Source organism: Indicator indicator, chromosome 2, assembly GCF_027791375.1.
Source record: "Indicator indicator isolate 239-I01 chromosome 2, UM_Iind_1.1, whole genome shotgun sequence".
In the NCBI taxonomy this organism is placed as follows: domain Eukaryota; kingdom Metazoa; phylum Chordata; class Aves; order Piciformes; family Indicatoridae; genus Indicator; species Indicator indicator.
In genome coordinates this window covers 3,043,841-3,115,929 of record NC_072011.1, presented here as the reverse complement: position 1 = coordinate 3,115,929, position 72,089 = coordinate 3,043,841, and positions in this window count along the sequence as shown.

Sequence of the window (72,089 nt, the reverse complement as noted above, 5' to 3'; positions counted from 1 at the left end):
TGTGCCCTGTGCTGGATTCTATGGTCCTGCTCTGGTGGGGGGGTTGGACTCGGTGATCTATTTGGGTCCCTTTCAACCCCTGACATCCTGTGAGCCTGTGAGTCCAGTGCTGGAGCCACTACTCCTCACTCAAGCTAACATTTCTGAAGGCAGGCAGCTAACATTTTAAGATCTCAACTTATTTTTTTTTTTTTTTGAAGACAGCTCTAAGTTTAATTACCAGTGGTGCTCATCCAATCCTGCCCTGAGTGGGATGAAGAGCAGAAGCTTCTCCATTAGTGCACCACAGAAACACTTCCCAAATTTTCAGTTTGTTAAAGATGCTGTGAGCTGGGGGGGGGGGGGGGGGGGGGGAAGAAAGCAATCTGTGAGCTAACATACAGAAGAGCACATCAAGCTATTTGTTTGTTTATTTATTTGTTTCACAGTCTCACAGTATATCAGAGGTTGGAAGGGACCTCCAGAGATCATCAGGTCCAACTCCCCTGCTAGAGCAGCATCACTTAGGGTAGTCTGCACAGGAATGAATCCAGGTGGGGTTGGAAAGTCTCCAGAGAAGGAGACTCCACAACCCTCCTGGGCAGCCTGTTCCAGGGCTCTGTTACCCTCACTGGAAAGAAGTTTCTCCTCATGTTGAGCTGAAATCTTCCCTGTTCAAGTTTGAACCCATTGTTCCTTGTCTTATCACTGTGTACCACCCAAAAGAGTCTGGGCTCCTCCACTTGACACCCACCCCTCAGATATTTCTTGACATCAGATCCCCTCTCAGTTTTCTCTTCTCCACACTAAACAGCCCCAGGGCTCTCAGGCTCTCTTCCCAGGGGCGATGCTCAAGTCCCCTAAGCATCCTCATGGCTCTCCATTGGATTCTCTCTCATTAATTTTCCTGTAGTGCTTTTGTAATAAGAGACAGAGGATTTGGAGGAATAAAATAGTTTTTCAGGTGAAGAAGAGATTAAACAGACCAAGCAGATGATCATTCACCAGGGGCTGCTTGGGTGATGGAAATAAGTAACCTACAGCTGACCTAGCCATAGCATTCAAACCACACAGAATCACAGAATCACAGAATCAACAAGGCTGGAAGAGACCTCAAGGATCATCGAGTCCAACCTGTCACCCTAAACCTCATGACTATCTAAACCATGGCACCAAGTGCCACATCCAATCTCCTCTTGAACACCTCCAGGGATGGTGACTCCACCACCTCCCTGGGCAGCACATTCCAATGTCTAACAACTCTCTCCATGAAGAACTTTCTCCTCACCTCCAGCCTAAACTTCCCCTGGTGCAGCCTGAGACTGTGTCCTCTTGTTCTGTTGCTGCTTGCCTGGGAGAAGAGACCAACCCCCACCTGGCTGCAACCTCCCTTCAGGTAGTTGTAGAGAGCAATGAGGTCTGCCCTGAGCCTCCTCTTCTCCAGGCTAAACACCCCCAGCTCCCTCAGCCTCTCCTCACAGGGCTGTGCTCCAGACCTCTCCCCAAGTTTTTGCCCTTCTCTGGACACATTCAAGCAACTCAACATCTTTCTTAAATTGAGGGGCCCAGAACTGGACACAGTTCACTACCTAAGGTCTAAATGTTTGGTTTTTTTTTTTTTTTTTTTTTAGCCTGCAACCATCACATTCAGGTCTTTCTAGATAAAAGCAAGGATCAACACACCTTTGCCTTTCAGCTCTTCACTTGGAGAAATTGCTCTCTTTTTTGTCACGTGACAATGGCAGCCTAAGAAACTGCTATTGGAAAATGACTTAATGGTGGAAGACAACACAGAACAACCCACAAGGTCTGCCTGATTTCAGCAGCTGAGAGTATTGATTCCTGTTCACTCTCTGAACTTGCTGCAGTATGAATGGTAATGGGAGAAGAGAGAGAAACTGTCTCATCTCCTCTAAGGAGTTCCAAAGTTCCAGCTACTCAACTCCTCTGGGCAGCTGGCATGACTAACCTGGGAAAGGCAAGGCAGGAGGTGGAGAGAGAGGTTGTTCAGAGGCATCAGTCACACAGATGAGACTGTAACCCAAGCTGGGGAGATAAATGAAGGAGGATGAATGATAAATGCCTCATTTTTAGGATTCTCTTAGAGATTCATTTCTTTGCGAGTGATTCATTGTTTTGTTCCTTGTTTCTCAGGTTATCTTCCTAAGCATTTGAAAAACTTTTATTCAGTAATAAAAGGAAATAAGGTTTGAAGTCTCATTTCATAAATCACACCTGATATTCAAAATCTGCTGAAGTATCAGGCTTGTTTTGCAGCAGCTCTTGGAAGTGCCCCCTGTGGATCATGCAAACTCTTGCTTGCATGCTCATGGAGTTCATCTCAACAACAATTCTGAGACAATTCAGTCAGGCTGGAGAGTTGGGCAGGGAACAATTTACAGAATCACAGAATCAAGCAGGTTGGAAGAGACCTCCAAGATCATCAAGTTCAACCAATCACCCAACCCTGACTAATCAACCAGACCATGGCACTGAGTGCCTCAGCCAGGCTTTTCTCAGACACCTCCAGGGACGCTGACCCCACCACCTCCCTGGGCAGCACATTCCCATGGCCAATCTCTCTTTCTGGGAAGAACTTCTTTCTAAGATCAAGCCTAAACTGCCCCCTGCACAGCTTGAGAAGTGATTGTGTGATTCTGTGAAATAAAATGACAGTTAAAAAAAAAAAGCAGTTAGTTTCTTCACATCAATGAAGCTGCCTCATCTACTCAACCAGCACCACCATGTACATTTGTGACTGGCCATTGGAATGGGCAGCCCAGGGAAGTGGTGGAGTCACTGTCCCTGGACTTGTTTAAAATAGGACTGGATGAGGCACTTAGTGCCATGGGTTAGTTGATTAGATGGTGTTGGGTGTTAGGTTGGACTTGAAGATCTCTGAGGTCTTTTCCAAACTGCTTAATTCTGTGATTCTGCTTCTGTGTGCATTTATGTGACTTTTTACTGGGAAGAATCTCTCAGAAGGTGTAGTCATCAGGTCAAGGGAGGTGATTCTCCCCCTCTGCTCCACTCTGGTGAGACCACACCTGGAGTACTGCATCCAGTTCTGGAGCCCCTAGTACAAGAAGAATCTGGAGGTGCTGGAAGGTGTCCAGAGAAGGGCCACCAGGATGATCAGAGGGCTGGAGCTGCTCTGCTGTGAGGACAGACTGAGAGAGTTGGGGCTGTTCTGTCTGGAGAAGAGAAGGCTTCGAGGAGACCTTCTTGTGGCCTTCCAGTATCTGAAGGGGGCTACAAGAAAGTTGGGGAGGGACTTTTGAGGGTGTCAGGGAGTGATAGGACTGGGGGGAATGGAGTAAAACTAGAAATGGGGAGATTCAGATTGGATGCTAAGAAAAAATTCTTCCCTAGGAGGGTGGTGAGACACTGGCAGAGGTTGCCCAGGGAGGTGGTGGAAGCCTCATCCCTGGAGGTTTTTGCAGCCAGGCTGGATGTGGCTGTGAGCAACCTGCTGTAGTGTGAGGTGTCCCTGCCCATGGCAGGGGGGTTGGAGCTGGATGATCCTTGAGGTCCCTTTCAACCCTGAGAATTCTATGATTCTATGAACACCTGCAGAAGCAGAGGAGAGAAGCTTTAGGGAAGTGAAATCACAGCAAACATTCCAGTTATCCCATGAAGACACTAGATGTGACCTTTACATGGAAGAATGATAATGTAGGAGGCTGACATTTGATTTCCCAGCACGTTGTAATTTGCCACAAAACAACGAGAGGCATTCATCTGATGCTCAGAGTTTCTGTTGGAGGTGCACAATATGCTGTGCAAACAGCAATTGCAGTTTATGGCTTGCCAGGCAGCTTTTCAATGTGCTGGTGGAACGATCAGAAAAGGACTGGGAATGGCTTCATAAATATTGCATGAGAGGAGCAGCATCAAACAAACAAACAAAGAAATCTGTGGTTACAGAAACTGCTCCTACTAATAAAGCAGCATTTATTCATACCATGGGATGGTTTAGGGGCTAGGTGCCTTTAAGAAGCGTGAAGTTACAGACCTCCAGGAGGTCCAAAGTATGCAGGAGCTGGACCAGAAAAGTGTATTTCATTCCCATAAGTCCTGCATCCCTACAAAACCGGCTGAGGAGTTATTTTGCTTCCCTCTTTCCCTCCCTCTCTCCTCCCAGGAGGAGGTACAGTCTCTTACCTCTTATGGGGGAGGCTTGGGTTGGTCTTGGCAATGATGCCAATTAGGCCTGGAGCTGCCTAATTGGGGCTTGGAACTGTCTAATTGGAGCCTGGAGCTGCCAAGATGAAGGTTTGCTGCTTCACATTGGTTTGGTACGGGGGATAGAGAAGCACAGTGGTGGGGGGCATGAAGGCCTGGGTTTATTGGCCTGGTTTAAAGGGAGGTTTGTGTGAAGCTTTGTCTTAATGAGCTTGTGTTAAGCCCAGACTATGGATTTTGGTGTGTTTTATATGCTTTGTGCTGCTTCATGTAGTTATGAGTAGCATTTCCATGTAAACTTTGTAATTCTATCCAACCCTAGGTGTGAGTGGTTTTCTTTTACCCCTTTTGGAAGGGGTAGCTCTAGCTCTAAACTAAGACATACATTAAAAATCACACTGCAAAATATGAAAGAATTTGGTCTCAGGTGGGAAAACCTGAAACCACAGCTGCTTCAGTCTCTAGTCTCAATGTCCTTTCCCACTGTACAGTTCATACACTGCTGTGGGGATACTTCTCCCTCTGGATGTGGCTCTTCGTGCCGTAGGAAATCTTTATAAGCACTGTACCTGTCCTTAGCCCAGGAAAGGAGATGTTACTTGCAGGGCACACTGTTTCCTACAAATGATGGATGCTCAGAAGAAAGGTGGAAAAGCCCCAGACACCTGAGTTTGGTTGGTCTTGGAGGTGAGCAGAGTTAAGAATTTTTTGCCCTGCACAGATGTTACTGACTCAGAAGGCTCTGGTCTTGCACTTGCAGTGCCTTTTAGAATCATAGAATGGTCCAGGATGGAAGGGACCTCCAGAGGTCATGCAGTCCAATCTCCCTGCAATCAGCAGGGACATCCCCAACTAGATCAGGTTGCCCAGGGCCTTGTTGAGCCTCACCTTGAATATCTCCAGGGAGGTGACATCAACCACCTCCCTGGGCAACCTGTTCCAGTGTTCCACCACAGTAAAGAACTTATTCCTAACATCCAATCTAAATCTGCTCTGCTCTAGTTTGAAGCCATTGTCCCTCATCCTGTCCCTGCAGGCCTTTGCAAACAGTCTCTCTGCATCCTTCCTGTAGCTCCCTTCAGGTCCTGGCAGGCTGCTATTAGGTCTCCCCAGAGCCTCCTCTCCTCCAGGCTGAACACCCCCAGCTCCCTCAGCCTGTCCTCATAGCAGAGCTTCTCCAACCCCCTGGTTGTTTTCCTTACCCTCCTCTGGACCCTCTCCATCAGCTCCATGTCCTTCCTGTATTTTCTGTTGCACTTTCTGTGCAGTGCAGGGATGCGGCTGGGGCTGCTGGGGCTGTGCATCACCAAAGTGTCTCAGGTTTTTTTTTTCCCACCTGATTTCTGTGAGGCTCTGTTGGCAGATGACTGCTGTGTTTTACTGGTGCTTCACTAGGGAGTAGCCCGGTCCCAGCAAGTCCCACTGTGGCCACAAGGGCACATTGCTGTCCCATGCAGAACTTGTTGTACACCAGGACTCGTGGTGGAAGCCACATCCCTGGAGGTTTTTAAGGACAGGCTGGATGTGGCTCTGAGCAACCTGATCTAGTGTGAGGTGCAGGGGGGTTGGAACTGGATGATCCTTAAGGTCCCTTCCAACCGTGACAATTCTGTGATTCTCCAGGGGGCTGCTCTCCCTGCTGCTGAAGTGTTCTTCAGTAGTACTTGTTATCTTTGTCTTGCAGGGTGCTGAAGAGGTGGTGAAACTGTCAGCTTCAGCAAGGTGGGGTTGTGGTTTGCAGGTCCTGCCTTGGATGGCTTTTTGCATCTTCCTGCAGAGAGACCTCAAGACCTTGCAAATGCAGCAGTGAGTGAAGGAGCACGTCCCACTTCAGGCCATTAGTGCCTCAGGGCTTTTGACAGCCAGGATTGTTCTGCAATTATTTTCCAGCCCTACATGGTAGTTAAATGCTGTTATTCAATACAAAATGCTTCTCACAATGTTCCTGGTCTGTTTTCATTAGTGACAATAGATTATTTTCCCAAACAAGCAAAGCAGAAGTGAGTTCCAACATCTCTGAAATTATTACAAAGGTAATTATATTAGTTTCACTCATGACAAATAGCATTTATAGGTTTGTTTTGTGTGTGTGTGTGTGTTCAATCCAGTTATTCATTTTCTTTAATAATTTACAATCTGACTGTCTCCATGGCACCACTTTGCTTTGTACCTAGCAATAATGGCACTGCAGACAGGAAGCCAGCCAGGGAATGAACAATAACACCTAAAATCTGAAGAGGATTTGGAATGAAACAAACCAAAAAAAGCTCTGCCAGGCCAGGCTGCCAGGGGGGTGAGACTAAATGCTGGAGGCAGGGCTTCCCTTCCTTCAGTGTACCCTTTTGCTGCTTCCACACCCATTGTATTTAGAGGGTACAAAAAGGAGTAGATCATTTAGCATCTACTTGCTAAAGAGAAAAAAAAAGTACATGTTGTCCTTTGGAATATTGCTTAGTCTTTTACAAGACATTTTAGACAGAAGATCAACACCTCATGGCTCATCTCTTCTGTTTCTGTTTCTACTTCTTTACTCTGCTCTGCTCAGACCACAGCTGCAATCCTGTGTCCAGTTTGGGGCTCCTCAGTTCAAGAGAGACAGAGATGTGCTGGAGAGAATCCAAGGGAGAGCCATGAGGATGGGGACTTGAGCATCTCCCCTGTGAAGAGAGCCTGAGAGCCCTGGGGCTGTTTAGTGTGGAGAAGAGAAGGCTGAGAGGGGATCTGATCAATGTCTATAAATATCTGAGGGGTGGGTGTCAAGTGGAGGGCCAGGCTCTGCTGGGTGGTGCACAGTGATAAGACAAGGAACAATGGAGACAAACTTGAACAGAGAAGGTTTCAGCTCAACATGTCACCTTCTTTGGAGTGAGGGTGACAGAGCACTGGAACAGTCTCCCCAGGGAGGTTGTGGAGTCTCCTTCTCTGCAGACTCTCCAGCCCCACCTGGATGCATTCCTGTGCAGACTACCCTAAGTGATGCTGCTCTGGCAGGGGGGTTGGACCTGATGATCTCCTGAGGTCCCTTCCAACCTCTGATATACTGTGAGACTGTGAGACTGTGATACATTGAGTCAAGGGAAGAAGCTGAAATTGCCTTCAAACCCAACCCTCCCATATTTTATTTTTTTTTCACACTGAAAAGCAAATTGCTCAATTATCTTCTGAGGAGAGAGTGTTTAATGATCTGTTATTAACTACTTGCCCTTATCATCATCATTATTATTATCTTGTTGGCACCAATATTTGGCACCTTTGGTTTCAATAATTGAAAGACTGATTACAAAATCAATCTGTTAAAAGTGCCTTCTCCTCAGAAGTGAAGCACTGTGCACTATTTGTACTAAAAAAGAAAAAGGAAAAGGAGAAGGAGAAGGAAAAGGAGAACAGGCAAAGAGAGCAGGAGAAAAGGTAGGGGGAAAAGAAGAGAAAAAGGGAAAGGGAAAGAACAAAAGGAAAAGGAGAAAGGTGAGGCTCAACAGGGCTCTGGGCAGCCTGATCTAGGCAAGGATGTCCCTGTTGGCTGCAGAGGAGGTTGGACTGGATGACCTTTGCAGGTGTCTTCCATCCCAGACCATTCTGTGATATGGTGAGAAAAGGAGAAAAAGAAAAAAGAAAGATAGGAAAGGGGAAAAAAATACAAAGAAAAAAACAAAGAAAGAGGGGGAAAAAAGTTGAGTTTCCAATCTAGAATATTCTAGAATGTCCTAGAATATTTTAGAACACTTTCAGTTGGAAATGACCTTTTTTGACCATTGAGTCCAGCCATTAGGCAACTCTGCCAAACCTGGTGCTTAACAATTTCTCTCACTATCATGTCTAGAGAAACTTACATAATGCCAAGGCCTTTTCTTGATTGTGATTATTTTTACTCATGGCAAAGCAAGCCTCTAACTTTCTATCACCACTGTTACCTTAGAATCATAAAATTGTCAGGGTTGGAAGGGACCTCAAGGATCATCCAGTTCCAACCCCCCTGCCATGGGCAGGGACACCTCACACTACAGCAGGTTGCTCAAAGCCACATCCAGCCTTAAAAACCTTCAGGGATGAGGCTTGCACCACCTCCCTGGGCAACCTGTGCCAGTGTCTCACCACCCTCATACTTGTCACTCCTTTTAAGAACTGAAGATTGATTTGGTTAAACAGAGCAAGTCCCTCTTGCTCAGCTATCAGAGATGGTTTTCTTTCAAGGTAAACACAACTTCTCCTCTATCCACCTCCTTTTGGAGGGGACAGGCAAGAAGTGCAATTAATGAGGCATTTCTTTCCTTGCTTTGCAAAAGCAGCCATGGCTGTGAGCATGAACAAACATGAGCTCTTTGGAAAGAGCTTGCTACTCTGAAACAGAGTGAAGGCTATCACCAGCAATGTGGCTTATTTTTAATTGAGACCACTGTTTACATTTTACTGTTTAAGTTGTAATTTAATCACGGAGAGGTTTCGGTTCCAAATAAAAATTGGTGCAAGGGAATGTGGAGTAATGCACAGGAATCACAGAAACATTCAGGTTGGAAAAGAGCCTCAGGAGCACCAAGTCCAACCCACAACCCTACTCTACAAGGGTCACCCCTAAACCAGAGCCCCAAGCACCACAGCCAAACCACCTGGAAACACATCCAGGGTCAGTGACTCCACCACCTCCCTGGGCAGCACATTCCAATCCCTGACCACTCTTGACATCAAAAAATGTTGCCTAATGTCCAGTCTAAACCTACCCAGTGGCAGCCTGAGGCCATTCCCTCTTGTTCTATCACTAATTCCCTGGGAGAAGAGACCAGCATCAACCTCTCCACAACCTCCTTGCAGGGAGTTGCAGACAGCAAGGAGGTCTCCCCTCAGCCTCCTCTTTTCCAAACTAACCATCCCCAGCTCCTTCAGTCTCTCTTCATCAGATTTCTTCTCCAGGCCCTTCCCAGCTTCCTTGCCCTCCTCTGCCCTGGCTCCAGCACCTCCACTTCTCTCTTGGATTGAGGTGCCCCAAACTGGACACAGTCCTCAAGTTGTGGCCTCCCCAGAGCTGAGTCCCAGGGGACAATCCCCTCCCTGCTCCTGCTGGACACAGCATTGCTGATCCCAGCCAGGATGCCTTTGGCTTTCTTGGCCACCTGGGCACACTGCTGCCTCCTCTTCAGCTGCTTGTCCATCAGCACCCCCAGCTCCCTTTCTGCCAGCAGCTTTCCAGCTGTTCCAAGCCTGTAGCATTGCTTGGGGTTGTTGTGCCCCAAGGTCAGGACCTGGCACTTGGCCTTCTTGTAGCTCATCCCACCTTCTTAATACCCTCCCTCTGCCTGTGGAAATGCCCTCAGTTCCCTATGTTGCCCTTCAGTGTTTTTCTGCCTCTGTACTTCTTGTACCTTCCATGTTCCCTTGCCACCACTGCTCTACTTTGCACACTCCCATGTCCAAAGAAGCCCTCACCATCACACCTCTAGATCAGTCAATGAAAGTGCTCCTCACACTTGATCCAATCCCTTTTTTTTAATACATCATAGTAACATTGCTGTAGTTTCCCCTGTCATGTCTCATTCACCCTGCAATACCCCAGCCTGCACTCTGGTCCTCTTCATTCCCCACCTCCAGCTCCTGGCTCTTTGTTGTTCTCTCTATGGTGTGGCAAATGTCCTTGTTCCTCATTGGCCACTGTTGGCTGCTGGTGGAGAAGCCATCACAGTTGGTAATTAGTGGCTCTTCAGAGAACATGCATATGTTCTTGGACCTGTCAGCCAGCTGGCAGTCAGTGCAGAAGCAATACACATTTTTATCAGCCTGCTGGCCAGGAGGCCCTGTGTGTTCTAGCTGGGAATTACTGGTGCTCTGCCTGACACCTTCTGGTAAAGCAGACAGCATTGCGGATGGAAGCTTTCCCTCTCCCCAGCAGCAATAAGGGACAAATTCAGGTTGGGGCTGTTTAGCCTGGAGAAGAGAAGACTGAGAGGGGATCTGATCAATGTCTTTCAATATCTGAGGGGTGGGTGTCAAGTGGAGGGGGCCAGGCTCTTTTGGGTGGTGCACAGTAATGAGACAAGGAACAATGGAGACAAACTTGAACACAGAAGGTTTCAGCTCAACATGAGGAGAAACTTTAGAGTGAGGGTGACAGAACCCTGGAACAGGCTGCCCAGAGAGGTTGTGGAATCTCCTTCTCTGGAGACTTTCCAACCCCACCTGGATGCATTCTTATGCATACTCCCCTGGGTGATGTTGCTCTGGCAGGGGGGTTGGACCTGATGATCTCTGGAGGTCCCTTCCAGCCTCTAATGTACTGTGATACTGTGAAAGGTTTCACTACAAGGATACAGTCTCAGTGCTCACCAAAAGTGTGGAAAGAATCCACCAATGGTGTAAGCTGGTGAGGAATGAACTCATTGTATTCCCTTGCAAATGCAAGCCAGGTACCTTTGTAACAAACCTTTTTATTATTGGGTGAAAAACTCCAATGTGATTGACAGATCAACAGGTGGACAGCCAGTACTACAGTGTTATCCTAAGAACCAGAGGATCACTGAATAATTGTTTTCCTTAGAAAAGACCTCTAAGATCACTGACTCCAACCACTGACCTCATACCACCATAGCCATGGCTCAAAATGCCACTGCTGCATGCCAGTCAAGCCAGCTGGTGGTCTTCCCCCACCTGCACTAAGCTTTAGTCAAAGCCTTTGAGGTGGTCTTCCTCCATCTGTATTAAGCTTTAGTCACAGCCTATGAGGTGGTCTTCCCTCACCTACACTAAGCTTTAGTCACAGCCTGTGAGGTTGTCTTCCCCCATCTGCACTAAGCTTTAGTCACAGCCTCTGTGATGGTCTTTCCCCTTCTGCACTAAGCTTTAGTCAAAGCCTTTGAGGTGGTCTTCCTCCATCTGTATTAAGCTTTAGTCACAGCCTATGAGGTGGTCTTCCCTCACCTACACTAAGCTTTAGTCACAGCCTGTGAGGTGGTCTTCCTCCATCTGCACTAAGCTTTAGTCACTGCCTGTGACTTTAAGTCTTGCTGTGTAGGAAGACTTCATTTCAGGTGAGCTCATATGGTGGTGCTCCTGGTTGCTGCTCCTCTTCCTGCAGTCTTCTGATCTCTGAGCTTTTCTGCCTGCCTCTCTCCCCTAGCTGCTCCCAGCAGCCATGTTCATACCACTCCATTCTCTGCTCTTCCTGATAGTCTCTCTCATAGCTTTGATATCTATCCTTTACATCCTGTGCAAGAAACAGAGCAAATGTTAGAATCACAGAATTGTCAGGGTTGGAAGGGACCTCAAGGATCATCCAGTTCCAACCCCCCTGCCATGGGCAGGGACACCTCACACTAGAACAGGTTGCCAACATTCTGCTGTTTCTCAGGTTGTGACCTATGTGTCTCAGTTTGGGAAGCTACAGCTTTAGAGGAGCAGGGCTAAAAAATGAAGGTTGTTCAGACGCCATTACCAGGCCTAGGGGGGTCACCACATTATTGTACCTGATGCTTGCTCCACTTCACAACGTGACTGTCTTCCAGGTGGAAAACCAGCTCTTCAAGAAAAGAGTGAAGGGGAGAAAAAGAGAGATGTGCCTGGTGTGAGTTCACTAGGCTGGTACTAGAGTCTGCAAAGTAGAGTAGGATGTGGAAGACAGCTTATTTAGGACTGAAACCTGCTCTCCCAGTGGCTTCCAGTGGTGGTGAATGGTGCCACATCCAGCTGGCAGCCTGTCACTAGTGGTGTCCCCCAGGGATCAGTGCTGGGCCCCATCCTGTTCAATATCTTTATTGATGATCTGGATGAGGGGATTGAGTCCATCATCAGTAAATTTGCAGATGACACCAAGCTGGGAGCAGGTGTTGATCTGTTAGAAGGTAGAAGGGCTCTGCAGAGGGACCTTGACAGGCTGGACAGATGGGCAGAGTCCAACAGGATGGCATTCAACAAGTCCAAGTGCCTGGTGCTGCACTTTGGCCACAACAACCCCATGCAGAGCTACAGGCTGGGGTCAGAGTGGCTGGAGAGCAGCCAGGCAGAAAGGGACCTGGGGGTGCTGGGTGACAGTAGCTGAACAGGAGCCAGCAGTGTGCCCAGGTGGCCAAGAAGGCCAATGGCATCCTGGCCTGCATCAGGCATAGTGTGGCCAGCAGGAGCAGGGAGGTCATTGTACCCCTGTACACAGCACTGGTTAGGCCACACCTTGAGTACTGTGTCCAGTTCTGGGCCCCTCAGTTTAGGAAAGATGTTGAATTGCTGGAGCATGTCCAGAGAAGGGCAACGAGGCTGGGGAGAGGCCTTGAGCACAAGCCCTGTGAGGAGAGGCTGAGGGAGCTGGGACTGTTTAGCCTGGAGAAGAGGAGGCTCAGGGGAGACCTCATTGCTGTCTACAACCACCTGAAGGGAGGTTGTAGCCAGGAGGGGTTTGGTCTCTTCTCCCAGGCAACCAGCACCAGAACAAGAGGACACAGTCTCAAGCTGCAGCCAGGGGAGGTTTAGGCTGGAGGTGAGGAGAAAGTTCTTCACAGAGAGAGTGGTTGGCCATTGGAATGTGCTGCCCAGGGAGGTGGTGGAGTCACCATCCCTGGAGGTGTTCAAGAGGGGATTGGACGTGGCACTTGGTGCCATGGTTTAGATAGGCATGAGGTGTAGGGTGACAGGTTGGACTCGATGATCCTTGAGGTCTCTTCCAACCTTCTTGATTCTTGATTCTTGATTCTTGATTCTTCTGGGAAGGGAGCTAGGACAGCTGGATATTTTTGGCAGTTGAGAGCCAATAAGGTGATCTTATCCTTGGTCCAGTTTTCCTATGGGATCTATCTTTGCATCAGGTTAGCACTCTCTGGCTGGTGTTCACTTATGACCTTATTGTTGCACATCTGCATTAACGCCCTGAGCAGCCTGATCTAGTTGGGGATGTGGCTGCTGATTGCAAGAGATATTGGCCCAGACCATGCCACGATTCTATGACTCTATGACTCTATGATTCTGTGATTCTGACTCTGATTCTGACTCTCTGATTCTCTCTCTGACTCTCTGACTCTCTGACTCTCTGACTCTATGATTCTATGATTCTATGACTCTATGACTCTATGATTCTATGACTCTATGACTCTATGATTCGATGACTCTATGACTTTATGATTCCATGATTCTATGACTCTACGATTCTATGATTCTATGAATCTATGATTCTATGATTCTATGACTCTATGACTCTATGATTCTATGACTCTATGATTCTATGATTCTATGATTCTATGACTCCATGATTCTATGATTCTATGACTCTATGATTCTATGATTCTATGATTCCATGATTCTATGACTCCATGATTCTATGACTCTATTATTCTATGATTCTATGACTCTCTGATTCTATGATTCTATGACTCTATGATTCTGTGACTCCATGATTCTATGATTCTATGACTCTATGAGTCTATGACTCTAACATTCTATGATTCTATGACTCTATGACTCTATGATTCTATGATTCTATGACTCTATGATTCTATGATTCTATGAATCTATAATTCTATGATTCCATGACTCTATGATTCTATGATTCCATGATTCTATGACTCTATGACTCTATGATTCTATGACTCTATGACTCTATGATTCTGTGATTCTATGACTCTATGATTCTATGATTATATTACTCTATGACTCTATGATTCTATCATTCTATGATTCTATGACTCTATGACTCTATGATTCTATGACTCTGTGATTCTATAAAGCAAGCCCCAAAGCGTAAGAAAATCATCCCTAAAAATGCTGTAAGGAGGAAACAGGCCCCTTTTATATTTTCTTCCCCTTCTGTTATTTTGAGTCTGTACTGTCACAGGAAAAAAAGAATCTTGTTTAAGCTGAGACACAGCTGAGCTTGCACAAGGGCCAGCATTTTGAATTAACTCTGTTGAGCAGCCTCATTCCAGCAAAATACCAACCTGCCTTATTGTTCTCCTCTCCCCAGTCCTAAAAACCTCTCCTTGGCATTTAAAGCACAGCTCAATCACTCCAGCTCCAGGCTAAGAAATCCTTCCTGCAATATTACAGGGCAGGTTGGTGTTGGGCTCCACATTCCTTTCAGCACCATGACTGCAACTTGCAACGAGGTATTTAATCTTGTCTTATGAAACTGCAAGAGGCTGTTGTGCTGTGGAGGTAGACATGCTACAGATTTGCACTTTGGCATCCAACACCTGAATTCCTAAGCAGTGCAGCACTTCATTGACATGCAAACCCACTCTGGTGAAACGTGATTCATTTCATAACTGGAACAGAATGGCTTATCTGCAAAAAAATAACACAGGCAACATATGCCCTCCCTTTATTTTCATGGAATATAGTCCTGACTAGATCCTAATTTCTTTGTCTTCATTTGTGATTCCAAACAGTTCAATCACAGATTTACTTCTGAGTCCTGGTGGACAACAAGATCTGAATGGGACAGCAATGTGCCCAGGAGGCCAAGAAGGTCAATGGGATCCTGGGGTGCATTAAGAGCAGTGTGTCCAGCAGATCCAGGGAGGTTCTCCTCCCCCTCTACTCTGCCCTGGTGAGACCTCACCTGGAATACTGCATCCAGTTTTGGGCTCCCCAGTTCAAGAGGGACAGGGATCTACAGGAGAGAGTCCAGTGGAGGGCTACAAGGGTGATTGAGGGACTGGAGCACTGCCCTGTGAAGAGAGGCTGAGAGCCATGGGGCTGTTTAGTCTGGAGAGGAGAAGACTGAGAGGGGATTTAATCAATGTCTATCAATATCTGAGGGCTGGGAGTAAGGCTCTGCTCACTTGCACTCTGTGATAGGACAAGAGGTAATGGATAGAAACTACAGCACAGGAGGTTCCACTTCAACATGAGGAGGAATTTCTTTATTGTGAGGGTCACAGAGCACTGGAACAGGCTCCCCAAGGGGGTTGTGGAGTCTCCTTCTCTGTAGACTTTCAAGCCCCATCTGGATGTGTTCCTGTGTGACCTGTGCTGGATTCTCTGGTCCTGCTCTGTCAGGGGGGTTGGACTCAATGATCTCCAGAAGTCCCTTCTAACCCCTAACACCCTGGGATGCTGTGCTTGAGATCTATGACTATATCTGAGGGGGGCTTAGGAACAATGCTGGTGCTATGATAATGACTTATGACTGACTGGTCAGTGGTCTGAATGGAGGTTTCTCTGCCTCTGATAAGATTCATACAAGCACTTCCAGCAGGGGAACTCACAGCTGTCACTCTATAGCCTTGTTTGTTTGACTGGTTGTGAAATATATTACTGTGGATTGCACTGCTGAGCACCTTTGTTCTGTTCTGCTGGGACTCACTGTGACTCCTGCAGGTAAGCAGAGCCTAGGGCTTGTGGGCAGATTCCCCTGGCAGGAGAAAAGTCTTTGCCATCTTTCTTGAGAAAGAGTATTGACAAAGTCTCACCTCAACAGGGAAGAAACAAAAGGGAAACGATTTATTTGTTCCCCTTTTCAAGCTTCCTTAGAAGCAACACTGTATCAAAATGCTTTTGTTTTGGGGCACGTTTCCTTTTCTTCTTGCTTGGGTGGCTTTGCTGAAAGCTTTTCTGTGTCTGTTTCTGTTTGCAGATGTACATCTCTCTCTCCAACATGCAACTCAATTTCTGAGCAGCTGTGTATGAGCTTGTTTCTGTAGTTGCTATCTCCTGTTTCAGGCAAAACCACAGCTCTTACCTAATCCTGCATGAAGGGGAGGTGCCCAGTGCTTCTCCCTGACTCCCAGAAGGAAATGAAGGGAATGGTATGGACAAATTAAAAGAAAATAGTACAGACCATGACCAGAAAAATAAAAATAAAATAAATAAATAAAATAAAAAATAAAATACAAATTAAAATAAAATAAAAAATAATATAAAATAAATTAAATTAATTAAATAATAAAATAAAGGAAATAAAATAAATAAAAGAAAATAATAAAATAAAATAAATAAAATAAAATCAATGAAAAATAAATAAAATAAAAAATGAAACAAAGCCCCAAATAAATTAAAAATAAATAAAATTTAATAAAAATAAAATTAAATAAAAATAAAACAAAAATAAAAATAAAAAATAAAATAAAAAATAAAAATAAAATAAATAAAAAGTAAATAAAATATAATAAATAATATAATAAATAATACATAATAAAATATAATAAATAAAGTAAAAATAAAACAAATAAAAATAAAACAAAATAAAATAGCATGAACAAAAAATTTAAATACATCCAAGCTTTGCCACCTAATTCATCCAACATTTGAATGGTGCTGCTATAAGGGAAGATAAAGTGTAATTTTTGCAGTGCTGAATAAAAGAATAAAAATGAAAACCCAAAAAAATGGAAAGCAAACACTCAGAAAACATAAAGCATGTTCATCTGTTTATGAACTCTATCATCCAGCCCAATCCAATGCAATCCAGATTATTCCCATAAGTGAGGCTATGCCCTGCAGAAGGTAGTTCTGCACTCCCTGTAGTCCAATGTTTCCACCTTGAGTAAAGGCAATAGGAGAATCATAGAATGGTCTGGGCTGGAAGGGACCTCCAAAGGTCATCTAAGTCCAACCCCCTCTGCAGTCAGCAGGGGCATCCCCAACTAGATCAGGTTGCCCAGAGCCTCATTGAGCCTTACCTTGAATATCTCCAGTGAAGGGGCCCCAAGCACCCCCCTGGGCAACCTGTTCCAGTGTTCCATCACCCTCATAGTAAAGACCTTGCTCCTAATGCTTAGGAAACTGAGAAAGGTTCACTTAGAGCATTTTGTCATAACATGTCCAATTTAGGAGAAAATTTGGTAATTATAAAGGAGGGAATTGAAAATACAATTGCAAAAAAAAAAAAAAAAAAAAAAAAAGAAATAAAAAAGAAAAGGCCAGGAGTCAAGTTAAATTGATTGTTTTTCTTCTGCTTTCATAAGTCAGCTCCTGTAGGATTGAAAAGAGACATGCAATATTAAATGGAACACTTCAGTGGGTTTGCTAGGGGAATGGAGCAAAACTGGAAATGGGGAGATTCAGAATGTTGGAGGTAGGAAGGGACCTCCAGAGATCCAACCCCCCTGCCAAAGCAGCATCACCACCTAGGACAGACCACACAAGAATGCATCCAGGTGGGTTTGGAAAGTCTCTAGAGGAGGAGACTCCACAACCTCTCTGGGCAGCCTGCTCCAGAGCTCAGTCACTCACACTGGTAAATCTCTACAAGGGTCACCCCTAAACCAGAGCCTCAAGCACCACAGCCAAACCATCTGGAAACTCATCCAGCCTTGGGGACTCAACCACCTCCCTGGGCAGCACATTCCAATCCCTGACCACTCTTGCCAGCAAAAAATATTTCCTAATGTCCAGTCTAAATCTACCCAGTGTCAGCTTGAGGCCATTCCCTCTTGTTCTGTCACTAATTGCCTGTGAGAAGAGACCAGCACCAACCTCTCCACAACCTCCTTTCAGGTAGTTGTAGACAGCAATGAGGTCTGCCCTCAGCCTCCTCTTTTCCAAACTAACCATTCCCAGCTCCTTCAGTCTCTCTCCATCAGATTTCTTCTCCAGGCCCTTCCCAGCTTCCTTGCCCTCCTCTGCCCTGGCTCCAGCACCTCCACATCTCTCTTGGGTTGAGGTGCCCAAAACTGGACACAATATTCAAGGTCAGACTTTATCTTTTTAAACCAGGTTGCTTGTAGCTGATATGAGTCTAACTACAGGGTGTTGAAAGGAATCCACACAAATCTCTAGGAGTAACCTCAAGTAGTTCTTCTATATCTAATTTTTTTTTTCAGTTTTGAGCCTGGTAAAAGATTTAAAATCTAATGAAGATTTAAAATCCAACAAAGATTTAAAACCCAACATAGATATGAAATCCAACAAAGATATAAAATCCAACAAAGATATAAAATCCATCAAAGATTTAAAACCCAACAAAAATTTAAAATCCATCAAAGATTTAAAACCCAACAAAGATATAGAACCCAACAAATATATAAAATCCAACAAAGATTTGAAATCCAACAAAGATTTAAAATCCAACAAAGAATTAAAACCCAACAAGTATTTAAAATCCAACACAGATATAAAATCCAACAAAGATTTAAAATCCAACATTCCCTTCAAGAAATAAGATTTCTGCTCTTGGGATCAGCCTGAATGAGAAGTAAAGAAAGTCTGAAGCTTTCCTGATGTTATGGAAATTTACAACCAGCCTGAAGGACATGGATCAGGGCTATCAGGAGGTGAAGCATTTAGGTGATAATATTGGTTATTACAAGGTCCTGCAGCTCGGTCTGGCAGGGATGGAAAGCTATCAGCAGATGTCTCTGGAAAGGCCAATGTGTGTCTTGCCCTTTTTTTTTTCTCCAGGCTTCACTAAAAAGGGCAGCTGAGATCAGGCAGCTGGAATAATGATCTCTAGAAGCATAGGGCAAAGATTCAGGTGAGGAAAAGTCAGGAAGTGTGTGGGTAAATGGGAAGTTTGCTGTTCAGCTGGGTCAGATGATCTGATGTAGCCTCCTGAGGCTGGATGAGATGCAGCCAACCAACCCCAGACACCACTTACAATCCAACTGATGTGGCTTATGCCCCAACGTGCATGCAGCCTTCTGCATGTGTGTGTTTGGGGCCCATGAAGGACCAGAATGAGAATGCAGATGAAGGAAAAGTGCTGAACAGCAGGAAAGGGTGAGAGATTCAAGAAGGGGGGTGGGGTGATGAGGGCAGTTAAACCAAATAGGAAGAATACATATCATAGAATCATAGAATGGGCTGGAAGGGACCTCCAAAGCTCATCCAGTCCAACCACCCCACAGTCAGCAGGGACATCCTCAACTAGATCAGGTTGTCCAGGGCCTCATCGAGCCTCACCTTGAATATCTCCAGGGAAGGAGTCTCAACCACCTCCCTGGGCAACCTCTTCCAGTCTTCCACCACCTTCATAGTGAAGAACTTCTTCCTGATATCCAATCTAAATCTGCTCTTCTCTAGTTTGAAGCCATTGCCACTCACCCTATCACTCCAGGTCTTTGCAAACTGACTTTCTCCATCCTTCCTGTAGCTCCCTTCAGGTTCTGGCAGGCTGCTATTAGGTCTCCCTGGAGCCTCCTCCTCTCCAGGCTGAACACCCCCAGCTCCCTCAGCCTGTCCTCAGAGCAGAGCTGCTCCAACCCCCTGAGCATTTTCATGGCCCTCCTCTGGACCCTCTCCATCAGCTCCATGTCCTTCCTGTGTTGAGGGCTCCAGGCCTGCACACAGTGCTCCAGGTGAGGTCTCAGCAGAGCAGAGCAAAGTGTCAGAATCACCTCTCTGGCTCTGCTGGCCACACATCTTTTATGCAACCCAGGCTGTGATTTGCATTCTTCTTCATTATGGGTATTTGACATCAAAACATCCAATATTGATATTGGCTTGATTGTTCTTATAAATAGCTCCTTTGTGGTGATTTTGTTTTTGACTGCTATTTCTGTATCCTGAGTGCAGCAATTTTGTGCTCATACCTTTATCAAAGGGTCACTAGACAAAGGCCACAAAAGAAAGCACTTCTGTAAACTAATGAGATAATTAAAATCATAGAATTTTTAGGGTTGAAAGGGACCTGAGGGATCATCCAGTTCCAAACCCCCTGCCATGGCCAGGGACACCTCACACTAGATCAGATTGCTCAGAGCCACATGCAGCCTGGCCTTAAAAGCCTTAAATCTTGAGATTTCCACTGGAAAATCTAACATTTACCTGCAGCTTCTGGTTCCACATATTTCAGGTGCTGCAGGGCATAACAGCTGTCAGTAAGTAAGTGCTGACTTCTGAAAATAATGACCACTGTAAAATGATTTTCTGCCTCACTGGGCTCTGTAAGGCCAACAATGTGCTTCTAAGGAAGCATCCAGGCTGCCTAACATCACCTTTTACTGGGGCTCTGACAAGCAAGCAGCCACAGGCACAGCAAATGTCTTTGGCAAGGCTGTGTGGCCTTAACAGGAATTTCTGTGGTGGTATAGTTTTATGACTCAATCCTGATGTTATTTAAACATCATTTTTCCCCTCCCCCCCCCCCCCCCATGTTTAATTTATTTATTGTCTCTAGTGGTAGAGACAGAGACTGGTGAGCTGGATTAGATTAACATTTCAGAGTAATAATAGAAGAAAGCAATTATCTTTGGGCATAAAAAGATCATTTTAATTAGAGAGCTAAGTGGGACTGGTCAGACAAGGATGAATCATTATATGGTGGTTTAATGAGACAGAGAGCTGGTCTGGAAGAGGAGCTCAAGAAAGCCTTTTGGCTGCTGGAGTGAAATGTGGACAAGGAGAAATGGTCAAGTTCCTTGAGTCTCTTTGCACTAGCTATAAAATAAATGCATTATCCCAGCATTGCTTCGAAGTCATGGGAAGTCTTGGAACTTGCCAAAAGTTAATGGAAGTATTGCTTCCTTCTCTCAAGATCCTATCAAATGAGCATCTGTGGGCCAGTCCTCTGTGACTTCACTTCCTTCTTCCTCAAGACTCCACATATCAGCCTGTTTCTGCCACTAGAGTTCCTCTCTACAGCACTGTCATCCTCACAGAATTGTCAGGGCTGGAAAGAACCTCAAGGATCATCCAGTTCCAACCCCCCTGCCATGGGCAGGGACACCTCACACTACAGCAGGTTGCTCACAGCCATATCCAGCCTGGCTGCAAAAACCTCCAGGAATGAGACTTCCACCACCTTCCTGAGCAACCTCTTCCAGTGTCTCACCACCCTCATGGGGAAGAATTTCTTCCTAACATCCAATCTGAGTCTACCCATTTCTAGTTTTGTTCCATTCCCCCCAGTCCTATCACTCCCATAAAGAGTCCCTCCTCAGCTTTCTTGCAGCCCTCTTCAGATACTGGAAGACCACAATCAGGTCTCCTGGGAGCCTTCTCTTCTCCACAGTGAACAATCCCAACTCTCTCAGTCTTTCTCCATAGGAGAGGAGCTCCAGCCCTCTGCTTATCCTCATGGCCCTTCTCTGGATGTCTTCCAGCACCTCCAGATCCCTCTTGTAATAGAGGCTCCAGAACTAGACACAGAGCTCCAGGTGTGGTCTCAGCAGAGTGGAGCAGAGGGGGAGAATCACTTCTCTTGACCTTCTGGCTAAGATTCTCTTGCTGCAGCCCAGGCTCTGGTTGGCTTTCTGGGCTGCAAGTGCTCACTGCTGGCTCCTGTTGAGCTTCTCCTCCCCCAGCACTCCCAAGTCCTTTTTTTCAGGGCTGCTCTCAAGCCAGTCCCTGCCCAGCCTACATTGGTGTCTTAGATTGTCCCGACCCAGCTGCAGGACCTTACACTTGTTGAACCTCATGAGGTTGGCCTGGGCCCAGCTCTGCAGCCTGTCAAGGTCCCTCTGGATGGATCCCTTCCCTCCAGAAGAAATCTGTGCATAACACTAGATGTTGGCAGTGGTTTCATTGGGATTTGCTGTTTTCTGGGCTTGAAGACAAGAAGAGAGATTTGTGTCTGATATCTACTTTGCTCATGTGAGCAAGCAGAGCTTTTTACCAATGCAAATCACACCCATGGCCCTGATTTATTCCTGTGCCAGTTCTCAGGTCAAACATAACAAACTGATCCCCTAATGTAACAAAAGATGAAACCAGATGGTATTGCAAGCTCAGTGTAATTTAGGTGCTGCCTTACACAGTATCTATCATATGACAAACAAGGTCCATTTGCACACTGAGACTCTCTGCACAGAGCCCAAATGGACTGGATCATTCCTCATGATTTTTTAATCAGCACCCAGAAAGGTGCAGGCTGATGCAGCATCAGTGTACTCCTGATGCTCAGTCCAACAAAGCCAAACCCACAGCTCAATGGCAGCTCTTGGCTGCTGGCACTTTGAGGCTGTGTGCCAGGCTGCAGTAGGGCTGTGAGCTCCCCAGGGCCTGGGAGCACGGAGAGAGTCCTCAGGGCAGGCAGGGCAGGACAATTCCTCATTTTTAGATGTTCTAGCACCTACTGTGATGCCTTCCTTTCTCTGCATGAGGTGCCTGGGCACCTTGCCATGACACATGAGAAAGGTATGAAATGGGATTCAGAAAAGTGAGCGTGCTGAGCTGAGAGTCTCTTTGGTTAGTCATTAAGAAGCCCTGAGTGGAGTGGTTGGGAAATATCTGCAGTCTGCAGCTGGAAAGTCCTGCCAAAGCTCATCACCTGAATGACAGCTTTCTGAAAAATGGTCCTTCTTTCTCCAGTTTCTTTCCAGAGTAGCTTTAGACATCTACCACAAAAGCTGGACTTAGCGTCTTCCAGATGAGCCTGGTAGCCACTGGAGTAGTGAGTATTTTTGGAGTGATATTTTCTTGCCATTTAACTTGCCATTTAATTTTTCAATGGGCTAAAGAGGCTGCCAGGGCAGCTGGACTAAAGATAGGAGCCCTGCTGGAGTGGAATTGTTACTTCCTTATGGTGTAACATGCAGGGTGAAAGTAAAACAAGAGGGGATGACCCCCTCCTCCCCTCAGCAGATGGCCACTGGTCTCTGGGCTTGATAGCACCAGTACTAGTTTGGATGGAGTAGAGCAATCCTCTGAGGCTGGTGCTGGTCTCTTCTCACAGGTAATTAGGGATAGAACAAGAAGGAATGGCCTCAAGCTGCCACTGGGCATTAGCAAACTTTTTTTTTCCCAACAAGAGTGGTCAGGGATTGGAATGTGCTGCCCAGGGAAGTGGTGGAGTCCCCAAGCCTGGATGTGTTTCCAGGTGGTTTGGCTGTGGTGCTTGGGGCTGTGGTTTAGGGGTGACCCTTGTAGAGTAGGGTTGTGGGTTGGACTTGGTGCTCCTGAGGCTCTTTTCCAACCTGAATGTTTCTGTCATTCTGTGGTTCTGAGTAAAAAAGTAATTAAATCCCAGTTGAAACCCACATAATTATGGCTTTCCACACCTGATGCTTGGAGACCCATGCTAAGTACATGCACACCCTCTCTGGAGCTTATCCTCAGGTACTGAAGTCCTGGAGAGATCAAATCTCTCCTCCTGGCAGCACAGTGGCAGCTTTCCCATCTCCTTATGTTCTGCAAATTAAATCCCCTGGACAAACTCTCAGAGGCAGAGAAGGGCAGGGTGGGAGCTGACAGAGTGAGCATCCGAAGGCATATGGCAAGCTCCACCAAGGGCAGCTCTGAGAGACAAAAAAACCTGTCCTCCCAAAGTAGAGGAGAGATGAAGCATGGCAAGAAGAATGTAATTATGCAGCTGAGAGAGAGAGTGAACTCCTAGAGGAGGTAGTGGGGTTTGAAGGGAAGCTGAGCTCCCTTTTCAGTGGCCTAAAATGGCTTAGATTTAATCAACGTTACTGGAGACACCGAAAGAGGTTATCAGATGGCTGAGTTTGAGACAAAGGAGACAGAGATACTCTGCTTCATCCAGTGTTGAGACTGTTCTGAACGCAGACACTTCTCATGTGACTACAAGGAGCACAGTTAGGAGCTCCCAAAGTCTAAGTCATCCATTTCATACAATCATAGAAGTGTCAGGGTTGGAAGGGACCTCAAGGCTCAGCCAGTCCCAACCCCCTGCCATGGGCAGGGACACCTCACACTACAGCAGGTTGCTCACAGCCACATCCAGCCTGGCTGCAAAAACCTCCAGGGATGAGGCTTCCACCACCTCCCTGGGCAACCTATGCCAGTGTCTCACCACCCTCATGGTGTAAAACTTCTTCCTAACATCCAATTTGAGTCTACCCACTTCTAGTTTTGCTCCATTCCCCCCAATGCTATTGCTACCTGAGAGGGAGACTCCACAACCCCCCTGGGCAGCCTCTGCCAGGCTTCTGTCACCCTCACAGGAAAAAAATTCTTCCTTCTGTTTGCATGGAACTTCCTATGGCTCAGCTGCCTCCACTGCCCCTTGTGCTGGCATTGGGCATCACCCAGCAGAGCCTGGCTCCAGCCTCTGGGCACTCCCCCTGCACATCTTTAGCACCAGCAAGGAGCTCACCTCTCAGGCTTCTCCTCTCCAAGGTGAATAACCCCAGCTCCCTCAGCCTGTCCTCATAAGGAAAGAAGTTGGTTTTGCTGCCAGCTTAAATAGAGTGAGATAACAGGATTCAATAGAGTAAAATAATAGGATTATGGGATGTTATAACACAAAATTTGTGATCTCCTGCGTCCTCTCTACTCTTCTCTGGAGGATTCTTGTCTATGGTTAGACATATTGCCTCAACCCACGACACCTGAGAACAGCAAGATCACTGTGGTCAAGTCTCCAGCTGAGCTAAGCAGCACAAAAGGCTCTTAACTATATTTATTTCTCAATGAGTTTGTGAGAAACCTACCAACAGAGAGCTTGCATCCTGTGACTGTTGGCTGTCGTGGTGGCCATGGGCTTTGGGCTAACCCTGTGACCACCCCAGCCTGGCCTTGATGGCCTCAGAGGTGTTCTGGGAACGGGCTTGCCAGGAAATCCCTGATGGTCCCACTGTCACCACCATTCCCTGTGAGGCACCTGGCCTGGGTTGCTAATCAGAGTGATTAAATGGGGTCTGATGGCTGTCAAAGGGCTCCTCAGGGACATAACAGTAGCTGTGACAAGGGATCTGGAGGTAGAGGGAGACTTGGTTAATGTTTGTGAAACCTTTCAGAGGTCAGAACTGCTAGGAAGAGCTGATGGCTAATGAGTCTCTGAATTCTGTTTTCCATTTGGTAATTAATCATAGAGTCATAGAATGGTTTGGGTTGGAAGGGACCTTAAAGATCACCCAGTTCCAACTCCCCTGCCATGGGCAGGGACACCTCTCACCTGCCCAGGTTGCTCAAGGGTTCATCCAACCTGGCCTTAAACACCTTCAGAGAGGGAGCATCCACCATCTCCCTGGGCAACCTGTTCCAGTGTCTCTCCACCCTCACTCTAAAGAATTTCTTCATCTGCAGTCTCGATCTCCCCTCTTCCAGCTCAAAACCGTTCCCCTCATCCTGTCACTCCAAGCCCTTGCAAAAGTCCCTCCCCAGCTCTCCTGTAGTCCCCTTCAGGTACTGGAAGGCTGCTCTAAGATCTCCCTGGAGCCTTCACTTCTCCAAGCTGAACATCCCCAACTCCCTGAGCCTGTCCCCATAGGGGAGGTTCTGTAGCCCTCAGCCAAGGTTTGCTCAGCACTAAATGTGCAGGGGACTCTGCCAGCAGACTGCAAGGGGCAGACTTTGCTGTCCTGAACCCACAACAAGGCCAGGACAGCCCACACCATCTCTGTGCACAAACCATGGTCCAGCCCTGGAAGCCCTCCCAAGCTTGCTGAGCTTGGTGAAGGCAAAGGGAAGCAGCAGAGCTTGGCACCACTGACCTACTGATTTCTTTTAATTTGTTCCTTATGCACAGAATAACAAATTCTTAGTCTATAGCTTGCCTGAGCATTTGCTGAAGCAGCAAAGACTACTGCATGACCCTGCTGGCTAGACAGATGTGTGAAATAAAGGCAAAATCAGTGTGAAAATCCCAGCAGAGGAGAAAAATTATTTTCTCGGATGTCATTTGTGTTTGTTTCACCTTTCCAAGCCAATTTGTGAGCAACCCAGACAGGGTCTGGAATTGTGGGAGAGCAGCACTAAGCTGCTGCAAACCTGCCAGGCAGACTTTGGTGCTGCAGCCCAGCACAGAGGCAGTCTCCTGGAAAAGAAGAAAAAGAAAAAAACAACTTTCCTTGTGCATGGACCTGGCCAGCTGACTGCCAGGTATTGTCAGATATTGGCTCCTCTCTTACTTCTGGTGTCAAAATATTCTGGGCTCATCTTGAAGATGGCCATGTTTGGGGGACCTGCTGGTTCTGTCATGCAGCAGTACCTGGAATTTCTCAGTTACATTCAGTGGTGGGACTGTCACAGTACCACAGTACATTAGAGGTTGGAAGGGACCTCCAGAGATCATCAGGTCCAACTCCCCTGCCAGAGCAGCATCACCCAGGGGAGCCTGCACAGGAATGCATCCAGGTGGGGTTGGAAAGTCTCCAGAGAAGGAGACTCCACAACCCCCCTGGGCAGCCTGTTCCAGGGCTCTGTCACCCTCACTGGAAAGAACTTTCTCCTCATGTGGAGCTGAAATCTTCTCCGTTCAAGTTTGTCTCCATTGTTCCTTGGCTTATTGCTGTGCACCACCCAGCAGAGCCTGGCCCCCTCCACTTGACCCCCAACCTTCAGATGTTGATAGACATTGATCAGATCCCCTCTCAGCCTTCTCTTCTCCACACTAAACAGCCCCAGGGCTCTCAGGCTCTCTTCCCAGGGGAGATGCTCAAGTCCCCTAAGCATCCTCATGGCTCTCCCTTGCACTCTCTCCAGCAGGTCTCTGTCTCTCTTGAACTGGGGAGCCCCAAACTGGACACAGGATTGCAGCTGTGGTCTCAGCAGGGCAGAGCAGAGGGGGAGCAGAACTTCCCTAGAGCTGTCTCTTATCCCAAGCAGCTCATGTGGGCATGCTCACCTCCCCCTCCTCTGCAGGACTCAGCCTGGAGGCTTCACAAATTTGACTGTATTGCCAACTGATTTGTTTTTTGTTGTTGTTCTTCTTGTTCTTTCTCTCCCTTTACTTGCTCTGTTTCTCAAGCTTCACTGACCAGGCACTAAGCAAACACTGAGTATTCAGCACCAGCCTTTGGCTTCTGCACTTACAGCACATAACTGCCTGTGGGATCAAGCCCTAATTGAGAGAGTAATCAGGCATGACTTCTTGGTGATTGCTTTTAATCACCTCATCCTGAGCTCCTCCAGAAGACAAATGTAGCTGGAGGGCATTAAGCCTCAAGGATGGTGCTCAGTGTCTCATAGATTTGGATCTCATGTGACTCATGCAGCTTTCTGAGAGTTGGTGTTTAAAGCAGGTGAGAAAACCATCTTGGAAGTTAAACAGTGATTATCTTTTTGGTCCCATAGCTGAGGAAGCTAAAAGACTCCACCAAGAAGTGTTTTACAATGAATATAAGTTTAGTTTCTGGACACCATGGGAGATGACACCATGGCACTTGGTGCCATGGTTTAGATAGTCATGAGGTTTAGGGTGACAGGTTGGGCTCGATGATCTTTGAGGTCTCTTCCAGCCTTCTTGATTCTATGATACTATGATTCTATGAAAAGCAGAGAATGAGTTTTGGAGAGGATATTTACCATATTTTCACACACACAGGTAGCAGGATAGCTGGGAGGAAAAATCCTCTTTTATTCATCCATCCTAGTTCTAAATGAGTGTGGGTAATAGAAAGGGAATTGACTGAAACATCCTTTCTTCTCTCATGACCCTCAGGCTCTACTGCACTGTCCTTCCTCCCTCTCATTTCTCTCTGCCCCTTATTCCAGTCCTTATTATTCCTTATCTTATTCCCTTCTCCCCCTGATTTTGTGTGCAAATCTAAGCTGTAAGCAGCAGGTATAAATATCAACTGACAGTGCTCTGAGGGTGTAAGCTGTGCACAAGTGCTGTGGGAGCAGATTGGTGAGTGGGGATTGGGCATCAGTGCTCCTTCTCACAGCTGGCTGTAAAAGTAGAGGCATTTGCTGTGGGTTTAAAAAAACATAAATCAAGAGTAATGAGCTGCAACAAGACCTCTGCCTGACAGGAGTTTGTTAATAGAAATGCAAAATTCTGCAGGAGTGTGTAGCTGAGGCAACACCACTGCAGCTAACAAAACTGAAATGTTTCAAGTAGTCAGGACAGGTTAGGGGGCAGCCCTGCTGGAAAGCAGCTCAATGGAGAAAGAGCTTGGAGTGCTGGTGGACAGCAAGTTCTGCATGGCACAGCAATGTGCCCTTGTGGCCAAGAGAGCCAATGGGGTCCTGGGGTGCTGCAAGAAAAGTGTGGCCAGCAGAGCTAGGGAGGTTCTGCTCCCCCTCTGCTCTGCCCTGCTGAAACCATAGCTGCAATCCTGTGTCCAGTTTAGTGCTCCCCAGTTCAAGAGAGACAGAGACCTCTGGAAATCATCAAGTCCAACCCTCCTGCCAGAGCAGGACCATAGAATCTAGCACAGGTTGCACAGGAACACATCCAGATAGGCCTTGAAAGTCTCCAGAGAAGGAGACTCCACAACCTCTCTGGGCAGCCTGTGCCAGTGCTCTGTGACCCTCCCAGTCAAGAAGTTCCTCCTGATGTTGAGGTGGAACCTCCTGTGCTGGAGTTTCTATCCATTGCCCTTGTCCTATCCCAGGGTGCAAGTGAGCAGAGCCTGTCCCCTCCCTCTTGACCCCCAGCCCTCAGATATTTATAGACTTTTATTAGATCCCCTCTCAGTCTTCTATTCTCCAGACTAAACAGCCCCAGGGCTCTCAGCCTCTCCTCCCCAGGCAGTGCTCCAGTCCCTTCAGCATCCTTGCAGCCCTTCATTGGACTCTCTTCAGCAGATCCCTGTTCCTCCTGCACTGGGGAGCCTATAACTGGATGTAATATTCCAGGTGAGTTCTCACTAGGGCAGAGTAGAGAGGGAGGAGAACCTCCCTGGCTCTGCTGGCCACACTCCTCTTAATGCCCCCCAGGATCCCATTGTCCCCTTTGAGGACAATAGCACATTGCTGTCCCATGGATAATTTATTACCCACCAGAACTCCCAGGTCCTTCTCCAGAGGGCTGCTCTCTTCATGAGATAACCAATCTCATAAAGCTGCTTGTTCTCCTAGCCCCTAACTCCTGCTTAGCAAGGAGAATTACCTTCCCAAGCAACCCATTTGTGTGAATCATGGCAGAGATGGGCACAGATTCCTGTTACAGTGGCAAAAACAAACAAACAAACAAACAAAACCCCCAAAAAAGACCACAAAACAAAACCAATCCCCCCCCAAAAAAAACCAAAAAACCAACAACCAGCCAAACAAACAAACAAAAAAACTCAACCCAACCCCCTGTTGGAAGTGAATTGCTCTTGCAGGCAGATGATGGCATCCTTTTAGCCCAAAGAACCCATGCTTCATTTTCTCCTTCCTTTAGTGTGTGCTGTAAAACAGTTCCACACAACCTCACGAGCTGGCTTTACAAACACAGCCCTGTGCCTGCCTTTGCTGCTGCTCTTTGAGGGTTCATATTCCCCCCCTGTGTGTGTCTGCCGTGTTCTGGCTCCAGCAATATAACTTCCACCTCATTCCTGGTGGTGAAAGCAGACATGGGAGGAGTCAGGTATCACAGCACCACAGGACATTAGAGGTTGGAAAGGACCTCCAGAGATCATCCAGTCCAACCCCTCTGCCAGAGCAGGATCCCTTAGGGTTGTCTGCACAGGAATCACAGAATTGTCAGGATTGGAAGGGACCTCAAGGATCATCCAGTTTGCCTGGACTCATCCTTTGTTTCTTGTTTTTGAACTAGAGATTACTTGTGGTATTTCTTACACTTCACTTGGACAGCATCAGCTTGTCATAAGATCACAGAATTGTCAGGGTTGGAAGGGACCTCAAGGCTGAGCCAGTTCCAACCCCCCTGCCATGGCCAGGGGCACCTCACACTACAGCAGGTTGCTCACAGCCACATCCAGCCTGGCTGCAAAAACCTCCAGGGATGAGGCTTCCACCACCTCCCTGGGCAACCTGTGCCAGTGTCTCACCACCCTCCTGGGGAAGAATTTCTTCCTAACATCCAATCTGAACCTAACCACTCCTAGTTATGTTCCATTCCCCTGGGTCCTATCACTTCCTGACACCCTCAAAAGTCCCTCCCCAGCTTGCTTGTAACCCCCTTCAGATACTGGAAGACCACAATGAGGTCTCCTCAGAGCCTTCTCCTATATTTACTGACTGAGAAAATAAAAGCTATTACTTTTATTACCACCACACCTGTGAGGTCCAGTCTAGCATCCCTAACTCATAGAATCATAGAATCAGTCAGGATTGGAAGGGACCACAAGGATCATCCAGTTCCAACCCCCCCCTGCCATGGCCAGGGACACCTCACACTACATCAGGCTGGCCAGAGCCTCATCCAGCCTGGCCTTAAACACCTCCAGGGATGGGACTTCAACCACCTCCCTGGGCAACCTGTTCCAGGCTCTCACCACTCTCATGGGGAAGAACTTCTTCTTTACACCCAGCCTGAATCTCCCCACTTCCAGCTTTATTCCATTCCCCCTAGTTCTATCACTCACTGACACCCTACAAAGTCCCTCCCCAGCTTTCTTGTAGCCCCCCACTGGAATGCTACAATAAGGTCACCTCAGAGCCTTCTCCTCTCCAGACTGAGCAGCTCCAGCTCTCTCAGAGCATGTACTGTGGTTCCTCTGAAGTGCAGGACAAATAAGGGGAGTAGGAGGGCTCACCATGAATGGCTGCTGCTGACCTTGCTGTCAGCAAGGCAGGCTCTGCTCTTTTGTAGCAGCAGCCTCAATGTTGCTCAAGATGTTTGTGATATTGTGGCAGAAGAGAACTTGATGGAGGGGATCTGTGCAGCCATATGGCATGACAGGCTTGGGCACCTCTGCTGAGTGTAACAAGCTCTGAGACCTCACCTGCAATACTGTGTCCAGCTCTGGAGCCCTCAATATAGGAAGGACATGGAGCTGATGGAGAGGGTCCAGAGGAGGGCCAGGAAAATGATCAGGAGGTTGGAGCAGCTCTGCTATGAGGACAGGCTGAGGGAGCTGGGGGTGTTCAGCCTGGAGAAGAGAAGGCTCTGGGGTGACCTAATAGCAGCCTGCCAGGACCTGAAGGGGGCTACAGGAAGGATGGAGAGAGACTGTTTGCAAAGGGCTGCAGGGACAGGACGAGGGACAATGGCTTCAAACTAGAGCAGAGCAGATTTAGATTGGATGTTAGGAACAAGTTCTTTGCTATGAGGGTGGTGGAACAGTGGAACAGGTTGCCCAGGGCTGTGGTTGAGGCTCCATCCCTGGAGATATTCAAGGTGAGGCTCAAAGAGGCCCTGGGCAACCTGATCTAGTTGGGGATGTCCCTGCTGAGTGCAGAGGGGGTTGGGCTGGATGACCTTTGGATTTCCCTTCCAGACTGGACCATTCTATGATTCTCTATTCCATTCCCTCTTCCTTCTGCACCAGTGCCAGCACACTGCCAGCCTCTGGGCTCTGGGGCAGTGGCACTGCCTTCCTATCTGCTGGGGTAGTCATATCTTGAGGGAAAAAAGTCATTTTGCAGTTGCTGATGGGAGGTTGCTGCTGTCCATGTCCTTTGCCTTTCACTCCTGCTCTCTCCTCCCACCTCAACTCCAATTTTCCATCTTTTACTTTCCCTGCATAAGAAAACTATTTTTTCCACTCATTCCTGACAGACCTGAGATAACAATTCTGTCCCTGCCTTAGCTACCTGCTCCTCAGTCATGCATGTCCCATTAAAAAGCTGTTCCTCATAGCTCCACTTCATTGTGCCAGTCTGGGGGGATTTTAGTTTGGGTTTTTATTTTTTTTTCTTTCACAGCCTGAGCATTTTAAAGGGGCATTTGCAATGTAGACAACTGACTTGTGCTAGAAGCAGAGGAGCAAGGCCAGATCTCTAGGGACCCCAATGCATTGATGCACAGAGTGAGTTTCCCAGGCTGGCACAGTCTGGAGCTCTTTGTCAGCATGACATCCAACTCCTGCCCTCTTCATCTGCCACTGGGTCATGTCTTTGCATTTTTAGATGATAATAATCCCCTGGGATTGCTGTTTGTCTTAGAATCACAGAATCACAGAAACATTCAGGTTGGAAAAGAGCCTCAGTAGTACCAAGTCCAACCCACAACCCTACTCTACAAGGGGCACCCCTAAACCAAATCCCCAAGCACCACAGCCAAACCACCTGCAAACACATCCAGGCTTGGGGACTCCACCACCTCCCTGGGCAGCACATTCCAATCCCTGACCACTCTTGACATCAAAAAATGTTGCCTAATGTCCACTCTAAACCTACCCAGTGGCAGCTTGAGGCCATTCCCTCTTGTTCTACTAACTAATTACCTGTGAGAAGAGACCAGCACCAACCTCTCCACAACCTCCTTGCAGGTAGTTGTAGACAGCAATGAGGTCTGCCCTCAGCCTCCTCTTTTCCAAACTAACCATCCCCAGCTCCTTCAGTTGCTTTTCATCAGATTTATTCTCCAGACCCTTCCCAGCTTCCTTGCCCTCCTCTGCCCTGGCTCCAGCACCTCCACATCTCTCTTGCATTGAGGTGCCCAAAACTGGACACAATCCTCAAGGTGTAGCTTCACCAGAGCTGAGTCCCAGGGGACAATCCCCTCCCTGCTCCTGCTGGAGTAATTAGAAATTAGCATTCCTAATCCAAGCCATCTCTGGAGATATTCCAAACCCACCTGGCTGTGTTCCTGTGTGATCTGCTCTAGGTGATGCTGCTCTGGCAGAGGGGTTGGACTGAATGAGCTTTGGAGGTCCCTTCCAGCCCCTAACATTCTGTGATGCTGTGCTCCTTTGTGTTTTCCCCTGTGGTTTTAACTGCAACATGCTGGACATTGCAAAGCTCTGTCAATTGAACTGCAGTTAGCAGAAAGCAATGATGAAAGGAATCATTTTCCATGCAGGCCAAAGAGGAAATTCAGTACCAATTTCAAACATTACAGGAACAAAACTTTTCAAAAGGACTTAATTCAGTGCATTAGACTGAAAAATATTGAATAATGCAATGTAGCTCTGCACGGATAACTGAAGAAGAATTGAAGTGATTAGCATAATACATTTTTCTCATACAAAGGGCCTGGGGTTTTGATGTTTTTGGGTTTTTTTAACCAATTTGAGGAGCCAGCAGAATCTGTGGGAGTCTGCAACTAGTTGTTTGTGCAGGTAGCAGATACCATCACTGGCACATCCTCTGCCCCATCTTCTCTCTCCCAACATGACACCAGATTACTTCTACCTGGTGAAGCATGAGTGTGTTTCTGGGTGCTCCTCTGCCAGAAGGGAGAAGGCTGTCAGGAACCCAGCAACCAGCAAAGGTGGCAGAAGTCAGGGTGAACAATGGGGTCAAACTTGAACAGAGAAGGTTTCAGCTCCACATGAGGAGAAACTTCTTTCCAGTGAGGGTGACAGAGCCCTAGAACAGGCTGCCCAGGGGGGTTGTGGAGTCTCCTTCTCTGGAGGCTTTCCAACCCCACCTGGATGCATTCCTGTGCAGACTACCCTAAGTGATGCTGCTTTGGCAGGGGGGTTGGACCTGATGATCTCTGGAGGTCCCTTCCAACCTCTGATATACTGTGAGACTGTGATATTGTGAACCACAGAACCAACCAGGTTGGAAGAGACCTCCAAGATCATCAAGTCCAACCCATCGCCCAACCCTAACTAATCAACCAGACCATGGCTCTGAGTGCCTCATCCAGGCTTTGCTTAAACACCTCCAGGGATGGTGACTCCACCACCTCCCCGGGCAGCACATTCCCACGGCCAATCTCTCTTTCTGGGAAGAATTTATTCCTCACATCCAGCCTAGACCTCCCCTGGTGCAGCTTGAGATTGTGTCGTCTCCTTCTGTCACTGGGTGCCTGGGAGAAGAGCCCAACCCCCACCTGGCTACAACCTCCCTTCAGGGAGTTGTAGACAGCAATGAGGTCTGCCCTCAGCCTCCTCTTCTCCAGGCTAAACACCCCCAGCTCCCTCAGCCTGACTAATTCATCCCTCTCACATGATGTACAGTGTGGTCTGGACTCTGGTTTTAATGCCAATGATAAAGTTCTTTGGGAAAGTGCCAAGAAAGGCAGTAAGCTGCCCTTAGCTTTTCTTCTAATGTGGGATTTCAGGAGATGATTTGAAACCTATTCAATTTTAAACCTCTAATAAGCTTAGTGTAAAATTCTGAAGCTTATTAATCTTTTCAGCCTCCATGATGAAAAAAAAATAGGGAAGAAATGAATCCTGCAGATGAGATCTAGCATTATTTTTTTTACTCTGAAGGAACATTTTAGCCTTTTGGTACTTTTATATCTTTAAGCAGTCACATCAAGAAGAAAGCACCAATAAGGAAGCTGGGGAGGGACTTGTGAGGGTGTCAGAGAGTGATAGGACTTGGGGGAATGGAGCAAAACTAGAAGTGAGTAGGATCAGATTGGATGTTAGGAAGAAATTCTTCCCCATGAGGGTGGTGAGACACTGGCAGAGGTTGCCCAGGGAGGTGGTGGAAGCCTCATCCCTGGAGGTTTTTGCAGCCAGGCTGGATGTGGCTGTGAGCAACCTGCTGTAGTGTGAGGTGTCCCTGCCCATGGCAGGGGGGTTGGAACTGGATGATCCTTGAGGTCCCTTCCAACCATGACAATTCTGTGATTCTATGACAAGCTGATGCTGTCCAAGTGAAGTGTAAGCAATGCCACAAGTAATCTCTAGTTCAAAAACAAGAAACAAAGGATGTGTCCAGGCAAACTGGATGATCCTTGAGGTCCCTTCCAATCCTGACAATTCTGTGATTCCTGTGCAGACAACCCTAAGGGATCCTGCTCTGGCAGAGGGGTTGGACTGGATGATCTCTGGAGGTCCCTTCCAAGCCTGACAATTCTCTGATTCTATGGTAACAGTGGTTTAATTTCTTCCTCCAAACGGTATTTTCCTTTGCAAAAAAAAATAAACGAATTGTGTCTTCTATGCATTAACAACAGTCTTCCAGGCTATTAACACCTCAATCACTGAATATCTACAACTATTGACACAGAAATTGCTCTTAGCTATTTTCATTCAGTCTTTTCCTGACACTTCACCATGTGTTCTGTGGGAGTTTTATCAGCTGATTGCATGAAGTGTCCCCAGATGCAGGAGGTACAGGAACTCTTGGGTGAGCTTAGCAAGTGGGAGAATTCAGCCTTGAAGATCTCTGTGCATTTAGGTAGTAATTAATCATGATTTCTTAAACCTCTGTGGGCTTTTCACAGTAACTAATCATGGTGAGACCAACATCTTGTTGACAGCAAGCAGCTCCTCTCCTTCTGAGCAGGCAGTTAAGAACAGCCAGTGTCTGCCTCATGCATAGATGATGTGAGGATCTAGGGATCTGAAACAGACTCAGGCAGCAGGGAGCAGTAGTGTGACATGCAGGGAAAAAAAAAAAAAAGTGTTCTGCAGTATTTGGAGGCTAAAATAAATAACTGACAGCCACCTTACACACAGCTGGAAATATTTGGTACCTAAAGTGTGTCTGAAGTGAGATAAGTTGGAGTGCTAATTCCTTGGAAGACACACTAAATTTTGTGGCTGAGACTTCTGCAGCTGAACTCCTGGGGTACAGTAACTCAAGTCTTTGCCTTGCCTTCAGTGTGATATCTCTAATAGGAAGAAAAAGCTGAGTGGGATGAAGAGGAGCAGATTCATTTATTTCGATTAGCTAGCAAAGTGACAAGTATGTCTTGATCACAGCATCACAGTATCACATCCAGGCTGGATGTGGCTCTGGGCAACCTGATCTAGTGGGAGGTGTCCATGCCCATGGCAGGGGGGTTAGAACTGGATGATCCTTGAGGTCCCTTCCAACCCTGACAATTCTATGATCACAGAATCACAGTACATTAGGAGTTGGAAGGGACCTCAAGAGATCATTGTGTCCAACCCCCCTGCCAGGCAGCATCACCCAGGGGAGTCTGCACAGGAATGCATCCAGGTGGGGTTGGAAAGTCTCCAGAGAAGGAGACTCCACAACCCCTCTGGGCAGCCTGTTCCAGGGCTCTGTCACCCTCATACCAAAGAAGTTTCTCCTCATGTTGAGCTGAAACCCTCTCTGTTCAAATTTGTCTCCATTGTTCCTTGGTTTATTGCTGTGTACCACTGGAAAGAGCCTGGCCCCCTCCACTTGACCCCCACCCCTCAGCTATTGATAGACATTGATCAGATCCCCTCTCAGCCTTCTCTTCTCCACACTAAACAGCCCCAGGGCTCTCAGGCTCTCTTCCCAGGGGAGATGCTCAAGCCCCCTAAGCATCCTCACGGATGGTGAGGGATAACCTTGCAATAATGCATCCTGCTCAGTCTCCCAGCCCAAAGGCTCTGTGTGCATCAACAGCACTGCCTCAGAGTCACAGAATCACTGTGGCTGGAAAAGACCTTCAGGATCATCAACCATTCTCTAACTCTACCAGGGCCACTGCTACATCACATCCTTGAGCACCACATCTAGGTGGCTTTTAAATACATCCAGGGATGGTGATTCCACCACTTCCCTGGGAAGCCTGTTGCAGGTCTTTGATAACCCTTTCAGTACAGAAGTTATTCCTAATGTCTAACCTAAGCCGCCCCTGGTGGAACTTGATGCCATTTTCTTTTGTCTTATCAGTTGTGACTTGTGAGGCGAGGCCAACAGCCACCTCTGCACAACCTCCTGTCAGGTAGTTGTGGAGAGGGATAACATCATAGAATCATAGAATCAGTCAGGGTTGGAAGGGACCACAAGGATCATCCAGTTCCAACCCCCTGCCATGGACAGGGACACCTCACACTAGAGCAGGCTGGCCAGAGCCTCATCCAGCCTGGCCTTAAACACCTCCAGGGATGGGATCTCAACCACCTCCCTGGGCAACCCATTCCAGGCTCTCACCACTCTCATGGGGAAGAACTTCTTCCTCACATCCAGTCTGAATCTCCCCACTTCCAGCTTTATTCCATCCCCCTCAGTCCTATCACTACCTGAGATCCTAAAAAGTCCCTCCCCAGCTTTCTTGTAGCCCTCTTCAGATCCTGGAAGGCCACAAGAAGGTCACTTCAGAGCCTTCTCCTCTCCAGACTGAACAGCCCCAACTCTCTCAGTCTGTCCTCATAGGAGAGGAGCTCCAGCCCTCTGATCATCCTCATGGTCCTTCTCTGGACACCTTCCAGCATGTCCATATCCCTCTTGTAATAGAGGCTCCAGAACTGGACACAGTACTCCAGGTGGGGTCTCACCAGAGCAGAGCAGAGGGGGAGAATCCCCTCCCTGGCCCTGCTGGCCACACTTCTCTTGCTGCAGCCCAGGCTCTGGTTGGCTTTCTGGGCTGCAAGTGCTCACTGCTGGCTCCTGTTGAGCTTCTCCTCCACCAGCACCCCCAAGACCCTCTCCTCAAGGCTGCTCTCCAGCCAGTTACTGCCCAGCCTGGATTTGTGTTTGGGATTGCCTTGACCCAGATGCAGGACCCTGCACTTGGTCTTGTTGAACCTCCTGAGGCTGGCTTGTGCCCACCTCTGCAGCCTGTCCAGGTCCCTCTGGATGGATCCCTTCCCTCCAGCCTGTCTGCTGCACCACACAGCTTGGTGTCATCAGCAAACTTGCTGAGGGTGCACTCAATGCCTCTGTCCATGGCACCAACAAAGATGTTGAACAAGACTGGTCCCAGGACTGATCCCTGAGGGACTCCACTTGTCCCTGGCCTCCACTGGGACATGGAGCCATTGACAGCCATCTGAAATCTCCCCTCAGCTTCCTTTTCTTCAGTCTAAATCACTGCAGTTCACTCAGCTGCTCCTCATAGGACTTTGCCCTTCATAAGTCATTGTCATTGCCCTTCATCATTTCTTAGAACATTCTGATTATGAAGTGGAGCCCTCCACCTAGGGATCAGATGCCCAGGGTGAGCAACAAAAGCAGGTCAGCAGGAAATCAGTGGCATTTTTTCAGTGCTTAATCTGATATGACAAGCTGTAAAATTCACAAGGTTTTCAGAGACAGCACTGTAAGCAGCATCAAATACAGAATCTCTCTCATTAGTATTTTAAAAGTCAGGAAATGTGCATAGACAATTAAACAAACACTAGAAAGAGTATGGAAAGAAATTGGTAAGCAGTCCAAAGGGAGGAAAGCCACTCAGCAATGATACCTGCTGCCATTAGGGTTACCTTGAGTACCTTGAGTACTGTGTCCAGTTCTGAGCTCCTCAATTCAAGAAAGATGTTGAGTTGCTTGAATGTGTCCAGAGGAGGGCAACAACTTGGGGAGGGGTCTGGAGCACAGCCCTGTGAGGAGAGGCTGAGGGAGCTGGGGGTGTTTAGCCTGGAGAAGAGGAGGCTCAGGGGAGACCTCATTGCTGTCTACAACTCCTTGAAGGGAGGTTGTAGCCAGGAGGGGGTTGGTCTCTTCTCCCAGGCAAGCAGCACCAGAACAAGAGGACACAGTCTCAAGCTGTGCCAGGGGAGGTCTAGGCTGGATGATAGGGAGAAATTCTTCCCAGAAAGAGAGATTGGCCATTGGGATGTGCTGTCCAGGGAGGTGGTAGAGTCACCATCCCTGGAGGTGTTTAAGCAAAGCCTGGATGAGGCACTCAGTGCCATGGTCTAGTTGATTAGATAGGGTTGGGTGATGGGTTGGACTTGATGATCTTGGAGGTCTCTTCCAAGCTGGTTGATTCTGTTATTGGATGTGGGTTGGATGAAGCAAAATTGTCTTCAAATAATCTGGAAGTGAATCTCACTCTAGTGACACGAGGAAGAAGTTCTTCATCATGAGAGTAGTGAGAGCCTGGAATGGGTTGTCCAGGGAGGTGGTTGAGGTCCCATCCCTGGAGGTATTTAAGGCCAGGCTGGATGAGGCTCTGGCCAGCCTGCTGTAGTGTGAGGTGTCCCTGCCCATGGCAGGGAGTTGGACCTGGCTGATCCTTGTGGTCCCTTCCAACCCTGACTGATTCTATGATTCTAACTGAAGGAGAAAGAAGAAGGGCAAGTTACTGCAGTGCTGCAGTTTCCAGAGAAAGCACTCTGAAGGTAAACTCCCAAACTCTACAAGGTCTCCTGTGAGCACAGTGGCTTGGCTGGCTGGACCTCTCTCCCATCTGTTGCCCAACACTAACCCCCCATCATACCTGGGCAGATGGTCAGCGCTCTGAACCATTACAGTGACTGGAAAGGCGAGTGGCTTGAGGCATGATACAGAGTAAATGTTCACCCTTGTTGAGCAGCTCATGCTTGGACTTCAGGATTGTCATTTGTCTGGCTACACTGTGCCATTACCATCCTGGATCTGAGATATCATGGCCAGACTGTCAGCTTTGTCATGCCTGCCACATGGTGTTTGAGAGGTACAACTTCCATAGCTGCCCTTCTCCACTTAGCCACTATACCCAACCTTTCCTACCCTGTTTCTTCTCATTCCTGTCTTTCCTTTTTCCCCTCTGTTTAAGGAGTCTTTGGTTTAGCTAATTGGGATTGAGCCTTTTGAATACCTCCAAAATGGCAGCTAAAAGGAGGATATTACACAGTCAGCACTGGCATCAGATTGGCACTTTCTGAAGTGGCTGACAGAGGAAGAAAGGCTGCTGGCAGAAAGGGAGCTGGGGGTGCTGATGGGCAAGCAGCTGAAGAGGAGGCAGCAGTGTGCCCAGGTGGCCAAGAAAGCCAAAGGCATCCTGGCTGGGATCAGCAATGCTGTGTCCAGCAGGAGCAGGGAGGGGATTGTCCCCTGGCACTCAGCTCTGGGGAGGCCACACCTTGAGTGTTGTGTCCAGTTTGGGGCACCTGAATGCAAGAGAGATGTGGAGGTGCTGGAGCCAGGGCAGAGGAGGGCAAGGAAGCTGGGAAGGGCCTGGAGAAGAAATCTGATGAAGAGAGACTGAAGGAGCTGGGGATGGTTAGTTTGGAAAAGAGGAGGCTGAGGGGAGACCTCATTGCTGTCTACAACTACCTGAAAGGAGGATGTGGAGAGGTTGGTGCTGGTCTCTTCTCCCAGGTTATTAGTTAGTAGAACAAGAGGGAATGGCCTCAAGCTGCCACTGGGTAGGTTTAGACTGGACATTAGGAAACATTTTTTGATGTCAAGAGTGGTCAGGGATTGGAATGTGCTGCCCAGGGTGGTGGTGGAGTGCCCAAGCCTGGCTGTGTTTGAAGGTGGTTTGGATGTGGTGCTTGGGGCTCTGGTTTAGGGGTGAGCCTTGTAGAGTAGGGTTGTGGGTTGGACTTGGTGCTCCTGAGGCTCTTTTCCAATCTGAATGTTTCTGTGATTCTGTGGTTCTGTGACTTTACCAATATATGTCAGAGCCTACAAGTCAGTCAGGAGATAGATTTGCAGGTGAAAGAGTCAGGATCAGTGTGGAAATGCTCCTTCATTGTCCTGCTGACCAGTGAAATCCTGTTCCCAGCCAGAGTAATGGAAACTTCCCATTCCCAAGTGTGTGCTGACTTGGAAAGTGAGTCTGAATTCTTGTGGTGCCTTACTGGACTTGCTCAGAAGGAAAAGCTGAGGTGGAGGTGCAGCATATGCTCTGTCCCTCAGAAGACAGCAGCTCTTTACTCTTCAGCTTCACAGCTAGAAACAGGCTGGAGTTGTGTCTCAAGCAAATCAGTTCTCATGCCTATGAAACACAGCAGAAGAAGGAGGAGGGGTGTTTAGCACACAGCTCTGGGGAGCTCTTCCAAGCTCATCCTCCTACAGAAAAATATTTATCAGTATTTCTTCCAATGCAGAAAAAACTGAATTAATCTAATGAAGGCTCTTGGTGGGTCACAAGGGTGATGCTGAGATTGTGCTGGTGAGTAGGAGGTGTAGGGGCAGAGAAAACAGTGGCTTTCTTTGCTCAAAATTGTTCCACTTGAAATTAGGATCAATCAGGGGCCACAATAATGAGCAGATGGCTCTCCTGAATTATCACAGTTTGAGGTGGGGACTGGTAAGACATGAAGCTAAAATAAATGAGTTTCACTGTTGTGCCCAGGGCTCCAGAGCCTGCTGCATTAATACCACTGTGCCATTATCATCCTGACTCTGAGAGGCCATGGCCAGACAGTGCTGGAGGGACAGAGCGGATGATCCACTGTCAGCTTTGTCATGCCTGCCACATGGTGTTTGAGAGGTACAACTTCCATAGCTGCCCTTCTCCACTTAGCCACTGTACCCAACCTTTCCTACCCTGTTTCTTCTCATTCCTGTCTTTCCTTTTTCCCCTCTGTTTAAGGAGTCTTTGGTTTAGCTAATTGGGATTGAGCCTTTTGAATACCTCCAAAATGGCAGCTAAAAGGAGGATATTACACAGTCAGCACTGGCATCAGATTGGCACTTTCTGAAGTGGCTGACAGAGGAAGAAAGGCTGCTGGCAGAAAGGGAGCTGGGGGTGCTGATGGGCAAGCAGCTGAAGAGAAGCCAGCAGTGTGCCCAGGTGGCCAAGAAAGCCAAAGGCATCCTGGCTGGGATCAGCAATGCTGTGTCCAGCAGGAGCAGGGAGGGGATTGTCCCCTGGGACTCAGCCCTGGGGAGGCCACACCTTGAGTGTTGTGTCCAGTTTGGGGCACCTGAATGCAAGAGAGATGTGGAGGTGCTGGAGCCAGGGCAGAGGAGGGCAAGGAAGCTGGGAAGGGCCTGGAAAATAAATCTGATGAAGAGAGACTGAAGGAGCTGGAGATGGTTAGTTTGGAAAAGAGGAGGCTGAGGGAGACCTCATTGCTGTCTACAACTACCTGAAAGGAGGTTGTGGAGAGGTTGGTGCTGGTCTCTTCTCCCAGGAAATCAGTGATAGAACAAGAGGGAATGGCCTCAAGCTGTGACTGGGTAGCTTTAGAGTGGACAGTAGGCAACATTTTTTGCTGGCAAGAGTGGTCAGGGATTGGAATGTGCTGCCCAGGGAGGTGGTGGAGTGCCCAAGCCTGGCTGTGTTTGAAGGTGGTTTGGCTGTGGTGCTTGGGGCTCTGGTTTAGGGTTGTCCTTGCAGAGTAGGGACTTGGTGATCCTGAGGGTCTTCTCCAACCTGAATGTTTCTGTGACTCTGTGATTCTTTTTTGCCTAAATTTCTGTAACAATAAGCCTGCAACTAAAACTCAGAACCCAAAGTTATGCTTTCTGTGTTTGATTTGATTTCTTTCCCCTTATTTTACAAGCTTTGCTTTTTTGTCTTCAAGAGAACAACATCAATAATATCTCCAGGCCACCTTAATACATTTTTCTTCTTTTCAGAATCTTGCCAGCACGTTCTGGAAGTGTCACAGACTTCATACAAATCTTAATGTGCACTCCTAGAATTCCCCAGTGGTATTGAATTTGTGCTGGGTAAGGTTTAATAAAACATCTTATTTACTTCTCCAACCTGCATAACACCATCAGGCATGACAGGTTTTACTTCTGCCTTTTAGCAACAAATGGGGAAAAAAAATAAAAATTCTAGTCACCTGTCAGTTCCAAATGGTGAGGAGTAAATTGAAGTCAGTGGTAATTGCTGTTGTTGTCAAAATAAGCTTCCTTTACTCCATATTCCTTTAAACATGGGTATAGGATCACAGGCTCACAGGATGTTAGGGGTTGGAAGGGACCTCTGGAGATCATCAAATCCAATCCCTCTGCCAGAGCAGGACCAGAGAATCCAGCACAGGTCACACAGGAATGCATCCAGATGGGGCTGGAAAGTCTCCAGAGAAGGAGACTCCACAACCTCTCTGGGCAGCCTGCTCCAGTGCTCTGTGACCCTCACAGTGAAGAAGATCCTCCTCCTGTGCTGGAGTTTATATCCATTGTCCCTTGTCCTATCCCAGGGTGCAAGTGAGCAGAGGCTGTCCCTGTCCCTTCCTTCCTGACCCTCAGCCCTCAGATATTGATAGATATTGATCAGATCTCCTCTCAGTTTCCTCTCCAGACTAACCAGCCCGAGGGCTCTCAGCCTCTCCTCCCCAGGCAGTGCTCCAGTCCCTTCAGTATCCGTGTAGCCCTCCCTTGGACTCTCTCTAGCAGATCCCTATCCCTCTTGAACTGGGGAGCCCAGAACTGGATGCAATATTCCAGGTGAGGTCTCACCTGAGCAGAGTAGACTGGGAGTAGAACCTCTTCAATCTGCTGTCACACTCCTCCTAATGCAGCCCAGAATACCACTGGTCAGAAAGGGACATTGCTGACCCATGGAGAAATCATTATCCACCAGGACTCCCAGGTCCTTCTCCACAGGGCTGCTCTGTACTGGTGCAGATACTCAGGAGGTGAGCAAACAGTAGTTAATATAAATACAGTTTTGTATGGAAAAATCTACCTCTATGCTCTGCCCTGCCCTGCTGAGACCACAGCTGCAATCCTGTGTCCAGTTTGGGGCTCCCCAGTTCAAGAGAGACAGAGACCTGCTGGACAGAGTCCAAGGGAGAGGCAGGAGGATGCTTAGGGGACTTGAGCTTCTCCCCTGGGAAGAGAGCCTGAGAGCCCTGGGGCTGTTTAGTGTGGAGAAGAGAAGGCTGAGAGGGGATCTGATCAATGTCTATCAATAGCTGAGGGGTGGGGGTCAAGTGGAGGGGGCCAGGCTCTGCTGGGTGATGCACAGCAATAAGCCAAGGAACAATGGAGACAAACTTGAACAGAGAAGATTTCAGCTCCACATGAGGAGAAACTTCTTTGCAGTGAGGGTAACAGAGCCCTGGAGCAGGCTGCCCAGGGGGGTTGTGGAGTCTCCTTCTCTGGAGACTTTCCAACCCCACCTGGATGCATTCCTGTGCAGACTACCCTAAGTGATGCTGCTTTGGCAGGGGGGTTGGACCTGATGATCTCCTGAGATCCCTTCCAACCTCTGATATACTGTGAGACTGTGAGACTGTGATGCAACCAATCCTTTCTAAATCCTCTCTAAAAGAAAAAAAAAAAAAAAAGTCTGTTTTACATTTTGCCCACCCATTTTTTGTTGTCACTCCATACTCAGTACACATTCATCAAAGAGAGATGTTGGGGCTGTTCAGCATGGACAAAAGAAGGCTCTGGGGAAGCCTTATGGCAGCCTTCCAGTACCTGAAAGGGGCCCACAAGAAAGCCAGGAAGGGACTTTCTACAAGGGCTTGTAGTGATAGGACAAGAGGGAATGGATTGAAGCTTGAGAGGATGGATTTAGAGTGGATGTTAGGAAGAAATTCTCTACAGCGAGGGTGGTGAGACACTGGAACAGGTTGCCCAGGGAGATCATGGATGCCCCCTCCCTGGGGGTGTTCAGGGTCTGGTTGGATGAAGCCTTGAGCAAGCTGGGCTGGTGGAAGGTGTCCCTGCCCATGACAGGGGTGTTGGAACTAGATGATCTTTAAGGTCCCTTCCAACCCAAACCATTCTATGGATCTATGGATCTATGAATCAGTTTTACAGGGTGACTTTGTACAGACAGAATGGTACCACAATAAATTCTTGGATAGATTTACCCAATCTCAAAGGATGTCATATATAAGAAAGCATAAAGCAAAACAATCTAGAGAAAACCATGGGGTAGGAACTTCTCTTTGTGACCTTTTGAAGAAGAATTACAATGCAGTTAGGTCAAGCTCTCCAGGCAAGGTCTGTCTTTGTTCCTTGGTTTAGCTCCTGCACATTGCTAACACCTAAATAACAAAAAACCCAATAAAGAGGGATAATAAATATTATAAAGTACTGCAGTGTTCCTATATTGCAGGGACCAAAATGGAGGTGTTGCAAGTGTTGTCCCTATGGAGTGTGTACATTCATCAAACCCCTTAGGGACACTGAATGACCTTACTTCAGACATTGTCCTTTGATGCTGTGAAGTAACCTACTCCAAATTCTCCCCCTCTACTCCACTCTGGTGAGACCCCACCTGGATTCATGCATCCAGTTTTGGAGCCTCTATTACAAGAAGGATCTGGATGTGCTGGAATGTGTCCAGAGAAGGCCCATGAGCCCTTCTCCAAGCTCTTCCCCAGCTTCTTTGCCCTCCTCTGCACTGGCTCCAGCACCTCCACATCTCTCTTGTATTGAGGTACCCCAAACTGGACACAATACTCAAGGTGTGGCCTCCCCAGAGCTGAGTTCAAGGGAATAATCACCTCCCTACTCCTGCTGGACACAGCATTTCTAACACTAAAGTGCTCCAGAGGGGAAATACCTGTTCAGTACCTGTAGCCTAAGGTTTACACCCCCCACAGGGGAGAGGAGTATTTGTTAGCAAAGACTTGAACTGCACAGCATTGAAAATTCACCCTTTACAAAGTCACAGAACAATTCACCAGGTTGGAAAAGACCTCTGAGATCACCAAGTCCAACCTATCACCCAACACCATCTAATCAACTAAACCATGGCACTAAGTGCCTCATCCAGGCTTATTTTATATTCTAAGCCTAGTGAGGAAATCAACTTTATGCCTCTACATGCAAAAAATGCTTTAAAATCACTCTAAAAAAGGTTTGCCTTGTAAAAAAAATTAGCTTGTGTTTGCCCAACATCACAATTAATGAGCTCCAGGGCCTCACTCCTGCACACTACTCATCAGGCTTGATTAACTCCTCCTGCTTCTTGTATAGAATCTTTGTGGTCACTGGCACACAAACAGGATCCCAAGAGAATCATAGAATCAGTCAGGGTTGGAAGGGACCACAAGGATCATCCAGTTCCAACCCCCCTGCCATGGGCAGGGACACCTCCCACTACATCAGGCTGGCCAGAGCCTCATCCATCCTGTTTTGATGCACAGCTGCATCAGAAGCTTCAAGGAGTAAAAGGTTTGGACAAGATATAAAGTGAAAAGTGAGTCTTCTCCTTACCTGAAGTCATACCTCTGATCAAAGCAAGGGGATCTCAGTGGCTCCTTTTGCTTACTTTTATTGCATTTGAATCACAGGCTCACAGGGTGTTAGGGGTTGGAAGGGACCTCCAGAGATCATCAAGTCCAAACCCCCTGCCAGAACAGGACTATGGAATCCAGCAGAGGTGACACAGGAACACATCCAGATGGGGCTTTAGATATATTAAGTACAGTTCCACTGGAAGTAATTTAAATCTTTCATCTTTCAAACCTGGTCTTAACTTTATCTTCGTATTCCAGACAATGAGCTGACAATGTTTTAAGGCCTTTTATATTACTTTTGGGGTTTTTTTGGCTCTGGAGATGGAAATTTTCTGCATGTTTGTGCCATAACAGGGAAAACAGACTGGGCTCTCTGAACTGAAGTTGTCTTCTTTCTATTATCTCTGTAAAAATCATATTCCATAGCTCTCTCTTCCTCATATCATTAATCTCAGCCCTCTGCTCTTCATATCATTAATCTGAGCAGTGTTACCTGTTTCAGAGTTAATGTAGTCCCCATCAAAAAGAGTATCTTCAGATCCATCCAGCATCTTGGACTCTTGCCCTTATGCTGCAAGGAGAATTTAACCTTTTCAGGGTGAAAAAGAGGAGAGGAGAGGAGAGGAGAGGAGAGGAGAGGAGAGGAGAGGAGAGGAGAGGAGAGGAGAGGAGAGGAGAGGAGAGGAGGGGAGGGGAGAGGAGAGGAGAGGAGAGGAGAGGAGAGGAGAGGAGAGGAGAGGAGAGGAGAGGAGAGGAGAGGAGAGGAGAGGAGAGGAGAGGAGAGGAGAGGAGAGGAGAGGAGAGGAGAGGAGGGGAGAGGAGAGGAGAAAGCCAACCAAAACTATCCATCTGTGAGAAATTCTGAAGTTGGATGTGCTAAATTTTCTTAAGGTGTTTCTCTTTCCTGGGGCAAGCCAAGGTTTGGAACCTGTCATTGATTTATTGCTTTCATTAACATGATGGAACACAGCAAGCAGAGTGCTGCTGTTGGGTTTACTGCACTTGTCCTGTAATGCAGTCCCCAAACCTTATCAGATGGAATTAGCATGTTTGAGGCAGTGTATTAGTCCACCACAAATGGTTTTTAAAAGGAAGAGGGCACTTCTGTTGAGTGCCTTTTGACTTTCCTGAAGAGTCTAAAAGCTTTTTAAAGGAGTAAAACAGTGTTCAGACCAGAAGAGCTGAATCAGGGCTCCTCAGGAAAAATGTGGTGGTGGATGGAGAATGGTTGTCAGCAAATCAGTGATATGGGAAACCGAATCATGTGCAATTAGAAGTGTTGATATCAACAGTATAAGAAAAAAAAAATCTGGTAGCATCATTTATCCACAGCACCTCTGCTCATGACAGCTTGTAGAGGAAGGCCGAGAGTATGGCCTGAACAATTTGGCATTTTGAATCAAATGTACCATTGAGTAGTGACAAAAAAAAGAGAGTCAGGGTGGATGGAGGACAAACACCTACAGGAGTTTCTCTTTTATGGCTGAGGAAAGCTGTGAGAGTTGCTGACAGGGATATCTGACTTGAGAACTTCAAATTAAAAAAAAAAAAAGAATGTAAGTGCAAGCTTGAAAGCAGCCCAAGGTGATCTGCTGCCTGCAGTCCTGGGCCTGATGCAGTTCAAGTGGCTTTGTGCATGACCTTGGCAGGAAGTTTATCTTGACGAAATTAAAAGTCAAGACAAGAAGCAAGGGTTTGGTTTAATTTGTTCTGTTTTGCTTTGGGTTTGGTTTGCTTTGTTTTGCTTTGGTTTGGTTTGGTTGCTTGGGTTTGGTTTGGTTCTGCTCTGCTTTGCTTTGTTTTGTTTTGTTTTGCTTTGCTTTGCTTTGTTCTGTTTTGTTTTGCTTTTCTTTGTTTTGTTCTGTTGTGATTTTGTTCTGTTTTGTTTTTGTTTTGTTCTGTTCTGTTTTGAATTTGTTTTGCTTTGCTTTGCTTTTGTTTTGTTTTTGTGTTTTGTTTTGGTTTGGGTTTGGTTTTGGTTTTGGGTTTGGGTTTTGCTTTGTTTTCTTTTCCCTAATCAGGTCAGATATCTGCTGGAGCACTTTATGAGAGGTTGTAATAACTTCCTTTTTCCCTTGGAAAGTTTTTGAGATGCTAGTGTGAAGTGTCCCTGCCCATGGCAGGGGAGTTGGAAGCAGATGATCCCTGAGGTCCCTTCTAACCCTAACAACTCCATGATTCTATGACTCTGTGCTCCACAGCTGCTGGCTTTGAACCAGCATTCAGTGGCCTTTGCTTACCAATCAGAACAGAGGAACATGGTGGTGCCTTGGAAACTTTTAAAGTGTCACAGTCATTTCAGATGCAAAAAGCCCAAAGGGTATAATGCATACTCATACATAAACATCAGCATCAACTGCCTGATGCCCAGGTGTCAGGAGGATGAGCAGAGGGCTGTCTCCTATGGAGGAGAGAGTTGGGGTTGTTCAGTCTGGAGAAGAGAAGGCTCTGAGGAGACTTTATTGTGACCTGATCTGAAGGGGGCTACAAGAAAGCTGGGGAGGGACTACTGAGGGTGTCAGGGAGTGATAGGACTGGGGGGAATGGAGCAAAACTAGAAATGGGGAGATTCAGATTAGACGTTAGGATGAAATTCTTCCCCAGGAGGGTGGTGAGACACTGGCACAGGTTGCCCAGGGAGGTGGTGGAAGCCTCATCCCTGGAGGTTTTTGCAGCCAGGCTGGATGTGGCTGTGAGCAACCTGCTGTAGTGTGAGGTGTCCCTGGCCATGGCAGGGGGTTGGAACTGGATGATCCTTGAGGTCCCTTCCAACCCTGACAATTCTCTGATGACAAGCTCTTGTGCTGTTGATGATCAGTTCACACTGCACTGGGCCCAGAGCAAAGGAGCCTGGGCTGCTCCTGGGATCTTTTGTCCACACACATACTGTGGTGGAAATTTCTCACAGTTCCTTCACAGTGTTTGACTGCAGTATTGTGCTGAAGGCAAATGTTCTAGATAATATTATTTGTGTTCTTTCTGGGTTTTATAAGGCATTCTAACCATTTTCACAGAATCACGAATGTTAGGGGCTGGAAGGGACCTCAACAGCTCATCCAGTCCAACCCCCCTGCCAGAGCAGGATCACCTAGAGCAGATCACACAGGAACACAGCCAGGCAGGTTTGAATATCTCCAGAGGGGGAGACTCCACAACATTTTGATAGCATAAAGTGGAGGAGCTGGTACAGAAAATTCATCAGAAGAGAAACACCAAAAAGTGATTTTGTGTGTGTGAACTGCTCTGATACTGGATTGACAAACATGGCAGGAAGGACAGCACTGAACAGGCTCCAGAAGAATTTATTTCATTATGAAGAACAACAGCTCTCAAAGCTGCAGCAATGTGCAGTGGAAGTGGAACTATAATAGCTGCCATTTCAGAGAATCATAGAATCAGAGAATCAGAGAATCATAGAATTATAGAATCACAGAACCATAGAATCATAGAATCAGAGAATCACAGAATCAGAGAATCAGAGAATCACAGAATCATAGAATCACAGAATCACAGAATCATAGAGCAGAGAATCACAGAATCAGAGAATCAGAGAATCACAGAGTCACAGAATCACAGAATCATAGAATCATAGAATCACAGAATCATAGAATCAGAGAATCACAGAATCACAGAATCAGAGAATCAGAGAATCACAGAATCAGAGAATCACAGAATCATACAATCATAGAATCACAGAATCAGAGAATCACAGAATCACTGAATCATAGAACCATAGAAACGTAGAGTCGTAGAATCATAGAATGGTCTAACCTGGAAGGGACCTCCAAAGGTCATCCAGTCTGACCTTCCAGCAGTCAGCAGGGACATCCTCAACTAGATCAGGCTGCTCAGAGCCCTGTCCAGGCTCACCTTGAATATCTCCAAGGATGGAGCCTCAACCACCTCCCTGGGCAACCTGTGCCAGTGTTCCACCACCCTCATAGTGAAGAATTTATTCCTGATATCTAATCTAAGTCTGCCCTTCTCTGGTTTGAAGCCATTGTCCCTCATCCTGTCCCTGCAGGCCTTTGCAAACAGTCTCTCTCCATCCTTCCTGTAGCCCCCTTCAGGTCCTGGCAGGCTGCTCTTAGGTCTCCCTGGAGCCTTCTCTTCTCCAGGCTGAACACCCCCAGCTCCCTCAGCCTGTCCTCATAATAGATCTGCTCCAACCCCTTGAGCATTTTTGTGGTCCTATTCTGGACCCTCTCCATCACGTCCATTTATCTACCCTGACTTCCAAACAGGCTCTTGTGCCATTTCCTTGGAGGCTACAACTGTGTGTTTCCCATGCGAGATTAGTTTTTCTCTCCTGCATACCTCCTCCCTAGAATCAATCAAAGAGATTATTCCAAAGTGACCTTGCTGTAATAGTATGTATATTAAATTTACACATAACCCTCAATAAAGCCCAGGTTTGCATTATTGGATGTGTCAGCAAAGCAAGCAGTGGCAGTAGTAATTCTATTTAGTGCTAGGTCTACTATGTGGAGTTCAAAGATAGGAAGATTTAGCATCCATTTCAAGGGAATTTATTGCACTTTGGTGCTAACATTCTCAAAAGCTTTCTTTTTTTTTTATTTTTTTGTAATCTGTAGTATAATGGTGGAGAAATAGCATAAGAAAGCAAATTTCACAGGCTGTTGTAATGCAGCTGTCAGGGGTATGGCTGCCCTTTAGGGGCTGAGGGTGGCAGTGGGGCTGGGTGAATGTGGAAATGGAGTCATGGTAGTTTCAGATTGGATGTTAGAAAGAAATTCTTCCCCAAAACTGGACACAGGATTGCAGCTGTGGTCTCAGCAGGACAGAGTAGAGAGGTAGAAGAACTTCCCCAGCCCTGCTGGCCACACTTTTCTTGCTGCACCCCAGGATGCCATTGGCTCTCTTGGCCACAAGGGCACATTGCTGTCCCATGCAGAACTTGCTGCCCACCAGCACTCCAAGGTCTTTCTCTGTGGAGCTGCTTTCCAGCAGGGCAGCTCTTAACCTGTCCTGGTGCCTGTTTCTTCCCAGATGTAGGACCCTGCACTTGTCCTTATTGAACTTCACATTGGGGAGGGGATGGGGGGGAATTTTCAACCCACTACAACATCAGTCTTGAGGGTGGGAAAGCAGTGATCTAAGCCACAGCAGCACAAGTAGAATCATCCAAATGTTGTGGGAGTGTTTTTTGTTTGTTTGGATTGGTTTGGTTTGGTTTGGTTTGGATTGGTTTGGTTTGGTTTGGTTTGGTTTGGTTTGGTTTGGTTTGGTTTGGTTTGTTTGTTGGGTGTTTTTTATTTTGTGGAAAACTTCTACACTTTTCACTTAATTACATTTTCAAATTCTCCAGCCATTTCGCAGTGATTTGTTGTAATTATCATCTGTTTTTAATTTAAAGTAAAAAAAAAAGAAATTAAATAAAGATGTACCTCATCAGCTTTGTTTTGTGTTCTTTTGCTTTGCTTTGTTTTGTTTGGTTGTTTGAAGGTAAAGGCAACCACACTCAGTTTTCATATAATGTCCTGCTGCTATGCTTCAGCTTGCAGAAATTATGATCTATTGGCAGCACTATTTACAGTACCCCTTGGTGTTTTCTATCAGCCAGTTTTACACAAAGGAGGAAAGTTTTCAGAAGAAACTTGGCAATTATGCCCCTTTGTATGCTTTTCAGACTTCTTACTCAGAGAAAATTCATATCAAATTGCAATGCTCTCTGTCTTCTTCCTCAGCTGCTGCTGCTGCAGCATAATATCAGGAGCAGAGATGCCAAAGGAGCTTTTGATAACTTGCACTGCTGTAGTTTCTTGATATGTTGAATGGCCACAGCAGTTCAGGAAGCAGAGCATTTGGCATTTCTGCACTGTGGAATATTGTGTCCAGTTCTGGGCCCCTCACTTCAAGAAGGACCTCAGGGAACTGCTTGAAAGAGTCCAGCACAGAGCCACAAAGATGATTAAGGAGTGGAAGATCTTCCTTAGGAGGAGAGCCTGAGGGAACTGAGGCTCTGTAGATAGAGAGGAGGAGCCTGAGAGGTGAGCTCCTTGCTGGTGCTAAAGATGTGCAGGGGGAGTGCCCAGAGGCTGGAGCCAGGCTCTGCTGGGTGATGCCCAATGCCAGCACAAGGGGCAGTGGTGGAAGCTCCATGGAAACAGGAGGAAAAAAAAATCACTTTGAGGGTGACAGAAGACTGTAAGAGGCTTCCCAGGGGGGTTGTGGAGTCTCCCTCTCTGGAGATATTCCAAACTCACCTGGATGCATTCCTATGTGACCTGCTGTAGGTGATGCTGCTCTGATAGGGGGTTGGACTGGATAAGCTTTGGAGGTCCCTTCCAACCCCTAACATTCTCTGAAGGTTAGATGCTGGAGCCTTGATTTTGCTTCATGGTATTTACATCCTTTTAGGGGCTGCCAAACTGGCAAGGAACTGGTTTTGTGGAGTTAATGGGTTTGGTTAGTAACTAGATGCCTGCAAAATAACCACCACTATGTTTTGGCTGATGCCATCACCTCATTCAAGCCTGTGCAGACCAAGCAGGCTCTAAAAGAGTAGCTTTTGTTGCCTTTATGGAACAGGAAAATGTTGATAGGTCACAGTTAATGCACAGCTCATGTTTCTGGTAAGAAACATGGAAGTGGCAGCAAAGGAGGACAGAAGTCTCAGATCAGCTAAAAATCACTGAAGGAAAGGAGGGTTACTCTCTGAAGGTTAAAGACCCTTCAATCAGAAATGTCTCCTCATACCTCAACCAGCCTGGAAATGTCATTTTTGAGAAGTCTCTGTTGAGACAAGTTTTTTCCTGACTAGTATTGACCAGTGCCAAAAGGAAAGATTTAATCCCATGCTAGTGTTTAGATACAGCTTTTAACTTTGCATTCTCAAGATGTAATTTAAAGAGAGCTGCTGCTGTGTGTTCTTGGGACATTTTTTTTTCTCACTTAATTTGATAGCTCTTGCAGAACTTGAGCCAAGCCAATTCCAAGAGAAAGGACAACACTCTTTCTACCTAGGATTAGATGTCCATGAGGAATTTCCAAGTACTGTTCTGGAGAAGAAGGGTATAGATCATAGATTCATAGGATTTTAGAATATTAATCACAGAATCATAGAATCATATAGATCACAGAATCATAGAATCATAGAATGATCTGGGTCAGAAGGGACCTCCACAGCTCATCCAATCCAACCTCCCCACAGTCAGCAGGGACATCCCCAACTAGATCAGGTTGCCCAGAGCCCGTTCAAGCCTCACCTTGAATATTTCCATGGATAGGGCCTCAACCACCTCCCTGGGCAACCTGTTCCACTGTTCCACCACCCTCATAGTGAAGAATTTATTCCTGATATCCAATCTAAATCTGCTCTTCTCTAGTTTGAAGCCATTGTCCCTCATCCTGTCCCTACAGCCCTTTGCAAACAGTCTCTCTGCAGCCTTCTTGTAGCCCCCTTCAGGTCCTGGCAGGCTGCTATTAGGTCTCCCTGGAGACTCCTCTTCTCCAGGCTGAACACCCCCAGCTCCCTCAGCCTGTCCTCGTAGCAGAGCTGCTCCATACCCCTGAGCATTTTCATGTCCCTCCTCTGGACCCTCTCCATCAGCTCCATGTCCTTCCTGTATTGAGGGCTCCAGAGCTGCACACAGTGCTCCAGGTGAGGTCTCAGCAGAGCAGAGCAAAGTGTCAGAATCACCTCTCTGGCTCTGCTGGCCACACATCTTTGGATGCAGCCCAGGCTGTGATTTGCCTTCTGTGCTGCAAGCTCACACTGCCTGCTCATGTCCAGCTTCTCACCCATCAGCACCCCCAAGTCCTTTTCCTCAGGGCTGCTTTCTATCCCCTCCTCCCCCAGTCTGCATTGACAGTGAGGATTGTTCTGGCCCCTGTGCAGAACCCTGCACTTGCTCTTGTTGCACCTCATGAGGTTCACCTGGGCACCACCTCTCCAGCTTGTCCAGGTCCCTCTGGATGCCATCCTGTCCCTCTGGTGTGTCCACTGCACCACTCAGCTCGGTGCCATCTGCACACTGCTGATGGTGAATCCAATCTCACTATGTCATTGACACATTAAACAGCACAGGTGCCAGTACAGACCCCTGAGGGACACCACTGTCACTGCTCTCCATCTGGACTTCAAGCCATTACAGAATCCTATCCTATGTTACATTATATTTCAAACAATCTTTCTGTCACTCTTTCTAAATATGGCTCTTGAAGGTAGAAAACATTTATGCATCTCCAAGATTTAGTGATGTGAATAGAGACTATAAAAGACATTATTCTGAAATGGTTTGAGTGTGAGATGCTGCAGGCCCTAAGATTCTAACCAAAATTTGCTGGAAGGTGTCCAGAGAAGGGCCACAAGGATGAGCAGAGGGCTGGAGCTGCTCTGCTATGGAGACAGACTGAGAGAGTTGGGATTGTTCAGTGTGGAGAGGAGAAGGCTCTGAGGAAACCTTCTTGTGGTCTTCCAGTATCTGAAGAGGGCTATAAGAAAGCTGGGGAGGGACTTTTGAGGTTGTCAGGGAGTGATAGGACTGGGGGGAATGGAGCAAAACTAGAAATGGGTAGATTCAGATTGGATGTTAGGAAGAAATTCTTCCCCATGAGCTGTTCCAGCACTGCTGTGAGGAGGAGGAAGATGCTGCCAGCTGCATCAGTTTTGACCCTGCAGCAGGGCCAGGCTGAGTTTTGCCCTCCTGGGATAATTCCTCAGATTTCTCTGGCATTTGCCAGCAGAAAACTTTGTGCCTGAACCAGTTCTGATGGAAATTCACCCAAACTCTTCTCAAAAGCCATCAGTCAAAAAGAGCTCAGCATTTTTCCACATGACCTAAACCAATGCTGGGCCACTTAAAAGCACAGAATCGTAGAATACCTGGTTGGAAGAGAACTGAAGATCACTGAGTCCAACCATGACCTAACCTCTCCCTGTACACAACTGTTAGACCACGTCTCTGAGCTCCTCATCCAGTCTCTTCCAGACAAGCAGCACCAAAACAAGAGGACACAGTCTCAAGCTGTGCAGGGGGAAGTTTAGGCTTGATCTTAGCAAGAAGTTCTTCCCAGAAAGAGAGATTGGCCATGGGAATGTGCTGCCCAGGGAGGTGGTGGAGTCACCATCCCTGGAGGTGTTTAAGCAAAGCCTGGATGAGGCACTTAGTGCCATTGTCTAGTTGATTAGATAGGGTTGGGTGATCAGTTGGACTTGATGATCTTGGAGGTCTCTTCCAACCTGGCTGATTCTGTGATTCTGTGACCTCCAGGTTTGGTGAGTTCACCTCGTCCCTGGGCAGCCTTGTGCCCAGTGACCCTCTTGGTGAAGGAATTTTTCCTAATATCCAATCTAAACTCCCTCTGGTGCAATTTGAGGACAGTGTCCTATCACTTGTTATCTGGGAGAAGAGGCCAGCCCCCACCTCACTACAACCTCCTTTCAGGTAGTTGTAGAGATCAATGATACCTGCCCTCATCCTCTTTGTCTCCAAGCTGAACACCCCCAGCTCCCTCAGCTGCTTCTCATAGGGTTTGTGCTCCAGACCCCTCACCAGCTTTGTTGCCCTTCTTTGGACATGCTCCAGTTCCTCAATGTCCTTCTTGCAGTGTGGGGCTCAAAACTGAACACAATACTCAAGGTGTGGCCTCACCACTGTTGAGTGCAGGGGGAGAATGACTTCCCTGCTCCTGCTGGCCACACTATTCCTGCTCCAGGCCAGGATGCCATTGGCCTTCTTGGCCACTTGGACACACTGCTGGCTCATGTTCATTGGTTGTTGATCAGTACCCTCAGGTCCCTCTCTGCCAAGCAACTTGCAGGCCACTCTTTCCCAAGCCTGTAGCACCACATGGGGATTTTGCCACTTGAGTGCAGGATCCATCACTTGGCCTTGTTGAATGTCACACAGCTGTCCTCAGCCCATTGACTGAATTTGTGTAATTTTTGCCTCATCTGCTGAATTTCCAACGGAAACCTTTAACATTTAATCCTTCCACCACTCCACCTGGAGAATAATTGATTCTTTTCCTTTTAGCAAGAAGCTTGGGAGTGTTTTGAAGGCTTTCATTGAGTTTCCCTTTGGTTTTGCACTAATTGAGACTAAAGCACCCTTGATGTCAGAGCAGCAGGTGATTCAGAGCTGGCACATCACCACATGCTCTTACTCCCTCTTAGCTGTGTTGTCTACCCCTCATGCTTAGAAGGCTTAGGGTTAGGTGATCAGGTGACCTTGATGATCTTGGAGGTCTCTCCAACCTGGTTGATTCTGTGATTCCATGATGTGTTAGCATCCAGCTACCCCCACATGCAAAGGCAAACAAAGGCCTTCTTAATTGCCTGTTTCTGCAATTTATTTATGCTAAATTATTGATTTGCAAAACATAGGTGCAGGGTATTTTACACCAACTTCCGATCACATCCAAAACATTCCTTTGAGCTGAATACAAATTGAAAGGCCAAGACATGGTCTGGTTGCTGTGGTGGTGGACTTGATGATCTCAGAGCTCTGTTCCAGCCTCAATAATTCTGTGATTCTGTGATTTTGGGACAAGCCTCACTACTACCCACAAAGATTCTTTTGTTGTGACTACCTTTTGCTTTGGAAAACCACAGAAATGTCTTCAGAATGTGCTTTGTGTTGCGTATGGTCTTAGTTGTTGTGGTCTTCACAGGCTCACAGGATGTTAGGGGTTGAAAGTGACCTTCAGAGAGCATTGAGTCCAAGCCCCCTGCCAGAGCAGGATCATAGAATCTAGTGCAGGTTGCACAGGAACACATCCAGATGGGTCTTGAAAGGCTCCAGAGAAGGAGACTCCACAACCTCTCTGGGCAGCCTGTTCCAGTGCTTTGTGATCCTCCCAGTGAAGAAGTTCCTCCTCATGTTGAGGTGGAACCTCCTGTGCTGGAGTTTCTATCCATTTCCCCTTGTCCTATCACAGGGTGCAAGTGAGCAGAGCCTGTCCCCTCCCTCTTGACCCTCAGCCCTCAGATATTTAGAAACATTTATTAAATCCCCTCTCAGTCTTCTCTTCTCCAGACCAAGCACACAAGGTAGCTGGTGAAAAGGTAGCTGATGAAAACCAAATAAGATTGAGCAAGGACAATTAATTAGGCAGCTTTGCAGCCCCTGAAATAATTAATTAATTAATAATAATAATAATATAGTACAAGGGTAACCCTCCCCTCCTCATCCACCCTTGGAAAAGTCCTGGTGTGGCTAATAGGAGATGGCACACGGAAAGACATTAGTTAGAAGGGATCCAGATCTAATTGTCTGTTAAAGTCACTTAGTCATTTGCTTCAGACAATGGAAGACACAAGACCATAATTAAGACTTCCAGCTCGTGGCAAGATAAAATGCACCCCAGGAGAGCAAAGCAAGTTGTCAAAGGAGTGCAGCATGTCAGAAAGTTGCCTCCTCAGAGGGAGTCTATTGTTCCCTTCTGAGCCTCTGAGCTGCTCTTTAATTGATGAGGAAATTAGGAACAGATGATGATTTTGGAAGCAACTCTACATTTTCTTCTGAGACTGGTAAATTTACCTCATGTGACAGCCTCAGCTCAGCAGAGAAGAGCAGGTGTGAACAAAGGGCTGCAGCTTGAGGTGTGACCACATTACAGGATCCCAGGATCCCAGGGGTAGGAAGGGATCTCTGAAGATCATCAAGCCACAGCCTCACAGTCTCACAGTATATCAGAGGTTGGAAGGGACCTCCAGAGATCAGCAGGTCCAACCCCGCTGCCAGAACAGCATCGCTTAGGGTAGTCTGCACAGGAATGCATCCAGGTGGGGTTGGAAAGTCTCCAGAGAAGGAGACTCCACAACCTCTCTGGGCAGCCTGTTCCAGGGCTCTGTCACCCTCACAGTCAGGAAGTTCCTCCTCATGTTGAGGTGGAACCTCCTGTGCTGGAGTTTTTATCCATCACCTGTTAGTGATGCCTGGGTCCCACCAAGAGCAAACAAACCTGAAAGCTGGGATCCTGTTCTACCTGAAGAAGCCTCTGGACACCCCCATCCACAGCCTCGAACAGACCAAGGGGTAGTGGACATAAACTACTACAGAGGGTCACAGGCATAAGGCAGTGCTCCAGTCCCTCAATCATCCTTGTAGCTCTCCAGTGGACTCTCTCCAGCAGATCCCTGTCCCTCTTGAACTGGGGAGCCCAGAACTGGATGCAATATTCCAAGTGTGGCCTCACCATGGCTTCATCTTGTAAAATCTCAGCTTAGGAATCACCTACTGAAGTTTTTCCTCTAGGCATGAGCTACTTATAGAGTCACAACCAGTAGAGACAAGCACATTAAAATTATGCTGTTGGCTACTGCTTTGGATGCTCTGTGGATTTCCAGGCTTGATTTACAACTGCTGTTGGTTGGAAAGAAGGAGAGTGCTTCCCAACCACATCTGCAAATGGGAAATAGAAATTCCACTCCTCAAAAGCACCAGAAAGAAAGAAACCTGCAATGCTATAAGTCCAAAAGCAATGTAAAGAAAAAAAAACCCAGACAGCCTTTTCTTTTTCTGGCACTGCTGTGGATGCAGCCTTTTCTTTTCCTAGACTTTCTTAGAATGAAATGTTTTCTTTCAGAACAAAGAGGGGGATTAAATGAAAAAAAAAAAAAAAAAGAAGACATCCAAATCAAAGTTTCTACAGGTAGGCATTAAGCAGGAGTTTAAGCTGCTGCCACAGTCAGTGCAGTCACTCATGCTTGGAGAGCAATTTAGCTCAGCCCAGCTAGCTCAGGATGGGACTTGGTTTCTCAAATAGAGGCTGCTTGTGGTTCTTGAGATGCCCAGGGCAGGAAGATATGGCAGGCAGAGCAGACCTCCACCCTTTTGTGTCAGCAACTGAAGACAGGAAAGATGATTCACAGCAACTAAAAGGACCTTACATATCTATACTTAGGCTACTGAGTCTTACCATTGTAGCTAGGGAGTTAAGGAGCTTTACAATCTCAGTGCATTCCTTGATGGCACCAAGCTGATGCCCACATCGCTCAGATGGGAGTATTTGGATCCCTATATGTAGATGCATAGATTTAGATCAAACTATCACAGTATCATGGTACCTTAGGGGTTGGAAGGGACCTCCAGAAATGCTGTAGAGTGATAGGTTGGACCTGATGATCTCAAAAGTCTTTCCCAACCTGGTTAATTCTGTGAGTCTGTGAAATTCTATGCAGTTTCAGGAATATCTGATACAGAATTATCAAACAAGGAACTGGAGCTCAACTACAGAATAAATAAAGTTACTAATCAGTTGCCATCATCACAGTATCACAGTACATTAGAGGTTGGAAGGGACCTCCAGAGATCAGCAGGTCCAACCCCCCTGCCAGAACAGCATCACCCAGGGGAGTCTGAACAGGAATGCATCCAGGTGGGGTTGGAAAGTCTCCAGAGAAGGAGACTCCACAACCTCTCTGGGCAGCCTGCTCCAAGGCTCTGTCACCCCAACTGAAAAGAAGTTTCTCCTCATGTTGAGCTGAAGTCTTCTCTGTTCAAGTTTGTCTCCATTGTTCCTTGGCTTATCACCATGCACCACCCAGCAGAGCCTGGCCCCCTCCACTTGACCCCCAGCCCTCAGCTGAAGGGAAAATCTCCTCTAGCCTGTGCAGACAGCACGTAACAACTGCAGGATGTTATATTTAGTGGCATATTTTTAGGTTTCACCCAGACCTAGCAAAAGCAGCCAAAGTTTGAATATTTAGTTTTTGGAATGAAAACCTTTCCCCTAAACTTTCTAAGAGTAGCCAAATCCCTCCTGCATTTCCAGCACAGGGCAGGTTCTCTGTATGCCGGCTGAGTGGGCATTGGAATGTGCTGCCCAGGGAGGTGGTGGAGTCCCCAAGCCTGGATGTGTTTGAAGGTGGTTTGGCTGTGGTGCTTGGGGCTCTGGTTTAGGGGTGACCCTTGTAGAGTAGGGTTGTGGGTTGGACTTGGTGCTCCTGAGGCTCTTTTCCAGCCTGAATCTTTCTGTGATTCTGTGATCTCTTTTCATTAGTATTCTCAAACTTCATGGCATTGGATCTAGAAGAAGTATTACTGGAAATGATGGCAACAGGAAATACAATTCACATTTTAATACTTACTCTGTGCTTACTCATGTGTAAGGATTTGCTCTGAGGTAAGGAGTGATAAGGAGTGCTCTGAGGAAATTTTTTCCATTGGATAAAAATAATATCCCACTCTCTTTTATTCCACTTTCTTTCTTTGCCACTGCTTACCATCAGAATAATTCAAGAACTCCTTCCCCAGGTGTAGCCCCAGGAAAATATTTGTGTCAAAGGATTTGGACTTATACCTGTAGATGACTGAGAATGACTGGAGGAGATGTGTTAAAGACCTGGGGAAAGCACTGGATGTCCAGCCACACACAGAATAAATGATAGTGACATTTCTATGCTGGGCATTAGCAAACAAGTGCAGAATTCCTCCTGTCTGAATCTGCTGATTTTTAAAGCAGATAAAAAAAATGTTATTTGTTTGCCTGGACACATCCTTTGTTTCTTGTTTTTGAACTAGAAATTACTTGTGGTATTGCTTACACTTCACTTGGACAGCATCAGCTTATCACAGAATCACAGAATTGTCAGGGTTGGAAGGGACCTCAAGGATCAGCCAGTTCCAACCCCCCTGCCATGGGCAGGAACACCTCACACTCCAGCAGGTTGCTCACAGCCACATCCAGCCTGGCCTTAAAAATCTCCAGGGATGAGGCTTCCACCACCTCCCTGGGCAACCTGTGCCAGTGTCTCACCACCCTCATGGGGAAGAATTTCTTCCTGACATCCAATCTGAATCTCCCCATTTCTAGTTTTGCTCCATTCCCCCCAGTCCTATCACTCCCTGACACCCTCAAAAGTCCCTCCCCAGCTTTCTTGTAGCCCCCTTCAGATACTGGAAGGCCACAAGAAGGTCTCCTCAGAGCCTTCTCTTCTCCAGACCGAAGAGCCCCAACTCTCTCAGTTTGTCCTCATAGGAGAGGAGCTCCAGCCCTCTGCTCATCCTCATGGCCTTTCTCTGCCACTTGTGCTGGCATTGGGCATCACCCAGCAGAGCCTGGCTCCAGCCTCTGGGCACTCCCCCTGCACATCTTTAGCAACAGCAAGGAGCTCACCTCTCAGGCTCCTCCTCTCTATCTACAGAGCCTCAGCTCCCTCAGGCTCTCCTCCTAAGGAAGATGTTCCACTCCTTAATCATCTTTGTGGCTCTCTGCTGGACTCTTTCAAGCAGTTCCCTGAGGTCCTTCTTGAAGTGAGGGGCCCAGAACTGGACACAATATTCCACAGTGCAGAAATGCCAAATGGTCTGCTTCCTGAACTGCTGTGGCCATTCAACATATCAAGAAACTACAGCAGTGCAAGTTATGAAAAGCTCCTTTGGCATCTCTGAGAAGCTCTGCTCCTGACACTATGTATCAGCTGTCTCAGCAAGTCCCAGCATCTGCTGGCTATCAGCCAGGTCTTGTAGATAAGAAGAGATTCCTCTTGAGACCATAGTGTGAAGGCAATTGTGAGGCTCTGAGTCCTGTTTACAATGGGGTCCAGTGTCAGCACAGAGCTTGTATTTATCGGGACAATGGTGTGAAACGTTTTGAGAAGGTAAACAATGTTGAGGCAATGAGAAGGAGGCAAACTTAACTCCTTACAGCTCAGGCTGCAGCCTTTCACCATTATTATTCATTTCCACCTGTCCCACAGCAAGTTGACAAAATCATCGCACAGAATCACAGAATTAAGCAGGTTGGAAAAGACCTTCAAGATCATCCAGTCCAACCTATCACCCAGCACCATCTAATCAACCAACCCATGGCACTGAGTGCCTCAGCCACTCTCACTTTAAACACCTTGGAGGTGTTTAAGGGATGGTGACTCCACCACCTCCCTGGGCAGCACATTCCAAAGGCCAGTCTCTCTTTCTGGGAAGAATTTCTTCCTAACATCCAGCCTAAACTCCCCTGTTGCAGCTTGAGACTGTGTCCTCTTGTTCTGTCCCTGCTTGCCTGGGAGAAGAGACCAACCCCCACCTGGCTACAATCTCCCTTCAGGGAGTTGTAGACAGCAATGAGGTCTGCCCTGAGCCTCCTCTTCTCCAGGCTAAACACCCCCAGCTCCCTCAGCCTCTCCTCACAGGGCTGTGCTCCAGACCCCTCCCCAGCCTTCTTGCCCTTCTCTGGACAGCTTCCAGCATCTCAACATCTCTCTTGACTTGAGGAGCCCAGAACTGGACACAGCACTCAAGGTGTAGTCTAACCAGTGCTGAGCACAGGGCAGGATGACTTCCCTGCTCCTGCTGGCCACACTCTTCCTGCTGCAGGCCAGGATGCCATTGGCCTTCTTGGCCACCTGGGCACACTGCTGGCTCCTGTTCAGCTGCTGTCACCCAGCACCCCCAGGTCCCTTTCTGCCTGGCTGCTCTCCAGCCACTCTGTCCCCAGCCTGTAGCACTGCAGGGGGTTGTTGTGGCCAATGTGTAGAACCTGGCACTTAGATGTGTTAAATCTCATGCTGTTGGACTCTGCCCATCTGTCCAGCCTGGCAAGGTCATCTTGCAAGCAGCTTCAGAACGAAGCAGAGTACCTCTGTGGCAGCAGCTATGCCTCTCTCCTATGAAGAGAATCTGAGATCCCTGGATCTGCTTAGTCTTGAGAAGAGAAGATTTCAGCTCAACATGAGGAGAAACTTCTTCAGAGTGAGGGTGATGGAGCTCTGGAACAGGCTGCCCAGGGGGGTTGTGGAGTCGTCTTCTCTGCAGACTTTCCAACCCCACCTGGATGCATTCCTGTGCAGATTCCCCTAAGTGATGCTGCTCTGGCAGGGGGGTTGGACCTGATGATCTCTTGAGGTCCCTTCCAACCTCTGATATACTGTGAGACTGTGAGACTGTGCTGGGCATGCAGAGGGCACAGCAGCAGTCAGCTCTGGCTGAGACTGTAGTTTGCAGGGGACTGGCAGTAAATGCAATAAACTCTGCCAGAGGCAGTGACAGAGTGATAGCAGCCTTTGTAAGGCCAGAAGAGGCAGTTAGCTGGGTGAGTACTGCTGAATTTCAGGCAGTTATTCTTTATCTTGAGAGTGGTGACTTGTGGCTGACTGAAATACAGCTGCAAGGCTTCCTTAACTTCTTCACCGCTTCAAGTCCCTATTACATTCTTGCAGCTCCTGAAAATTTGATTCCTGGTGTGAGTGTTTTATGGAAAGTGAATCTTGATGTTGAGATTCTCACTCTCACTGAAAAACTGCTGATTCTTTAGCTGTTCCAGCTCTGAAAGCCAGGCAGTGGATTGTAGCCTGGACACAGATGAAGAGAGCTCATTAAAAAAATACTGACCTAATAATTCATTGACTTTTCTTCTTGTATTTGCTTAGCTCTATTATTTCCTAAATCTCTAAGACCTCTTTAAACACGTGGAGTGAGACTGAGAAACTAAAATGAATCTGTTCTAATGGAGACATTTATCACCAAGGCTGATCAGCAAGCCTGGAGTTGAGGAACAGATGTTAGGAAATTGAGGAGAGTTAAAACCTATGATCAGGAGAATTCAGGAGCTGAACCAGCCTGGTGCCCCAGCCTTCATCCAACCCTGTTTGTCTGATCATGGCTTTGATGGGTGGACCACTAGATGGATAAAGAACTGGCTTGATGGCCACACCCCAAGAGTGGCTGTCCATGGCTCCATGTCCCAGTGGAGGCCAGGGACAAGTGGAGTCCCTCAGAGATCAGTCCTGGGACCAGTCTTGTTCAACATCTTTGTTGGTGCCATGGACAGAGGCATTGAGTGCACCCTCAGCAGGTTTGCTGATGACACCAAGCTGTGTGGTGCAGCAGACAGGCTGGAGGGAAGGGATCCATCCAGAGGGACCTGGACAGGCTGCAGAGCTGGGACCAAGCCAACCTCAGGAGGTTCAACAAGACCAAGTGCAGGGTCCTGCAGCTGGGTCAGGACAATCCCAAGCACAAATCCAGGCTGGGCAGGGACTGGGTGGAGAGCAGCCCTGAGGAGAGGGACTTGGGGGTGCTGGTGGAGGAGAAGCTCAACAGGAGCCAGCAGTGAGCACTTGCAGCCCAGAAAGCCAACCAGAGCCTGGGCTGCATCAGGAGAAGTGTGGCCAGCAGGGCAAGGGAGGGGATTCTCCCCCTCTGCTCTGCTCTGGTGAGACCCCACCTGAAGTACTGCATCCAGTTCTGGAGCCTCTGTTACAAGAGGGCTATGCTGGAAGGTGTCCAGAGAAGGGCCACCAGGATGATCAGAGGGCTGGAGCTGCTCTCCTGTGAGCACAGACTGCAAGAGTTGGGGCTGTTCAGTCTGGAGAAGAGAAGGCTCTGAGGTGACCTTCTTGGGTCCTTCCAGTATCTGAAGGGGGTTACAAGAAAGCTGGGGAGGGACTTTTTAGGCTATCAGGTAGTGATAGGACTGGGGGAAATGGAATAAAGCTGGAAGTGGGGAGATTCAGACTGGATGTGATGAAGAAGTTCTTCAGCATGAGAGTGGTGAGAGCCTGGAATGGGTTGTCCAGGGAGGTGGTTGAGGTCCCATCCCTGGAGGTGTTTAAGGCCAGGCTGGATGAGGCTCTGGCCAGCCTGATGTAGTGTGAGGTGTCCCTGCCCATGGCAGGGGGTTGGAACTGCATGATCCTTGTGGTCCCTTCCAACCCTGACTGATTCTATGATTCTGTGACTCTATGATCAGTGATCTGGAGCAATGGTGACAGCTAACGACCTGGCAGGCTGAAATAGAGAGCTGCAGAAAGTCAGGAGGAAGTCTTTCCTGAATAAATGCCATGGGAAAGGCTTAAATACTGTGTAGCTGCTTCTAATATTCATCAGTTACCTAAAGGGCAGAAGCAAGCATACAGAGGTAATTGGCAAGGGTAGAGTCTTGCACCTGGGAAAGAGCAACCCCATGGAGCAGGATAGGTTGAGGACTGAGCTGCTGGAGAGAAGTGAAGAAGAAAAGGCCCTGGGGGTCCTAGTGGATGGGAGGCTGATCATGAGCCAGCAATGTGCTCTTGTGGCCAAGAAGGCAAATGGCATCCTGGGGGGGGATTAGCAGGGCTGTGCTTATCAGGTCAAGAGAGGTTCTCCTCCCTCTCTACTCCACCCTGGAGAGGCCACATCTGGAATACTGTGTCCAGTTCTGGTCCCCTCAGGTCAAGAAGGACCTCAAGGAACTGCTTGAAAGAGTCCAGCACAGAGCCGCAAAAACAATGAAGGCAGTGGAACATCTTCCTTATGAGGAGAGCCTGAGGAAGCTGAGGGCTCTGGAGCTTGGAGAGGAGGAGCCTGAGAGGTGACCTCATTCATGTTGGTAAGGATGTGCAGGGGGAGTGCCCAGAGGCTGGAGCCAGGCTCTGCTGGGTGATGCCCAATGGCAGCACAAGGGGCAGTGGTGGAAGCTGAGCCATAGGCAGTTCCATGGAAACAGGAGGAAGAATTTTTCAGTATAAGGGTAACAGAAGCCTGGCAGAGACTGCCCAGGGGGGTTGTGGAGTCTCCCTCTCTGGAGATATTCCAAACCCACCTGGCTGTGTTCCTGTGTGAGCTGCTCTAGGTGATCCTGCTCTGGCAGGGGGGTTGGACTGGATGAGCTCTGGGGGGTCCCTTCCAGCCCCTAACATTCTGTGATTCTGTGGACATTAGCCAAGCATTTGCTGACCTTGAGACTTTAACAGCTACTTGGAAACAGGGAGATGTTCTAGTCAGAGCTGGTGAACTTGAGGATGAACACATTTTCCATTGGTGTAGATGAGCCATTGTTGCTGATTGTTTTCTGTGATACAATTTTAGATTTCTGTTAATTACAGTAGAAGTTGAATCTAGAGAACATCTTACTCCAAACCCAGCCATTCTATCTTTGATTGTAAGACTATAGAATATAGTCTGAGCAGGCAATGTGAACTTGCATCACAGAAGGCAAATCACATCCTGGGTTGCATCAAAAGCAGCATTGCCAGCAGATCCAGAGAGGTGATTCTGACACTTTGCTCTGCTCTGCTGAGACCTCCCCTGGAGTACTGTGTGCAGCTCTGGAGCCCTCAATATAGGAAGGAGATGGAGCTGATGGAGAGGGTCCAGAGGAGGGTCATGAAAATGCTCAGGAGGTTGGAGCAGCTCTCTTGTGAGGAGAGGCTGAGGGAGCTGGGGGTGTTCAGCCTGGAGAAGAGGAGGCTCAGGGGAGACCTTCTCACTCTCTACAACTCCCTGAAGGGAGGTTGTAGCCAGGAGGGGTTTGGTCTCTTCTCCCAGGCAACCAGCACCAGAACAAGAGGACACAGTGTCAAGCTGCACCAGGGGAGGTTTAGCCTGGATGTGAGGAAGATATTCTTCCCAGAAAGAGAGATTGGCCATTGGAGAGGGCTGCCCAGGGAGGTGGTGGAGTCACCATCTATGGAAGTGTTTAAAAAGAGCCTGGATGAGGCACTTAGTGCCATGGCTTAGTTGATTAGGTGGTGTTGGGTGAGAGGTTGGACTTGATGATCTCAGAGGTCGTTTCCATCCTGGTTAATTCTGTGTGATTTTGTTTTCATTCAAAGGGAAAAAAACTAGCTATGCAAATCACACTCTTGCTACTGGGGGTACAGAATATAACACTGGTTAGGAAATATTCATTCTACAGAGTGCAGTGCTGAAGCTTTCACTGACAGAGGACAGCAACAATATATATGCATAGCCATAGCCAGAACTGCTGGCACTGGGCTGCTGCTCTCCATGTTGGCAGATAAGAATTCTTTTTCCTTAAGCTTGCAAGTTTTACATTTGGAGGAGCAGAGGAGACAGAAATCAGGACTGCAGGATGGAAAAGAAAACCCAAAATGTGTCTGCAAGCAGAGTGCAAACACTAAAGCCATATTGCTTGGGTGGTATCAGCATAATGTGACTGTGCACATTTCAGTTTTCCATTAGAGGAAACAGGCAGGGGAGTCAAGTTTTCAGGATGTAAGGTTGTGGGAGATAAGAAATTTGAGCAGGTTAAAAAAAAAAAGAAAAGAAAAGCCAAACGCAACCCAATAGCTGAGTTTGGAACCAAAAAGTTACACGGAGGAAAGGTCAAGAGGAAGGGTGTCAAGTACAGTTTGTTAAGTAGGAAATGAGAAATGATGGGAGCAAGACAACAGGCTGCAAAGAGCCATAAATTCTAATTGCAGATTGCATAAAATTGTGAGGTTTACTGGTTAAGACTAATACCACTTCAAATATTCTCATTTATTTGTGTATAAATACACTCACAAAATCATAGAATCATAGGATCACAGAATCACACAATCACAGAATCACAAAATCACAGAATCATAGAATCAGAGAATCAGAGAATCATAGAATCAAAGAATCATAGAATCATAGAATCAAAGAATCACAGAATCACAGAATCACAGAATCAGAGAATCACAGGAACATAAAATCATAGAATCATAGGATCACAGAATCACAGAATCATAGAATCACAGCATCACAGAATCACAGAGTCACAGAATCACAGAATCATAGAATCACAGAAACATAAAATCACAGAATCACAGAATCACAGAATCAGAGAATCACAGAATCACAGAATCATAGAATCACAGAAACATAAAATCACAGAATCACAGAATCACAGAATCACAGAATCGCAGAATCAAAGAATCACAGAATCACAGAATCATAGAATCACATAATCACAAAATCATAGAATTATAGGATCACAGAATCACAAAATCACAGAATCACAAAATCACAGAATCACAGAATCACAGAATGACAGAATCATAGAATCACAGAATCATAGAATTATAGAATCACAGAATCATAGAATCACAGAAACATAAAATCACGGAATCACAGAATCATAGAATCACAGAATGAAATAATTACAGCATCACAGCATCACAGAATCACAGAATTATAGAATCACAGAATCACAAAATCATAGAATCATAAAATCACAGAATCACAGAATCATAGTATTATAGAATGGTCCAGGCTAGAAGGGACCTCCAAAGGTCACCCAGTCCAATCCCCTCTGTAGTCAGCTGGGACATCCGCAACTGGATCAGGCTGTCCAGGGCCTCATCAAGTCTCACCTTGAATATCTCCAGGGAAGGAGCCTCAACCACCTCCCTGGGCCACCTGTTCCAATGTTCCAGCACCCTCATAGTGAAGAACTTGTTCCTAAAGAACAATGGTGCTTCTTTAGAAGTGTTGATGCTTTATCCCTTTTCTGGACAGTCTTCTGGCTGACCATAATGACATTCAATATCCACTTGAACTGAGGGACAGAGACACAGGGAGCCTGATGACATTCCCTCCTTTCAGGAATTTAATCCATGGGCTTCCTTCACCTGACCTGTGGTATTACAGAAAGAAATTCAGGCTGGAAAAGTCCCTCAGGATCACCAAGTCCAACCCACAACCCTACTCTACAAGGGTCACCCCTAAACCAGAGCCCCAAGCACCACAGCCAAACCACCTTCAAACACATCCAGGCTTGGGGACTCCACCACCTCCTTGGGCAGCACATTCCAATGCCTGACCACTCTTAACATCAAAAAATGTTTCCTAATGTCCACTCTAAACCTCCCCAGTGGCAGCTTGAGGCCATTCCCTCTTGTTCTGTCACTAATTCCCTCGGAGAAGAGACCAGCACCAACCTCTCCACAACCTCCTTTCAGGTAGTTGTAGACAGCAATGAGGTCTCCCTCAGCCTTCTCTTTTCCAAACTAACCATCCCCAGCTCCTTCAGTCTCTCTTCATCAGATTTCTTCTCCAGGCCCTTCCCAGCTTCCTTGCCCTCCTCTGCACTGGCTCCAGCACATCTCTCAGTGAATTGTTTCACTGCAGTGGTCTAAAGGATAAGAGATGGTTCTGTGTAGAGAGAACAGAGACTCAGAGCAGCCCCTGCCTTTCTTCCTTTTCCATACTTTCCTTGCTAGCCCAGTCCTAGAAGATTTTGCCTCTTTAGAATAAATGGCCCCATATACTTTTCCACCTCTTAAACTAATCATTATGCCTTTAAATGTATGCTGGAAGACAAAGCCAACACAGGTACTGCCCTGCCATCATTTCTGAGCCAAGAGAGAGAATTAATCCATCCCAGCTCTGCCAAAGGGACATAGACAAGAAGGACAAAGAAAGATGAGAGTTGAAAATGTGACAGTCTGGGAGACAGGGCACAGCAGCCAGCCCTGCTCTCTGCTCCTCTTGGGCACTTGCTGCTGCAGCTGACTGGACAGTTGGGTGAGGAGATCTGGGAAATGTCATGTAAGCTTTTTTCTCCTGATGAGCATAAAAGGTAACTTTACTCTCAAAGGTTATATTTGATGAGCTGTAATACCCTTCAAAAAGAGCAGTGGCTATTTCTTAGCTCTTTATTTATTTTTTTCTTTCTCTACTTTCATATCTTTTTTTTTTTTTTTTTGAGGGTGAAGTATTATATTTTCACCAGAACATAAGAATCCTTGCAACTGAGAAATGCCACTTAGCCAATCTCATCTTTATGGCCAGGATGTAGTCTGCATCCTCTCTTTCAGTTGTCCATTAATTCATTCAGGAGCTCATGTCACTATCTTTTCAAACACAATCACAGAAATATTGAGGGTGGACAAGACCTCTGAGGTCATCAAGTCCAGCCTATGACCTAACACCACCACAGCAGCTAAACCATGCCACCAAGTGCCACATCCAAGTTTTTCTTAAAGACCTCCAGGGATGGTGACTCCACCACCTCCCTGGGCAGTCCATCCCAGTGCCTAATCAGCCTTGCTGTCAGGAAGTGCTTCCTAATATCCCAGTCTCACAGTCTCACAGTATGTCAGAGGTTGGAAGGGACCTCCAGAGATCATCAGGTCCAACCCCCCTGCCAGAGCAGCATCACTTAGGGTAGTCTGCACAGGAATGCATCCAGGTGGGGTTGGAAAGGCTCCAGAGAAGGAGACTCCACAACCCCCGTGGGCAGCCTACTCCAGTGCTCCATCACCCTCAGTGCAAAGAAGTTTCTCCTCATGTTGAGCTGAAATCTTCTCTGTTCAAGTTTGTCTCCATTGTTCCTTGACTTATTCCTGTGTACCACCCAGCAGAGCCTGGCACCCTCCACTTGACCCCCACCCCTCAGCTATTGAGAGACATTGATCAGATCCCCTCTCAGTCTTCTCTTCTCCACACTAAACAGCCCCAGGGCTCTCAGGCTCTCTTCCCAGGGGAGATGCTCAAGTCCCCTGAGCATCCTCCTGGCTCTCCCTTGGACTCTCTCCAGCAGCTCTCTGTCTCTCTTGAACTGGGGAGCCCCAAACTGGACACAGGATTGCAGCTGTGGTCTCAGCAGGGCAGAGTAGAGAGGCAGAAGAACCTCCCCAGCCCTGCTGGACACACTTTTCTTGCTGCACCCCAGGACCCCATTGGCTCTCTTGGCCACAAGGGCACATTGCTGTGCCATGCAGAACTTGCTGCCCACCAGCACTCCAAGGTCTTTCTCTGTGGAGCTGCTCTCCAGCAGGGCAGCCTCTAACCTGTCCTGGTGCCTGTTGTTATTCCTCCCCAGATGCAGGACCCTGCACTTGTCCTTATTGCACTCCCTGAGGTTTGCCTGCAGCCAGCTCTCAGCCTGTCCAGCTCTGGTTGGATGCCAGCACAGCCTGACAGGTGTCAGCCACCCCCCAGTTTTGTACCATCAGAACTTGCTGAGGGTACTCTCAATGCCCTCAGCCAGGTCACTGATAAAGATATTGAACAAAACTTGTCCCAGTATTGACCCCTGGGGAACACCACTGGCCACAGGTCTCCAAGCTGACTCTGTGCCACTGCTGTCATGTACCTTCACTTGGAGCTACTCAGCCTTCACAGTGCTGGAAGGAAAAGGACACACAGAGGCCATGCTTCAGTTTACCTAATTTATAGAAATATTTTAGCCTCTGAAGCCAATTGCTCTCTAGAAGGTCCTATTTTTCTTCATTAGCTCTGAACTGATAACAATGTCTGTGGTGGGGATGTCTATGTGAGAAACTCCTACATCAGGAAGGTAAACCCTGTCTTGGGTCCTAAATATGAAAGACCACTTCTATTCTTGTTCTGCTAATGTCAGAAGCATTTAAGATCACTTCTGGCCTTTCCAATATATAAACAGGGCTCATAAGGGAGACAGAGAGGCTTTTTACTAAAGACTGGAGTGACAGAACAAGGGGCAATGGTTTTGAACTCAAGGGATGGGGAGGAGATTGGGATTGGATAAAGAAGTATTTTTTAACTGTGGAGTTGGTGAGACACAGGAATAGGTTGCCCAAAGAAGTTGTGGATGCCTCATCACTGGGAGTGTTCAAGGACAGGCTGGATGGAGGTTTGGAATCACAGAATTGTCAGGGTTGGAAGGGACCTCAAGGATCATCCAGTTCCAACCCCCTTGCCATGGGCAGGGACACCTCACACTACAGCAGGTTGCTGTGACAGAGCACCCCCAGGGGGGTTCTGGAGTCTCCTTCTGTGGAGACTTTCCAACCCCACCTGGATGCATTCCTGTGCAGACTCCCCTGGGTGATGCTGCTCTGGCAGGGGGGTTGGACCTGATGATCTCTGGAGGTCCCTTCCAACCTCTGATATACTGTGATCCATCCATCTCTATCTGTGGCAGGTTGTTTCAGTTCTAAGCACAAAACATAGACGAATTTATTCCAGAAGCTAATTTTTTTTCCATATGTATTCATCTGTGAGATTTTAGTGGTTCACCAAATGGAAATCTATAACACCTGGCTGAGGTATGTTTAATGTGATGTAGTGGATGAGCTCCAGAATAAATTCAATATAATTACCAAACACTGGATAAAGTTGTAAAGAAGATTGATTGGAGCAACAGGAAGTTAGATGACAGATCTTATGCAGAAAACAAAATTATGACATGGTAATGAAATAGGCATTTAGAAGTGGAGTTGTAGTATATCATTTATTCCATTCTTAAAGTATTAGCCAGGATAAAGAACTGGCTTGGTGGCTGCACCCACAGAGTGGCTGTCCATGGGTCAATGACCAAGTGGAGGCCAGTGACAAGTGGAGTCCCTCAGGGGTCGGTCCTGGGACCAGGATTGTTCAACATCTTCATTGGTGCCATGGACAGAGGCATTGAGTGCACCCTCAGCAAGTTTGCTGATGACACCAAGCTGTGTGGTGCAGCAGACAGGCTGGAGGGAAGGGATCCATCCAGAGGGACCTGGACAGGCTGCAGAGCTAGGACCAAGCCAGCCTCAGGAGGTTCAACAAGACCAAGTGCAAGGTCCTGCAGCTGGGTCAGGGCAATCCCAGGCACTGATATAGGCTGGGCAGGGACTGGCTGGAGAGCAGTCCTGAAGAAAAGGACTTGGGGGTGCTGGTGGAGGAGAAGCTCAACAGGAGCCAGCAGTGAGCACTTGCAGCCCAGAAAGCCAACCAGAGCCTGGGCTGCATCAGGAGAAGTGTGGCCAGCAGGGCCAGGGAGGGGATTCTCCCCCTCTGCTCCATTCTGCTGAGACCACACCTGGAGCTCTGTGTCCAGTTCTGAAGCCTCTATTACAAGAGGGATCTGGACATGCTGGAAGGTGTCCAGAGAAGGGCCACCAGGATGATCAGAGGGCTGGAGCTGCTCTGCTATGGGGACAGACTGAGAGAGTTGGGGCTTTTACATTTGGAGAAGAGAAGGCTCCCAGAAGACCTTATTGAGGCTTTCCAGTATCTGAAGGGGGCTCCAAGAAAGCTGGGGAGGGAC